Genomic DNA, 71,356 nt, shown 5'->3' on the forward strand with positions numbered 1-71,356 from the left:
TCTTGATTTCTTCAAAGCATAATCAGATTTGGTTCTCCGTCACCTCAAAGAGCGCACTGAAACAAATACTTTCCCGGTCACAACTGCGTAGGGCTTCCATTGAGGAAACATGTACTTTTTTGCTCCCTTATAAACGTTCCAGTTATGTGAAGGAGAAGGGGCAGGGGCGCGGCAACGGGAAGCACAGTGGCACGTGCCGCTCCCTCCCCCTAGGTCACCAGAGGTCCGTTGGGTCCCTTGGCAGCGACGATCGAAAGGCTAATTTGAGGGTGTGAAGGGTCCGAAAGGCTGGTGAGAGGTCGTTACGGGACCCCGACCCGGAGGACCGGGACCTGAAGTAACAATCAGGAAACCTTTGCACCGATCGAGGTCCGTGGTGTCATGAGGGCCTATATATCGGACACAGACTACCAATGTCGAACAGCCGGGTCTGTGTCGGTCTGGACCCAGGTGGCATATTTTCCACGTGGGGAAAAGACCGGGGCCCTCCGTTGTCACTGACAGCCTCTGACATTGCTTGGAGTCGCTGAAGCAGTGAGCGAGCCCTGAAGCAATGCGGGCCCCTGCTTCGGTCAGGGGCCCGCAGTATCTAACGGGCGATGTGGTGTCGGCAAGAGGACTACGAGTCGGCCAGAGGCACATTTGTTGAACACAAACAGGGACGGGGCCCCGGATGGCAGAGGGCCTCTTGCGTTGGTCGGTGCCTTTTGGCAAGAAAAGGAGCATAGACAACTGACTGAACAGGTCCACGATAGGACAACGGATGGACCCTTTGTCAGTCAGGGTCTCAATACTCAATCCCCTCTCCAGCCCGTTCCGCCGGTGCCTAAAAGCCAAACTGGGGCGCCTGCACGAATTATTGAATTCTCTACGCCGGTAAAGGACCCTTTTGGGTCTTTGAGAGCCCTCGGTAGATCCGTGGCCATATGCACCGGTCAGAAGACCCTCGCGTCGGGGATGGGGCCGGAGTGTGATGTACCCCACAGACTGTTTACCGGTCAGCCAGGAAGCCCGGTCACCACGTCGTCAAAACGTTGGCGCTGTGTATATCGATCTGTAACGTGGGGGCCCTCTCGTTATGGGCCCACACACGGGTCCGCTGTTCAGGACAAGTCAGCGGTCTCTGTGGTATTCTATGTGCCTGAGGGATGGAAACAGAGTCAAAACTTGCAATTGTTTTGTTGTTCTTGTCAAAACTTGGTATTGTATTGTTCCAACACATTTTTCAGCATCAATTAGTGAAACATAATATGAAATGGTTTCGGTCAAGTGCGCTCACAATCTTCAGGAGGAAAGACCCTGATGCCCATCAATGCAGTTTTAATCAAACTGCAAGACGTTGGCCACCACAGCCAACACCAGGCCGTGGGTGGCGGGAGCGTGAGAGCGACCTTGTTTTGGGCAATGACGCACCCGACGGTCTTTTAAAATCAAAGCACATGGTTCAAAGGTTAGATTGGAATATTTGCGTCACCTGCGCAATTTTAAGATGAATCCTCTGAACGAATTGGCAATTATTTAAACGAACCGAAAACCATACATCTTACCATCGCATTAAGAGTTCGTGGTGCTGTTGATTATAATCCCTTCAAGAAACAATCTTGAAATTGCGCAGGTGTAATATTCGGCTCGGATTACCTGGGGGATTATCGCAGCACCTAATGTTCGTAACCCCTAATGTATCACAACACCTAATGTTCGAAACACCCAATATATCACAAGGCCTAATGTGCATAACCTCTAATATGTCATAACCCCTAATGTATCATAACCCCTAATGTTCGTAACTCCTAACGTATCACAAGGCCTAATGTTTATAACCTCTGATATGTAACCCCTAATGCATCGCTACACCTAACGTATCATTAGGCCTATTGTGTCAAATCAACTAATGTTCCACAACTCCTAATGTATTGCAACTCCTAATATATCACACCGCCTAATGTATCGGAACGCCTAGTGTATCATAACCACTTGTGTTTCATAGCGCCTAACGTATCATAACGCATAATGTTCGCAACCTCTAAAATATCCCAACTCCTAATGTATCATAACACCTAATGTGTCAAAGCACCTAGTGTATCATAACCCCTAACGTATCGTAACCCCTAATATCAGCTGACGACGCTGGCGAGGGCTGACGATTTTCAACCCTTTCGACCGCATTTGAACTTCCACTGAAGTCTACCAGATTATGCGGGCATTTGTGGCGCATACAGTACTGGAAGGCGAGGCAAGCTGGGCGGTGTCCGAAAACCATTCTTGATTCTTGTCATAATCATTTTTGTGCTTTCCAGGCTGATGGGCTCTGAGAAGTGTAATGGGGTAATAGAATATCAGTATGGATTGATGAAAAATCCGTTCTCAGCGCCCATTGTTTGAGGCTCATAAGGAAAAGTAGAGGGTGACATGGAAGTGAGGTAGCTGGAAGGCAGGGAGCTGGTTAATCAGTATTTGAACCTGTCACGCTTGTCACAGTTCTTGCACGGATGAATGATCAGTATTTGAACCTCAGTCATGTTTGTCACAGTTCTTGCATGGCTGAAATCTGTTCTCAGCACTCCTTGTTTGAAGCTCATAAAGAGAAGTAGAGGGTGACACGAAAGTGAGACAGCTTGAAGACGAAAATGGCTAATCATTGTTTGAATCTGAGTTGAAGGCAGGGAAATGGTTAATTAGCATTTGAACCTGAGTCACGCTTGTCACAGTTCTTGCATGGCTAAATGATCATTGGTGATGAATAATCTGAATCTCAGTCATGCTTGTCACAGTTCTTCCATGGCTGAATGGTGGGTGCTGGTGCATACAGTCTGCGCTTTTGGCATATGCCCAGTTTCGGTAACCTATTGCATGAGTTTTTTCTGACAACGCCCCCCCCCCCCCCTCCCTCTCCCAGCCTCATGTTAACTTGAAATGGGAAGTCATTCCTCCCATGGAAACAATTATAAGTCATCAAAAAACTTTCTTTAAATTTTAACATCAAAGAAGCGAATTCATGTGGTCAAATGTGTGGAAAAATCAGGTCTCGGGGGGCATATCAGTTCGGCATTTCCGGGTGAACTTTCGGTCAATTTTCAAAAGTGACACCACTAGCATATAGCATGGCTAAAACTTACCAAGCTGGACAAAAAGCATGGAATGATAAGTGGGTCAGTATCAGAAGCCCTTATGTTTGTAATATCTAATGCCATATAATGTATCAAAACTGATAATGCCTTCATAGCACCTCGTAGCATGGTGGGTGCTGGTGCAGTCTGTGCTGTCGGCCTAGGCCCGGTTTTAACGGTCCAGAATATGTCGTTATGATAGTTTCCCGGCGGGCACAACCTGTATCTTTTGTAGCCATTGCATGATCCACTTTTTGCATAGCGAGCCCTTTAGCATATCTATGTCGTTCTAATGAACTAAGGCATACAGACTTAATGTCAAGAAAATTTGCCGTGGCGATCTTTTTCTAAGCGTACTTTTGACCTCAGCAGTTACTGACACAGGCGCCAGATGACACCAGAGGAGTGTTATCTCTGCTTGTGGACAAGGGCACGTAAAGAAAAGGCCCGTGCGACAGTTATTTGCAAGTTACAGGTTTGCACGCGTCAAGTCCGTCAAGATAGGCTTCGTACGGTATCAGTTACGCATGTGAAAGAAACTTACGTAAAAGCCTTGCTCGGCAAAACAGAAGTCCGAAAAAGTTCAGCACGACACTGTATGCATCATAAACGTTGTATGGATAAGTCCGTTTGTTTGTTTGCCAAGGGTGAAGCTTGTCTAAAAACTACTTGCGCTAAGGTTTTTTTTGCAGATGTTTGATGTGGACACACGAACATTCGTCCTCAAACGTTTTCATCGACGAAGTCAGCTTCACATAAGTGCGCACACCTAAGATTGAAATTCGGATGTCTAATGTGTGCATGATCACATTCAGGTCAGACAGTCACCAAGGATGCAGCGCGTCCGACAGCAATACTGACGCCGTCGCCTGGCAATGGGAGAAGTCCATTTTAACTTAAATTATTGCATCCTATGGTTGCATGTCACATGCCATGTATCCTGCTAACGCTAAAATGTGCGTTATTTGATTTTCCATGAAACCCCTAAGATGGTCACACAAGAAGGCAAAAGGTTTGCTACAGCTCAAAACCGCAACAAAGCATAGATAGCGCGTTAAAGCACATGAACGGTTACTTCGTGTTTCGAAATCTAGAATCGGCCCGAAACTGAAAGTCGTGCAACGGTGAATAAAGATAAAAAGAGCACCACGTCATGTTTTGTGCGAAACTTAGTCCAGGAATCCACAGTTCTTCGCCGTCGCCAAGCTCATCCTTATACCTAAACGACGTTTGGACAAACTTTTCGGTTTTTGGAACTTCTCATAAGGATTTTTCTGAGGCCGACGAACATTTCCCAAACCATAATGTTTGAACAGAACACCGGATATATAGAGGGAGCGTGTCTAGTCAAGTAATAATTTTTGACTGAGCACGTTGGATGGTAGCTAATTTTGATTTACAAACTTTGGTGCCGTTGGTTTCTACAACTCTGTCCCACTGACAAGACATAGCCGCAGTCCCATTTTTTTTTTTTTGGTTTGTATGAAAGAACGAAATTATCGGGTACTCCCCAAGCAATATTCATTATTAAACACATCGACATCATTGAGCAGGTATCGTTGGTTCTAGCCAATGGCTTTTCGAGAATGTCGCTTGTCAGTGCTCACAGCAGCTTGCGAACCCGGCGATGGCGGCGGCCATTATGTTGATGTTTTTTTTTTTCGTTCAGCTGAGGACTGCGAGTGTACGGGTTTGGACGTAAGGTATAGCTGGTCAGTTAATACGCACCAATTCATGTCGGCCTACTATAAACTGAGATGAGGAACAAGTATTCTATCGCGTCAGTCGGCTACACCAGGCTCTAGGGAAATGTGACTATTCTACGTCACCTAACAACCAAAATGATGTCTACGTTACCTAGCAACCAAAATAATGGCCATGTATATAGCGCGCAGCTAATTGCCACATATAAGTCAGTGCATTCGTCCTTTCGTTCCCGCTGATTAGTTTATCTTTTAGGATTGTGTTTGTTCACGTACAGCCATCGATGGGATGGATATAAACAAATAAATCAAAACTGCTGCGAGACCCAAGTGCACACTTAGCAACCAAAATTAACCATGGATCATTGTCAAACTTCCCTTAGGCGTGTAGGAAAAAAACCGAACACATTAGACATGTTCCGTTTAACAATAGCCAGGCTTCATTCCATGACTGAGAGACGAATCCATCCTTCACAGGCAGTATTCAGGCGACATCGGAGAGGTGGCGTGAATAATTAGATATTCGGCGATGCATTTTTTTTCTGAAACGTCCTCATGCGAGTGCTTTGCGTGCGAACAACCAATGCTGCGTCACTGATGCTTAGCAATTTTTACGTGCGTGTTTTTGTCAAGCAAGTTTGTGTTGCCAGCATTAACGTGCTCAAGATTGTTTGAGATAAATTGTATATTTCACTTTACGTATGCAACCCTTTGCCTAGGAGCTTTTGTCTCCCCGTCAACGTTTTGCCATAACAAATATTTTCCAGGCGTTCTTTAAGCCATACAAACATTTGATTACGATGTCTTTGGTAATAGCCTTTTCGCACGTTATTTTACCAACCGCACTTTGCATCACGCGCATCACGCACATTTGTCCGGGGAGATTCCACAAGCCCTGTTTCCAAGCGCATTTTTGTCCTAAAATCCTTGTCTTTGCGGTGATCGATGGCAGGTTTTCAACGCTACTGTTGCCTGCAATAGCAGCGTACGACTGGCGGTCAGTGCCTGCTAGTTCGTACTGTTGTGACTTGATCCGAAACTACTGCAATCAAGGTGTGATTTCAACCTGGAGCTGAGCGGCACTGCTCTTCGTATGCATGCTGTTGAGTATGGGGACTCCCTCATAAACAAGGGATGTTCCTTGCACGAACTACGGGAGTGGCAGACGGCGCCATTCGCTGACACCACACCGGCGACGCCGGCAGTCAGCCTGTCCAGACCCGCCTTCCCATCGATTGCCTCCCGCCGTGCCTGAAACCGCCGGGACCTGCCCTCGCTTCTGCCAACGCTGACCCACCCCGTGCCCCTTCTTGGTCGCAAGAGCGAGGGAAGTTGTCAAGAATGGGGAGGGGTTCAGAGGCATTTGAGTCGTTTCTTTCCATGTACCCGCCGCAGCCTAGTGCTGAATTATCTCAGCTGTTGGGAAGTGGACTCTATCCCCCGAGCCCCCCCCCCCCCCCTCCAATAACGCGATCGTTCCCTCGCCTATGCTTGATCATATCGTCCCCGCCCCGGCGTCCCGGTTGTTATGCTGGCGGCATGGGAGAACGGCCCCTGGAAGTGTTTTGGTGAGCGTGCTGGGCGCATCGGTGAGTGGGCGTTGTGCAATATCACTTCCGTTTCGTGCATTGTGCTGTCATGTGGCATGACTCTTTTTTATTGGTTTGTTGTCTGATACGACCGGCCCACTCGCAGGGCAGCGCCATGTTGCTTGAAGGGCGAAAATCCCTCCAATATTGTGCATCCTTGGCCACTGAGTGACGTGGAAACCCCTCCTATAGTAAAATGAGCCTCAATTAAAAAAGTCGGTTCCAGTCATTGTGTATAGCGTCATATAAGGCTTATTTATGTATGGGTAACAAATATCCCTCCCCTCATTGAAAAAGGCTCTAGACGAGGTCCTGGACCTGCATGACCTTTTTTGTGCAACGATACATTTGCGATATCTCTCGACTGTTTCTTCTGATGTACTTGCTTGCAATATGCGAACAATGCGTTGTTGGTGTTTTCAGCTTGCGGCCCTTTTTGCGTATTTTCTCCGGCAGGATGAAGCTCGCTGTTGCGGATATTGATGGCAGCGGGATGGACACCAACTTCAGCCCTTCGTTAGCTGGGGAGGTGCTCCGCTGTTGAACTGATGAGCTGCTGCTGAGAACGCAGCTACTCTGCTCTGGATGGCTGTTTGAGGAGTGCTGTTGGCCGCCCGGAAGCATTATGTCTGTCAGCAAGATGGCACAGCAATCAGAGTTTTCTGTCAATCAGCTGGTGCTGCTCCAGAATCATCATTTTTAGGAAAATAGGCATTGTACCATATGGGCTCGTAATGTTCAGTTCGTGCTTCACGAACAATTCCGCCAAAATCTACGGCGATGATTTCCTTGCTACGATTATTAGTAATTCCATAGATGGACATGGCAAAGACAAACTCTACTTTATTTCTCTGAGCACTTTCGCAGGCAACAGGAGCAAACCAAGTTTTCGAATTCTGTCATAAAAAGGAAATGACAGCAGTCTTTTTTCAAACTGGGCTGGCAGTGTTTGCCAGGAATGTGCTGTTTCATTCTTCATTGCATATAGTTTTATCAAGTGCACTGATTCATATTTGACTGCTTTCGTTGCCAACAGCCACAATCCATCCATTTCGGGGACAAACAGCGAGTGTCTAAAACGACCCATACTCACCCTTTAATGAGTGAAGTGGATCGGAAACCAACCGCTTTAGAACAAGAAATTACTATCGAGATAATCTTGTGTTCTCACATCGACCGATGACAGCTACTATGCTCCAGTCCATCTGATCATGACAATGATAAGCTTGTTAGCATCGTCTTAGTGAAATAAACTACAACGCTTCATTTCCTTTTTACGAATTTGATACGAACCCTTTGAGTGGATGGATTTCTGGGATCAGCGCTCACGCTAAGCAGTGCTTGTTGTGTGAGCCCTGACCCCCACCATTCGATCACGCAATTCCAGATGACAGAATTTAGTGGCGGAAGCTTAACGTGCCGCAATGCTCGACACGGTCCGTCTTGCCCTCTGACGTCAACTGACCTTTAACGCGACCGCTGCCACCGCCCGCAAGCCATACTTGTCAAGGGCATATGGCGAGCGCCCTAAGGCGACTCGAATTCACCCTGCCGGGGGTAGGTGGAGCGGAAGGTAGCGGAGCGGAAGGTCTAACCAACTGAGCCGCCGGGACGGACGTTTTCTCACGAAATATAAACGTTCTGATTGATTACACTCATAAATGACACCATTGATGGCTTGATGTCGTTATTGTGACCGTATGAAGACTAAGTCAAGTCTGCTTTTAGGCAAGCACTCCATGCAAGAGGCCTCGCGTAAACGTTTCCCATACAAGTACCCTGAGAAAGTGTGTGTGTAGTGCATTTCTGCACTGCTCTTCGGCATGGCTGCGTTCGTTATTATCAACCTCGGCAAATGACTTAACATAAAATCAGTTCTTTTTTGTAATAAACTCTGTGTACATGAAAAATCATCGTCGCTCACGTTGTGGAGCAGAAATCTGTTAAACCAAATACCGCCATTTTCAGGGGCCATCCTGCGCAGCATACCGCGCTACGGTGTCTCCCGCAACAAAACGAAATAGGTATCAGGAAAATCGTTTGCGCTGGAGAGACTGCGACGACGGCATGAAACACCGCGCTGACGACTGCGACAACGGCAACGCATAGCATTCGTTGAATGGTTTGGTGATTATTCCATTGGGCATGATAACAGAAGAGTGTATGTTTTGTGCAATGGGCGACTCTGGACATGTGTCCGACAATCCACACTTGCGTTGCAGCAAGTTGGCGGCAAGCGACAAGCAGGTGATGTGCGGTCAGTGGGTCACAGCATCGACCGCAAGGCGGTCTGTCGCCAGCCAATGCTATGGCGGTGTGTAACATATGTGTGCCATATGCGTTTTTGGCATAGGGCAAGTTTCTCCCTCGTATTGTTGCGGAAACACGGCTGCAACTCCCGATACGGGGTTTCACCCAGTTCAGCCCCCGCTTGGGTTCAAGCCACGACGAAATTCGAGAAGAGAGGTCCAAATCCGAATAAGAAATCGTTGTTGGTGTTTTTTCGTGGTAGGTTGAGTCATTTTTTTCTGTTCGGGCCCTCCTTCCAATTCATTTTGCGAAACCACGGCCGCTGTGCGCGTTGATTACCCTGCTTGAGAGCCGGCGATGGTTTTACGGTTCTATTTGGCCGATCGGACTCGCCGTTAGTGTATTTTCGGGCGGTCATGCTGTGTGAGAATGTTCCGATATAGGGCACCACCATAGCAATCACCGAGGGATGACAGCACCATGATGTTCGGTAGACTTTAGTAGACTGCACATCGCCCAGCTGTACGGGTCAGAATTGTGTGCGACAAACCCACTGCATTCAGCTGATTTAGGAGTTACGAACATTAGGGGTTATGATACACTAGGCCTTACGATACATTAGGTGTTGTGATATATTAGGAGTTGTGTTACATTGGAGGTTACGATCGTTAGGAATTACGATACGTTGGGTCTTACGACACATTAGGTGTTATGATACACTAGGTGTTATGATACATTAGGGAATGTATTAGGAGTTGTGTTACATTAGAGGCTACGAGCATTAGGGACTACAATACGTTAGGTCTTATGACACATTGGGAGTTATGCATTAGGAGTTGCGATACATTAGATGTTGTGATACATTAGGAGTTACGATACCTTAGGGGTTATGACACATTAGGTGCTACGTACATTAGGCGTTATGAAGCACAAGCGGTTTTGATACATTAGGCGTTGCGATACATTAGTGGTTGCAAACATCAGGGGTTTCGATTTTCCGAGGAGTCATCCAAAAGAAAACATGAACATTCCCAGAAAACATGAGCTGGCCTATCAATGGAAACGTTTGGTCCCGTTTCTGTCTAAGCTGGGGCTCAATCCGCAGGGCACATCACATCTCTGCCGAACAATTAATCAATCGATAACAAATCAATGTAAAAATCAATACAAAACAAACAAAAATTACATAGGTGATGATGCACTGTAAAAGGAATAGCAGCGGCGTTTTTTCGATGCAGTCTTTTCATAGCTGATTCCTCCATTTTATTGACTGATAAGTGCAAGCAAATTGCCTTTCTGGTGCCTTTCACATTGTTTTCAGTTAAAGAACGTAATAGATAAGATGGTACAGATAATTTGGCTCTGCCAGAGTTCGGTGGGCCGAGTCCGGTTACTTGTGGGCGGGGGGGGGGGGGGGGGGGGGCGCTCTTGCTGGCAGAATACCTTCGTTAACGCTGGCGCCCTCTGCCATCACCAAGACTTTGATCGCACCCTTGAGAAAAAGTGTTCCAATCTCTTTGGCCTGTGCCGAATTGCTAAGTCTGTGTATAATCCACCGTGCCATGTTCAGCCTTTAAAAACTTTCAGATTCCCCATGATATGCTTCTCAACTATTTAGCTGTGCAAACATTCAGCAGTTTTATTTAACGTAAAACAGCACATAACACGCTCCCAGCGCAGTACTTAAGAGCCTTTTCCTCAACCCTTCCACTGCATGGTCCGACAGAATCTGTCGGACCATATCGTTTTCAACAGGTTGGACCATAGCATTTTGAGCAGGGGGGCATCTGATGCCCCCTGCTAAAAATGCTTTTTTATCGCTCATCTAAATAGCGTAACATTTATGGCATATGCTGACAACGCTCATGTAAAAACAATAACAATTATGTCACAAGCTCATAACCAAGTGGACGACGCAGCGACCACGCCTGGAGGCAGAAAGCAAAGCAGGTAATGTTTTAACTAAACCCTGTACTGTCCGTGCTATATCCTCCTACTCTGTGCTGCATGAGAAGCGATGGGGAATTAATCCACGTCACCAAAAATCAAAGCTCGAAGAATTGTGGATATTTCTGTTGCTGGGTATAAGGTTACGACCACTGTCTGTGTTTCAGACGATCAAGAGCACCAGCCAGGTGTTGTAATTGGGACTGAGGCTCAGCCCTAAAAACTTTGTCACGCCTACGTTAGAAATGTTACCTGCGCTCCTAATTTCCCACCCATTCCTGGTTACATCAAAACGTTAGCAGCAGTAGCCGCTTGCGGGGGGCGTCACGTCCATGAGCAGCACGTCGAGCAGCGTCTGCGCCATGAACCACCGCACCGTGCCGCCCACGTGCGTCGGGTCCAGACACTCGTGACGCACCGGATCTTGGAAGTCGGGCCGCCGGTGCAGCTGAAGCGGCAGACAGACCGAGTGGTAGAAGCGTACCGCCTCGGTCGCACCCGACGACCAGATGACGAGCTGCGGCACGAGCGCCGCCGTCCTGTACAGCGCCGCCGTCAGCACCATCAGTGTGCCGGTGATGCCTGACTTGCGGCCGCGTAGGGGCTCCGTCATATACAGCTCGTCCAGCTTCCAGAACACAGGCGTGGCGGCGGCGAGCCGCGCCAGCCGCGGCTGCAGCGCCGCCAGCTCGGCGGTGAAGCGCGCCACCCAGGCGGTGGGCTGGCCGCTGCCCATCACCGCGTACCAGGCACCGCTGTCCAGTACCACCAGATCGGGGCAGCGGCCGGCCCAGCACTCGTCCGCCAGCTCGTCCAGCCGGCGCGCGTACGATTCGTCGAGCCACGTTCGCCACCAGAACTCGTTACGCAGATGAGCTCCCGTGTTGATGAGGCTGCAGTGGACGACGGGGATCAGGCCGTCGCCGCCGTCTTCGGCCGGCACCGCGTTCAGCACGAACACCTCCACGCAGTCCTCACTTAGTTCGGGCGTGCGCAGGGACTGCGTCACATTCGAGCTGGTGCACCACTCGGTGGGGTACGTGCCGTTCAGATCGAAGTTACGTCGGTAGTCTGTGAGCCGCATGCGCTCCTTCATGTTCATTTGCACGATGCGCAAGCGGCTGTCGCCGATGAAAACCACCTTGGCGTCTCGACCGCGGCGCCGGGCCAGGCGCTGCAGCGCGAGTCGAGCCCGATACGGTGTCCATTGCCGTCTTCTGCAGAGGTGCGCCGCCGGCTGCTCCCACGAGAAGCGCACCTGGCCCTCGCGCAGGACGCGCAGGCACCGCTCCCAGCGCCGCCGGTCTTCACCCAGCTTCGCAGGTGGTTGCGCCATCGGATACTGAGTCACGCACAGCAGCAGGAAGGACACGGCCAGGACGACGCACACCCCTAGTGGTGCGGTACAGAACCGGCGCATGGTGACCGGGCGTTCCGGCCATGCGCGTCCAAATGAATGTGTTTTGATTCACGGTACGCCGAGGGGCAGAGTTCGGCAAGCCGTCCGCCGCACCCTGGCGGCGCGGTTGGGAAGCTTTGGCGCAGCAGTCACGGGTGAAAAAGCCTCCGAATATCGGGGATAAGATCGGTGATAACAATTGCATACTTTTGCGAGCTGTTTTGTGAAAAGCTGCAAAAATGGAATCAAATTATAACAGACTATCCCAGTTACACAAAGGTCAAAGCTTAGCGTTGAATAATACTCGCTAACGCTTAAAGTGTGAGCTTTTGTAGAACGTTTGTCAAAACATTGACGGTTTGCTGTATGAAGTTGAACCATAACTTCCCTCTTAACATAATGGCCTTAATCAGGATAGCTTAAAGCGTTGACAGAAATATGCTGCAAACTATACTTCATCAATGCCGACGCCACAGATCAGTGGTAACAGTGTTTTTCCAATGCCCTCCGATCAGTGCCTTTCACAATTTTTTTCAGCCGAGATTCACTGTACATATTGAGCAGCACAAAATAAAAATTGACTAGGATTGCCACTAGTCGTAACAATCGTCGTCGTCAAGTCGTGATAACCTGGAATCTGCGTCCGCCTCTGCGCCGAGGACCGCCCGCGGCAACAGGCCGCGCCGGCCGGGCCGACTGGCGGCAGAGGGCACGCAGAGTGGACGAGCAGACGTGATGCGAAGGGCACGCGGAGTGGACGCGTCCGGCGGGCACGCCAGTAAACCACCATGGCATGGTCGGCAGGAGCAGGCCCGAGCCTACTGGAGGCCACTCGTGCGTCGCTGTGAAGTCGCACGAGGCATCATTCTGTAAGTCAATCCGGCGGAGGCGGCGGTGGAGCAGCTGATTGTCCTGCTGAGGCAGCAAATGGAGGTAGCGGCCCAGGACCGGCAGGAAGCCCGGGAGAGAGGAGAGCGATTGACGGAACGCTTTCTAACGCTGTCCACGCCTGTCTTGCAGGATCGCCAGGTACGCACCACTGCACAAGGTGTGGGGGGGGGGGGGCACCGGTATGCACCGGAGGCTGTTTGCTATCAGCGGCTCTAGCATCCGCTCCACACCGATTATCGGACGCATCTCTGCGAGAATTCTCTGTGTGCAAAGCAAAATTAAATGGTCACTGTAAGCTGACACGAATGACCGCCTACCTCTGGAGACACAAAAGACGGCACTGATCACATTTATCGATGCCACGGCTGATAAGACTGGTGAAATATTCACTGGATTTTGACATGGTCGATGCAGCCGTCACCACTGATGTCAAGATCGGTGAGCATTTTTGGTAACAGAGAATCGTGATCCCGGGTCGTCTCGAGTTATTTTTGCGGCCTCAAGAGCCTGGGATGCTCGCAGTCAAAGAGATTCACGAATTTTGTGATTTCTGTGGCCATTGCCAAGACGACCAGCTCTGCGATAAAGTGGTCACTGGCACAAGAGACACAGGTATGCTGGGGAACTTCTGGCAGATGAATCGCTCACGCTACAGAAGGATGTTAACATCTGTCACACCCGTGAAAATGTGCGTTGTGGACGTGACGAACTGCACGGTCAAGCCATGTCAGTCACTCGCGTCTCTACAGCCCATAGGATCAGGAATCTGCCAACGAGAAAGTGTAGTTTCTGTGGCGACGCATAGCACGTAGCTGTCGGGCTCGGAACAGCATCCGTGAAGTCTGCGGCCGCCGTGCCCACCTAGCGGAGGTCTGTAGAAGTGGAGGTTCATCTCCAGACCGTCAGGTCAAATGTCAGCACAGTCGTTCATCATCGTCGGTCGTGTCATCATCGGGCGCGGCCGTTCTCCAGCAGCCGGCGCGGGAGGCGAGAGTCCACGGGACGCCTCGGAAGAGAGGCGAGGCGTTATCGGAGTGACCATGCGCACTATCGAAACATGGTGTCCGATGTATCATCATCAGACCCTACGTCAAGTAAGACGTCTCGTAGGCGTAAGAGTAAGAATCTCGTCGCTGCAGATTCGCGCCCTCGTCGAGGATCTTATCGGCGGTGGCCGTCTGTCATGGACCCCGACACCGAAGCTGAGTCCACGGTCATCGGTCCTGAATATGCCTATACGATTGATGTTGACCTATGCAGCCCGGCCCCAGCAAAGGGAAAGCTATTTTCTGCAGACGTCAAGCGACTTCGCTGTCTCGGAATGTTGAGTGCCGTTCTTCGTATCGGTTAACAGGCAGTTGCAAGTGGCATTTAAGTAGCTGGAGGTGTCGGTGCAGCTCTCCTGTCGTGGTTTCATCCCATGGAACTGCGTATCCTCCCGACGTGCTTCCCAAAGCAGATTGCATGCGTGCAAGTTGAAGAGACAGACGGCGACTTCACTGTCAGCCCTGGTCACCAGCTGACAGAGGACGATCTGGCTCTGTCCCTGCCTACCCTGCTCTCAGCGCACCGACGATCATCCCCATCCCCGAAACGGCAGCCGCATCCGACACAGCCATCCACCAACGTCGGACCGTGGCGCTGCCCACCACTTAGACTGGGGAGCAAGTGATGCTGCCTATACTCCGAGACTCGCGGCAGGTGGCGCCATTTAACGTCAACAGTGCGCAGCGATCAGTGCGCAGGGGGCTGCGCTGGAGAACCCGCACGTTAGCTCCCACGACCGATCAGCGGCATCCACGACCAGTCATAGTGACAGGCCGCGTAAATCCACGTGGTCTTCTGACGTGGGCGACTCGTCGCCATTACAGCGGGCAGATCATCTGGCGCCGATGGGGGCGGCGTTTTTGCATGTGTTTGATACATCCACACTTCGCGAGACGGTAGGCGGGCCAATGAAAATACATCTCCAGGAAGATGCGGAGCTATTCAAACTGGCTGCTGTTCGCAATATCCCGCTCAGGTGACTAGACAAGGTGAAGCGGCAGCTGGACGATCTCGGGGCCAAATCAGTCATCGTTTCTGTAAATGGGCCTACAGAGTGGTGTTATCCCACAGTGGTTGTCCCAAAGAAGAACTCTGAAGATGTTCGCGTCTATTGCAACTTGACCAAGCTGAACACGTACGCCAAGAGGGGCCTCATCCCGTTTACACACCGCACGACGCCGTGTCCGGAATCAATAAAGACGCATGATTCTTCTCTAAATTTGACGCCAAGAACGCATGCTTCCAGATGGGCCATTGCACCTGAAGTCCAGCATCTCACAACATTCATCACGTCCTGGAAACGGTACCAGTGCAAACGGGCCCCCAGGGACTGATTACAAGCGGCGACGAGTACGGCCGACGAGGAGACCAGGCTCTGGACGGCGTATCACGAACTTGCAAGGTCGTGGATGACATGCTTGCGCATGATGACGACTACACCACTTATCTACACCACGTGGGCACGATATTGGAGAGGTGGGATAAAAACGGCATAACACTGAGTCTTGCCGAGGTGGAGTTCTCCAAGACGAAGGGTGAATTCTGCGGCTACAAGCTGAGCTAAGAAAGCTTCGTCCCCGTCTTCCCCGTCCCCGTTAGCCAGAGGGTGGGAACCATCACATTGTTTCCGACACCAACCAACATCACAATTTATGTTGATCCATTAAGATATAAATAATTATGATAATAATCTTGCCTGCTGGAAACTGATATGACAGCCAATGATGTAGGCAATGAGGGGAAAATGAGGGGTTGATGGTAAGGAATTTGACCAGTTACTGACAAAAAAATGAGCGAAAAAAGTTGAACAATTATATACGTTTAACAGATTGTGTAGCGCAAAGATTGTGTACTCAGCTGCCAGTGCATCTTTTAATGCTGATTCTGAATCTGCAACCCAATCTTAAAAGTAATCCATCTTTTCAGACATTTAGGACCGTAAGCAAATTATGAAATTTTTCTTCACTATGAGGAATATCATCAAACAAATTTGTTTGGAAAGGCGCACAATCAAATTCTCTACGAAACAATGCTTTAATAATTCTGCCTCCGCAGAACATTTCCACTTGAAAAAAACGCTTGAAAAGTTCGCCTTCGGGTCGTTCAAGATCCACAATGTTACGACATGGTGCCTTGCCACCAGTCAGAGCGCATAGTTCAACCAGGCAGCCGGATCCAACTCACAAAGATAAGCATCCATCGCACACCGCCAAAACGAGGTATGCTGAATGTCATGCAACAGCCTGTTACTGTTCCTACCTAAACCTCCTGGAGAGACATGAACGGTAATGTGGTCAAGGGCTACTGGGTGTCCACCATCTCCTTCATAATTACCACAATTTTGCCCTTGATTCCTCCCCAGCGGTTTCCATAAAGGAAAAAAAATCATTTGGTTCCCTGCTCACCGCTATGCACATAATACATTTCACGTGTTCTGCCTCTCCCAACGTGTGTGTGTGCTGTGATGCTTGCAACATACTTGAGCGTCAGACTGTTTACGTAACAAATGTTACGAAAGCTTGAAACATTCTATTTAGGCAAAAAGGCTTACGAACGTGGAGCTATTATGCCGCGAATTCAGCGAAACGTTATCCAATGGCTTTGATTCCCCCCCCCCCTCTGGCTTTTACCACAGTGCTTCTTTTTTAGTTGCGCTTTGGCTTTGGGAATGGGGGTATCACATGGTCCATAGTGACGCGGTGGTCCAAACTTCAACCTGTGTGTCCCTCGGTAACAGGTTCTGGCCGCCCGCTGGGCCAACGATAAACGTTCTTTTATTCGCATCAGTAGAGTGCACGCACTGGTTGTCATGGCGTGACACTTGCAAAGCGTTGACAGCGTATTTTGGGCTAAAAAATAAGTTGAACTGATGTCTTTTTTGGTCTTGACGGTGCTGCAATGGCACTACCCAGTAATGTTTTTGGCATAACTGGCTCTGAGGTTTCACAAGAGTATGCTTTTGAAATGTGGCCCAAAGGTGGAAACCCTATGAAAGTCGCAAAGATTATGGAGAGAATGGCTTGCCGAATTAAGAATTGCTATATATAAGAAGAAATGTTGATTAAGATACATGCAACATCAAGATATATGTGAGATGCAACTTAAGTGCGGGAGCCAAGCCGTCCTGCCGGCAAGACACGGCGTCTTTGGCTCCACCGGATAAAGGACCTCGCTCCGCCAAGTTACGTGGCATCAGTTCCGACTGTTGCAATCAGCTCCTGACCTCCATGCTGCCAGCAAGCCTAAGTGGAAGCGTGTTGCGGGAATCCGAGTTGACGGCAGGGGACTGACAAGCCAAGACCGGTGATTTAGAGGTTCCGCAAGGTGACGCTAGGCGCCAGCAGTAGGCATGGGGCTCCGGCCTCGCAGAGCGCCATCGCACCTCTGCTTTCGGAGGCTGAGCCGTACGCGGAGCCCGACTTTTGAGCATTCGTGCTTCTCAGAGCGCTACCTGGCTGCACGCTGTGCCGCTCGCTCATCTTAGTACACCGATTAACGAGACGCTGAGCATCTCAATGGTATTTAGGGATGGAGCTGATGTGTGTGGCCCACACCGATGCAGACGCGGAGCTCTTGCAGACAGCGAGGTCCGCCATGTCTTGACGTGCCGTCTCATCGCTGGAAGACATTTCCGACGCACGGCGCTGAACGATGTCGTCAGGTCTGCTCTTCAGTCTGCTGGAAAACCCGCAGCTCTGAAACCAACCAACTCGCGCCGCCGCGACGGCAAACGACCGGACGGGCTGCCAATTCCTTCGCATTCCCATGGGGAAAGCCTAGTTTGGGATGCCACCTGCGTCAACACGCATGCCGAATCCCACGTGATATATACCGCGGTAGACACTGGAGTGCTTACACGCTCAGTTCAGAAAGAGGCGCAAGTACGCATACATCGCAGACAGATTTCAGCCCCAACCCGTCGCTTTTGAGACTGTCGCGGTCCGTCAACCACGGCTTTCATCGGAGAGTTGTGGTCCCTGTTTGTCAACATATCTAAAGATCCGCTTGGGGCTGGCTGGCTCTGGCAGCGGTTATCATTTTCTGTTATCCGTGGCAATGCTGCCTCCGTGCTCGCCACAGCTAGTTCCCTTAACACGCGCTCGGGTGGGGGGGGGGGGGAATAATTCGACCATTTTCCGGAATGGTTTTGGAACGACGCGGCGTAGCCGCGCTAAATTTTACATAGCTGTAGACAATTGAATAGCGGATTGTGTGCCATCAAAAATTTAGATGTACCTTGTAAGGTTACTGACCTATGGCAGGTCAAAGTCAGGCCATGGTTTCAGCGAAGGCAATTTCCAGGGAATTGTCCAATCTGATACAATAACGGAGTGTTTGACGAAGCCCTACATCTCCGAAATGCTTTCTTAAGCACCAAAAATATTGAAAGAGCAAAATATGTTGACCCAAGGTCAGGTATGAAGGTCAGACCACGGTCATAACCAACCTGGTTTATTTCCTGGGCGCTCACTTCGAATTTATTGATAGCAGGAACCACATCATACATCTTCCATTGACTTCTTAAAGGTCAGAAAAGTCATTGACCTAGGATGACCCGGGTCGACATTTTGTTTTAGGAGCATACTGCCTAGCGTAATCTTTGTCGCTTATCCAAATGCAAAACTCAGAGCAGTCTTGCATGACTTTGGTCACCATGACCTTCAAAAGGTCAAATAAGGTCACTGACCTGACATGGTTTGTTTTGACCTTTTGACCTTTTGCTTAGAAACAGTTTCCTAGGTTCTGGGGCACTTTGGAGACCGACCTGGAATTTGACCTTGTTTGACTTTACTGGACCTAAAGGTCATGACCTAGGAAGCTCAAACTCTGACCCAAGTGAGTTTTCGTACAGGTCAAGGCACCCTGTAAATATGGTGTCTCTAGCTTTCTTAGTTCCCGAGATCTCAGGGAGGTCAAATTGAACCCCCTACATCCGAGCGAGGGGTATCTAGCCGGCCACCCGGGTGCGTGTTAACGCGCCTGTCAGCGCACAACACTGGCCCACGCCCAAAGGCAAACAGACTGCGGTGAATTGGACACTACATCCCGAGGCTCGCTTAGTGGAAAGCCTGACTCATCGCCACCTGAGTGTGAGCCTTCTGCCTACTCTTTGACGGCCCGCCACCTCCTAGATCTGCATGACAGCCCGGTAAAGCCAGCCTCAGAATGTTGCCTTCCGTAGCTGCAGGCCAAGATGAACAACTCCACTGAATAACTGGGGAGCATCCGAAAGGAGTGCAAGGGCAAGTAACAAGCCGAGCGGGCACGTGCTGAACAGAGGAACTGGGAATAGCTCTGTCTGATCGGCTGCCCAGGCTCGGTCGTCTCCCCGTCGAGCTGCCCGTGGGTCATTTGCTCCAGTGAAGAGGACGGAAGAGCGCGGCCCGTGTTTGGTTTTACGGGACCCGGGAGCATCGGCAATACGTTCATTACGAACGCGTTAATGTCTGAGCAACGCCCGCGCCCTGCATGACTTCATCCTACGATATGAGTGCTCAAGATACGTCAACTCGATCACCTCCGCAATGAAGGGTGGTCTCAACAAGGCATTCGCCACGTTACTGCGAGGCCTATGGAAGGGCTCAGATGAGGCTAACCTGGTGACCACCTCCCCATTGAAGGTGCAGTTCCTGCGGTTTGCGGCCCGATTTATGGGCTCTCAGCACCAGGTTGCACACCAGTGTCTCAGACACCTGCTGGAGGGCTTGCACGAAGACATGAACCGTGTTCACGTCTAATCCAGGCACAAACCCACCCACATCGATCTTGGCCTCAGTGTTAGCCAGAAACTGCTCGAGGCCCGGAAGCGTATCCTGCTCTTGAAGAATTCAAAGCTCATGACGAGGGCCGATGAGGAATCGTGAGTGTGTCGGTTGGTTAGCTGAGGCCAACTTGAAGGGCCCCTGAGCAACCGAGAGTGCCTTGGCAGGGGCCCCGGCTTCAGAATACAGAGCCTTTCAGGCGAATGAGAAGCATCTGTGGAAGGTCCCCGATTAACAACTGCGCCTTGGTTCTGTATCACGAAGGAGGAGGAGGAGGGCCCTCCGAGCAAATGCAAAGGAATCAACGGCAACGTAAAAGGCTCCTTGACGATCACATTGACTCTGCAAGTGGACATATTGGGCCCCGGAAAAAGCGTGGGGCCTCTGGACAGCGCTATGAGCCTTCAAGTCTCCCAATAACCACTGTTTCAAACAGTAAATAATTATTTTTGTCTACTCGCGGGCATTTCGCTTTCGCTCGCGGCTGTTCCTGATTGCCTAAAAGCCCAAATGCTTCCAACTTTGCTGTGTTTTGTGTTAAAGAATTGCGTTTGTTCGGCCACCTATGGGGCCCCTTCGGAGCCTTTGGTTCCTTCGGGGCCCATGGAGTCCATGGCCCGGGCCCCCCCCCCCCCCCCCCCCTCTGGGTCTGTCCTTGATCATGCAGAAATGGCCTAGCTGGTTCACAGGGAGCTATGACCGCACGCTGACGTCACTGGGCAATCAGCTGGCAGCGTTTGCGACCTTTTCTATCGTTGCACAATCCACATTGCATGATCCGTCGGTGTCGGCAGTGTTCTATTGTCGTGGTCGGCGGCGGGTAGGCGGGTGACGAACGGGGCGGTGCGGGGTATGATATCGTTGTTATATAATACAGTGAAGTAAGTCGAGTTGCTGTAAGTGTTTATTATGATATCGTTGTTATATAATACAGTGAAGTAAGTCGAGTTGCTGTAAGTGTTTATTATGATATTATTGTTTCATGATACAGTGAAGTAAGTCGAGTTGCTGTAAGCGTTTATAAGTGTTTGGTGCATCTTCTGAGGAGCAGAAGGCAACTCATATTGTATTGGCGACTTACTGTGTTTAGTTGAGTCAGGTTGCCGTGAAAGGTGCTGTAGGCATCCGCGCCAAGGTATGCGTGATATTGCACTCAGCATGTATGGTAGTTGTGCTGAGTCATGATGCCTTGGTGGGTCTGCCATCAATTTTTTCTCAAATGATGGTGTTCGTTTTGAATGTTCAAAGACAAGAAACTGCTCAAAGGTTATGTAGACTTTTCTACGGAAGCATTTTTTGACAAAAGACAAAGTTTTCTGTCATGTATGTGCATGCTTTGTGTATATTTTTGTGTGCAGAACACTTTGTGTATGTTTGCCACTTTCATGCTCAATTTAGAAAGTGCATAACTTGTTGGCCATGTAATCTCTTCATAAAATCTGTTGTGGCATGCATTCTGGCAATCAGGGATCTTCAGATATGTCTTTATGTGTGTTGTGCAATAGAAACTCATTTTTAGTCATTCATGTTTGTCTCAATGACTGGTCAGAGCAGGTGACTAGTCTGATATGGCTGTCTGAGGAAAAGTGCTATTTCACAAAGACAATTCAGAGTCTGGGGGCCCTGTTAACATATCACCACTTTCAGGCTTTACAAAACCTACTTAAGTGATGCATACAGATCTTTCCAGTCATCTTCACTCAGAGGAATGCAATGATCTTATAAACAAGCTCCAGAAGTGCCACCAGGAGGTATGTTCCTTTCATGTTGCATCACTGGCTTTTGAAAAGGATGTGCATATTGGTCAGCAGGGCAGACATTGAAATGCAAGTAAGGTTTGAATTAAACTCCCTTGCTCATGGCATGTCATCACATTAGCTGAAATTGACTGCTGGTGATGGGTAGTGACAGGTAGTTAAGTATATTATTACATGACATTAAAGGGAGCATACTACCTTTTCACCTATTGTTGAATCAGACAGCTGCAATATGATCAGTAATACTGCTTCTGTCTCACTTTTTCCAATGTGTGTCCCCTGTAATTTTTACAACACTAATGTTTCAAATGTTTGTGTGATGGATGCTAGGAAAGCTGGGAATGCTCTTGAGATGACATGAAACATTTTACTATGGCTTTGATTCATCCTCTATGGCATCTTCTACAGGCCCTTGCCAGCTGGGCCAGTCACAAAGGTTGTTTTATTTTCACCGGTAGAGGTGTGCATGGTAGTTGTCTTGGTGATGGTGGTCACGACTGCAGGAAAGAATTGTACTGTTAGAAAGCTTGGATGGTGTAATTTGGACAAGAAAATGATAAAAATTGAAGTCCTGATTATGGGCTTATGCTGCTACAGTGGCACTACCCAATGTTTTTATTAGATGTAACTGGTCCTGAGGTTTCTCAAGAATATGTTTTTGAAGTGTGCCCCAAAGGTGGAACATCCCTTCAAGTCTTACATGGCAAGGGTATGCTGAGAACATATAAAACAGAAAGCATTATGGTGTTGCATGTTTTTCTCAAACAAGGTGTTCAGCCGAGTTGTTTTGCCAGGATATTCACTGTAGGGTCCAGGGATGTCTTTTGCATATTTGACACATGATCAAATAGAGAATTTGACTTCATATAGCATGCATGGAACATGCAGTGGAAGTGTGCACTGGTATGCTGTATATGCAATTAATTTTTTCAGCAATTCTTTGGCAAGTGGATCGGCGCCTGCAACGAGATTGATGTTCAAGTACGGCGCTGTCTGAAACTCGAGGTAAGACTGTGCTTCATGACCCTTATTCGTAATCATCTCCTACCTTCTGTAACTTTGACATTGCGCTGACTGATTTGTACACAACATGAACATGTAATGGCAGGATATTTTTCCTCAACACGGAATGATTGGGCGAAAGTGCTGCGCACATTAAAGACGATTCCCCACGCACGCTGATGTTTCGAAATGCCGCACGAAATCCATGGGTTTCATCGGGGTCTGGTCTTCGACGTGGTACCGTGGTGTCTTGTGGGTGTTTTTGGCCGTCTCAAGCCCAACTATGGCTTTGATTCAAGATGAATTTATTATTGGCTCACGAATCACGTCATTTTTTCGTGAGTGACGAGAACATTTTGTTGTTGAAAATTAAACGTGAATCATAAATCAAACCATTCCTAAAATGAGTTAAGCAGAGTGGATCAAAGTCAAACTGAAAGAAAAATGAATTGATTCAAGATCGATGTGTTAAATCCCTACACAAATTACATTCCTGTATGAATTAGACTGTTTGAGATACACATGTTCGATCAGACCCAGGCAACACAGCTAAAAGGTATTGACAGTTCTATAGGCAGGTAAATTGGATGGCAGGTGATCTATCCGTGGATGATCAATGAAACAATTCGCTCGGGGCACCAGCCGCGTGCGGCTCTGTATTCCAGACAGCCGAACAACCCACAGATCCGAGTTGAGTACCCGACCCCGGTCGTAATCAAGCACTCCGCCGCGTAAGTGGCGACACCTCTTGGTTGCGACTGCTAACAGTCAACTTTTATACATATCAGCAGGGTTCCGTCTAATTTACTGGGCCAGTTGCGGGCCTCTGGCTGTTTCGTGAACTCTCGGACCCCTTTAACGAGGGCCTATCCGGTATGTGGGGCCTGCTTGAGGGTTCACAGACATTGTGACCTGCCCAAACGCACTGGCTGGTTGAAATGTGTCTGAGGTGTGATGTGGAACGCTTGACAATACTGAAGTCGGCTTCGGATGTACGAAAATAAATTTTGACCGTATTGTGCAGACAAGTGCAAAGCCGTGTGAAGAGAGCAGATACGCGAATTGACGTCGTTCGCCCTTTTTGACGGTCGACGGAAGGAGATGCCGCAAATTAACACTGGTCAAAATCATAAGCTATGTACTAGGCTGGCACTCGGTCCGTCTTACATGCTGGCACTTGTTACGTGCCTCGCGGGTTGTACCCCACACTGCAACAGGTGGCCAGACCATCGGTGCCCTGACGAGCTACTTTAGTCTGGTCAGCATTAGAAATATGGAGCAAGATTTTTGAATTACCGATAAATAACTCTGGGTGTACGAGACTTGCAGCGTTAGCATGCGTATTCGGAATCACTGATGTGGCTCTCATGACCACCAAGTTTACTTGCTTATTCCAAGCTTTTGTTGCAGCGCCTGCGAAAGCAGAAAGCCAATAACGAAGCGGCAGCAGTCAAGCACAAGCTTTTCCAGGAGCGCGTGAAGCCGCGACCGGACGCGCAGTGATGACGCTCACCCCGGCGGCCTCGGACGCGCCGTCAGTGCCATCTGGTGGCACGGGCGTGAACCGTTCCGTCGACGAGCGCGCGGTGCCCCGCATCGAGGACTCTGTTACGCCCGGCGAGCAGCCGCGCGACTTCCTGGAGAGATACTACGAGTGCCGCTACCTGCTGGACTGCCGGGAGGCTGGACACGACTACCGGCTGCTGTTCCACTCCAACGGTCTGATAGTGGTGATGCTGGCGCCGTCTCACCCGCTCATCACCACCGGCACAGATGTCACCGGCATTGACTTCCAGGTGTGTGTCCGCGGCAGTGTGAGCAGACGTGTGTTCCGTGCCCGTGCCCGTGCCCGTGTCTGTGGTGACCCCTCCTCCGGGTGCGTGCCGGATTTCCACGTCAGTGCGGTGGAAACACGTGGTGAGAACAGGTTGAAATACTCGGCCATCCTCCGCGGATGCGAACTCAAGCACACGTGCGTTATCGCAAGCGCCTCAGACCCACGTGGTTTTTGTCGAACAACCGAAAATCGCGATACGGCTCTCCGGCTGTCAGCTGGCACGGCATTAAGCCTGTGCCGTGGGATGCCCAAACTGTCGTCCCTGGACTCGGCGCTGATGCGTGTCAAAACAAACGGCTCGTCCTGTGCGATGGATGGCTGTCGCGCTCTGAGCGCAGGGAAGAGAGCCCCAGGCAGGTCGCTGGGCTGCCCGTAGGTTGTAATGGTATTAAACGGGCCTAGCGCGTGGTGTATCCCAGCCAAGCTCCTGGGTGTCGCTGGTGTGCGCAATGGTGATGTAGCCTCAGTCAGATATTCCCTCTGAAATGATACCGTGATGTTAGGGCTTCCCTGAACGGCACTTCAGCTCGCATGCCGCAGTCCCAGGCCGTTGATCAGGTGTTTATATGGCTGGCGTCGTTGTTGTGCCTTAATGACGCACCCAGCTGCTGAGGCTATACAGCGTCGCCAGCCTCTCACTCTGGCAGGATGGGTGGGCACCGCAGGGATTTGAAAGCTGCACCTCAAGGCTCCCAGGCGTGCATGTCTGCCCATGACCTGATACCTGGTGCATGACCTGATACCACCCACCAAATAGAAGTGCCTTGAAAATGTCGCCGGTTTGATCAGGGCGCAACCAGGGTCTTGGTAAGGGGAGGGGTGCAAAGGGTCGACAAAAGACCTATTGAGGGTGAAAGTCACCCCTCCGAAAAATCACTAGACTAGGAGAAGAATGACTAGCATTTACACCACCACGAACTGGTGCAGAAATCGGAATCTGGTGGAACTGGCAGATGAAAGGTGGAATCTCTATGCTTGGTGTTGCTGTAGCTGTTCATGTTTTTAGGGGACAACATCAAAATTGTAAAGGTGGAACACACGTTCCAATCTCATGTTTGAAAGGTGCGAATTGATTTGGAAATATTTCCGTACCATGTTTTCACGACGGTGGTTGTAGCGCGACGGGCGCCGCCTCCTGGTGATACCTGCAGCGGCCAACGCCGTTCGCTTTTTTGCTGTTCGAAGGATTCTCGATACGGGTGGGAGTCCGCAATATGACCAGCCCCTCGGGTCATTGGGCCTTCCAATTGGGCTCTTGAAATTTTCTCCCGAACGATGCAACGGGCCCATGGCTGGCAATGGGCTTGCGGGTCCGCCGTTTGGTCCTGACTAACACAGGGCCCTTACATTGCCTCAGCGTTAACTGCAATGAGTTATTATGTTTCCTTTTATTGTCAGAGAGCTCCGACCAACGCAAGAGGCCCTCTGGCACTCGGGGCCCAGTCTATGTCCGTGTCCAGCCAACGTTCCCTTCACTGATTCAGAAACCCGTTGCCGACACAGGACCCCCTATTAGGTACTGCTGGCGCTTGACTGGAACAGGGCCCGATTGGAAGGCCGAATGACCCGGGGGCTGGCTATATGCTACATTAAGGACTCCCGCGCGTGGGGGGGGGGGGTGTTTTGAACGGCGTTGTAGGGGCCTGACCAATGCAAATCGTGTGCCCGGCCTCGCCCCCGCGTGGGAAGTGGGCCCCCAGGGCTCAGACCTACAAGGGACCAACTATTCGGTGTTGTTGGTGTCTGGCCGAAACAAAGACCCGCATTGTCTCGGGGGTATCCGTTCGATGTGAGAAGTCCTCTGACCGACACCAACACACCGACACATTCGCTGACACCCACGTCGACCGACACAGCCCTCCGGGCGGGTATCCTTAACGCGACCTACAGCCGGCTCGGGGCCACTTACACTCAGGGTCCGTTGTTGGTCTCTGTGAGCCCGTGACCGACGAGGGGCCCCTCATTGTTTAAGGAACCCCGCGCAGTGCAAATCGCGGGCCCCGGCCTTGTTCCTGCCGGGGGAAATGGGCTCCCAGGGCTCAGGCCGACACGAAGCCTACTATTTGGTGCCGATAGTCTCTTCGAAATAGAGGCCCGTATTGTCCCAGGGTGTCCTCAGTCGGTGCAAGAGGCCGTCTGACTGACATTTGATGTCACGGCCCTCCAGACTGGGATTTCTAATGTGGTCTACAGCCAGCCCTCGGGGCCCCTCATCCTTCCAATGAGGCCCTTGATCGTCGGTCCCGAAGGGCCCATCAGGCCACGTTCGGGCCCCCTCGAACACCACCACTGACCGACTCGGGGCCCATGTCAACACAGGACCCCATATCAGGCACTCTGGGCATCCGGATGACAAGGGCTACTCATTGACTCAGGAGCCCCACCAACGTCATCGCGGCCTCCAGCATGGTCTGTAGGGAAATGGATCCTCAGGCCCAGACGGACACGAAGCCGACTTTTCGGCACTGTTGGTGTCTGGCTGACCTGTAGAACTACGGCGTAAGAGATATAGGCGGCTGGAGCGGAATAAGCATTAGATATGAGCAGAGAAGAAGTCTCTTGACAATATGTTTTGGATGTCGTGGTCGCCAAAGTAGAAAAGTTTACCTTTATTGTCTTCGTATGTAGTCTTCTTTCTATGTGGAATTTAGTTTTGCAGGGTGCGTGCTGTGACGTCATGCCATCGCGTGATGTTCCAGGTGACTGAGCACACGAACCGGCTGGAGAATCGCGTGCAGGGCAAGGGCAAGCGCGGCGCCCAGGTGGTGACTGCCGAGGCGCCGCTGTTCCGCGTCACGTGCGCGGACGGCGCCCAGTACGTGATCCCGGCCTGCGCGCGCGGCAAGCTGATCCAGCTGAACGAGAAGCTGCGCAGCCAGCCGCAGCTGCTGACGACCCACAGCGGCGGCGAGGGGTTCGTGGCCATCATTCTGCCGAAGCTGGGCGCCAGCAGCGGCCAGAAGGCGGGCACGGTGGACTGTGCCGAGTACGCGCGCCGCCGCGCGGCGTCGGCACCGGCGGCGGGTCAGGACAGCGCGGGGTCGGCGGCGTGTTCAGAACGAGATTGCTAGTGCTGCAGTGACCCATGTGAGGTCATACAGGCTGACGTGCGCTGCGTTCTCAGGTATCCGAGCCCTGTTGCATCTTGAAACTCCCAAGCATGAATGCGTAGCATGATCAATAATCTGTTGACTATCGATAGTTTGTCGATAGAGGGTTGATAACTATAATATATAAATGTGAAAATGGGGAAGGCTGATGCAATTCTGTTGTCCAAAAGCTGTCAGCTGGGTCTTGCTTCATGTCCGAGTTCCAACAGGTCCAGAATAAGTGTACGAACACATTGAAAAACTGAACGTATGGGATCACTTTTGGCAAGCTCATCGGCTGAAAATTATGTGGTTTAGACGGGCGCAGATCTCTTTTGAAGGGAAAGTTCCACATTTAAAGAAATTGAAGTAGGCATCAGATGTGATAAAATGAACTCACTATTGGCATGCTGTTAAACGGAAAAGGGTGTTCTAGTCAACATAATTTATCTAAATTAGCCCGCTTACTATTGGTTTACGTTTAAATGCAAAAGTATATTTTAGCCAACATAATCTCTGCTCAGGGAATATGCCCCTTAAATCATCGTGTGATTGCGTCATGGTGCCTTGCGCAACGTTGATTGAAAGTCAATGGACGGCCGTTATATCCAGTGAATCGTGCTCATGAACGCCAGATATGAACAACTCGAGTTTTTTTATTGCATTTGGTCACCGCATGGCCAATGGAATGGCAGTACTTGAATGGGATTGTTGTGGCGTCATGGGTACCTTGTTGAACTTGAAATAGTCTGCACACTTGCGCGGGTGCGTAGTTCAGAAACGAGAAGGGTTTAGGTGTTGAGAAAGACGGGCTGTAAACAGCCTGAATGATCCTCAAGATGGCTGTTTCGGTTCAAAAGCCCATAGAAATGTGGACCCCCCCCCCCCCAACAAAAGGTGTCGATTTTGACGTGCTAGTCATCGCTAGTCATATTGACGTTGGATTGCGTCTGTTTGTCGAGGATGGTTCCCTCCGCTCCCGATGCTTCTTGTTTGATTGGCCTCGCTGTCGATGGACAGATTAAATATGGTGTTAGAACTGGAAAAGGGGAGGTTTTTACCTTTAATTAGACACCGTGCTTTTTCCGTGCAACGGACTCCCTTGATAAGAACACTAGAGCACAATATTATTCCCGGTCAAGTGTTGAAGAGTCATTTCGTCCATCCGCGGGTTGTTATCCATTCTGGCGACCCTGGGTGTGATCCCCTGGCCGATCCTTAGGCCCTTAGGATATATATATATATCACATTGGTCCCCTCCCAGACGCTGGAGGTCTTCTGACCTGCGTAGTTGCGCCCCGGATCGACACAAGAACTCTCATTGAGGCAAGAAGATCCCCGATCGCCGCAGGTGGTCCAGTAATTACCGCGTAGACCCCAGCCCGACCTGACGGGCCCGTGGTTAGCGCTGGGTCGAAGGGCCCACCGGTCGGTCCGGAGCCCCAGACATACACATGGCTCTTCCATATCATCAAGGTGAACTCTCGTCAGAAGTTAGCAGGTTTCTTTTCGTTGTCAGCGGGCCTGTACCAACGCTCGGCGCCCCTTTTTGACAGAAGACACTGTTAGAAGTTGTGGGTCCCTGACAGACGCCGGAGCCTCGCATCGTTGCTAAAGTCACATTTGTCACACATCAAGTCACATCGCAAGTCACATTCGAAGTCACAGCCCTGTGGACGGAGGTTGCCCTTATGGTGACCTACGGCCAGTCCTTACAGTAAAATATAATGCGGTCATAATATAATAATGCAAAAATAAAATAATACAAAAAATAGATACATTGCCAGTCAAAAAAAGTTTTAGTTTTTCCAATGTCTAGGCTGCCAAGGTATGGGGCGCGTTCGGCCGTTAGGTAATCTCGGAGAATTATCCGGAATGTTGGGAAATTTTCCGGAGTGGCGTTCGGCGTCGCCGCCATGGAAAATTATCCCAGATACTTTTCCGTAGCGAGGGAGAATCGCAAGACGGAGAATCTGTTTTTGTTATACATAGCAATGACCGTTGGCTGTGGATGGCGCATGGTAGACTAATCTGGGGCACAATTTCCGGACCGGCTCAGTAAAAGTGGATTTAGACTTACGGCAGAACTAATGTCGCGGTAACGTCTGGCCTATTTTAGTTATAGAGTGAATACATGGGATGGACATATATATATATATATATATATATATATATATATATATATATATATATATATATATATAGCATGTAAGAAAAACACGCATCGATAGCAAATGGGCCGCCTCCGGCGATATTTTTGTGGGGGGGCCCTTTGTCAACTATGCGTCCTTGCCAAGTGTCTGGCTGCGCCCCAGCCTCCGCTACGATCCGCAAAGAAGAAATGGCCGCTTGGAGTTCACACATAGTGAATGGCAGAATGCACGTGGAAAAATTTACACGGATTGTCTCAGCACGAGCTGGGACGTGAAACCGTATGCTCTCATTCCGCATCCGGCAGCGCTCTTCTAGTGCCCGACCGACTGCATTGGCCACGTCGTCGGCCGCACATCTTGCCCACGCACGCATGACAATGGCAGCAGGCTGGCAGGAAAATGGCCGGAAATGCGTGAAATTTGTGACCACCGTTGCGATGGCGGGGAAAAGCCATCCATTTTCTTAACCTATTCCCCTAGGAGGGTGGTGCGTCTTGACTTCGCTGTCACTTTGCGGAGGGCAGTCAGATTAGACAGAGTACCACCGCGGTCAAAATTCCTAAAGGCACGTCGTGCACGAATCACAGTCCGACATGCCTCGGTCCATCATGGGAATTGGGAGCGGCACGGCGCCCCAGTCGTTTCTGGAATGCATCCATAAGCGGCGTTTAAAAGCAGACGACAAGACGTCTGCAGATAAGGGCTCTGGCTGGGAATAGTCTGGTCGAAATTTAAACTCACACCTGTCGACTTTTCTGAAGTCGATCTTTCTGCTGCCCGTTGTGGACGCAAAGTTTTCCTCGGCTATTACGGTAGTTGAAAAGGTGCCGAACTCCACCGGCACACCCCGATCGGTCTCGCTTGTGCGTCTCACCGCCGGCCAGAACGGGAACCAGCGCAGTATCGGTACCCTTCCTGGTCAAACGGCTGAACCACCCGTCCGCACAACCCTCCTAAATCGTCTAAAACATACGAGCTCACATCCACCACTTAGAACGTGTTATCCGTTACTCAACACATCACAAGGGCGTAAAAAAGCAAGCATCCTGTCCAGCACTAATACATCGCCGATGTACACGAGACGGCCTGCAACAACGTCCAATCGGTATTCACGAATAAACAAGAGCATCTAGCAAACGCACCGAGACCGATATATGATGCGCAAAGGAAGCGGTGAGCACGAAGAATGAGTGGGTCTCTGCTTGCGGCTTGTGATACCCTCGAAGAAGATGTACGATCAGTTGGTGTACACTAATGAAGCATGTTCATTTGTAAACGAGCCGAGGCGCGGCGCCAGCTCCCTAAAGAAAGCAGAATAAAATCCAGCCTTTGTACAGACGCCGTCTTAAAACACCCGACGAAAAATGGCAATACACGTCCAGTCTAGTCTGCTGAGTTCTGCCCGACCCCACAGATTAATCTCTGCCATGACAATCACGCCGTCAGTCCGCCAACGGGAAGACTCTCGCGTCCCCCTCGCCCGGACACGTCCACAGGGTCGCGCGGCAAAACAATATCAAACCCAACACGCCACTGCGGAACAACCACGAACATCATGGGAACGACTGGTAAAACATCGCGGAGGCGGCGCGGTATCACAGCTGCTGCTAGCGGGCACGGCCCGGCTAAAAGAAAGGCGAGCGCGTTACCCCCGGCGGCTGGAACGGCTGGCGCAGCGACGAGAGCTGCGGGTAGCCGGGCGGGTAGCCGCCGGCGGCGGCGCCCATCAGACCCATCATGGCGGCGCCGGCCTGGTGGTGCAGCAGCAGTTCACCCTGTTGCCGGTAGTACTGCTGGTAGACGGCGTCCGAAGCCAGCGGGTGCGCGCGTGCGCCGAACGGCGGCGTCAGCAGCTGCGGCTGAGCGACCGGCGAGCCGCCGCCGCGCGCCGGCCTGCCGCCGGCCGCTGGCAGGTTCTGGTGCGCGGGCTGCGGCGAGCGCGCCTGACCCAGCAGATACGGGTAGCCGGCGCCGCCCAGTGCGTGCGGCTGTAAGCCGGAGGCCAGCCCGAGCGCGCCATAGCCAGCGCCGGCCATAAGACCGCTCAGGTGGAGCCCACCGCCGGCCGCGGCGCTGGTGGCCGGCGGGCCGTCCTGCCTGTTGACCACGCCCTGCGGCTGCTGCTGGTGCTGGTGCTGCTGCTGCTCCTGCGGCGCAGCCTGCTGCTGCTGCTGCTGTTGGAATGCTTTCATGGATTGCTGGTGCTGGTGATAGAGCTGCATGTGCGGACTAGCCATCTGCTTGTAGTACGACACTGAGTTGGCGCCCCAAGGCATCTGTGAACTGGAAGGCATAGACGTGGATATGGAATCTTGCATTTCTGATTGTTCAACACTCAGTTGTTGCTGCTGTTGCTGCTGTCGTTCTTGTTGCTGCTGCTGTTGTTGCTGCTGTTGCTGTTGTTGTTGCTGCTGTTGTTGCTGTTGATGCTGTTGCATCTGCTGCTGCAACTGCTGCTGCATCTGATGTTGCTGTTGCTGTTGCCGTTCTTGTTGCTGCTGCTGATGTTGCTGCATTTGCTGCTGCTGTAACTGTTGTTGCTGCATCATCATCATTTGCTGCTGCTGCTGATGCTGCCGCTGCTGCTGCTGCTGCTGCTGGTGCTGCTGTTGCTGCTGTTGTTGTTGCTGTTGCTGCTGCTGTTGCTGCTGATGTTGCTGTTGCCGCTGCTGCTGTTGCTGCTGCTGCTCCTTCTCGTTCTGCTGCTGCTCTACAGCTAACTTGATCTTCTGTTTCTGCTCGATCAATTTGACCTGTTGCTCGAGCTGCCGAATCTTCTGCTGCTGCAGCAGCTGCTGGGCCGACTGTTGCTGTTGCTGATCGCCGTTGGTCGGGGTCTTTCCACGGGCTTGTTGCGTCGGCAGGCGGGTCACCAGCTGCGACAGGTGCGCTAGGTTACCCAGCAGAGAACCGGCCGTCGCAGGCTGCGCCACCGCCTGCGGGGCCGACTGTGCCACCGCCTGCGGGACCGGCTGGGCCACCGCCTGCGGGGCTGATTGCGCCACCGCCTGCGGCGCCGATTGTGCCACCGCCTGCGGGGCTGATTGTGCCACCGCCTGCGGCGCCGGCTCGCTAGCCACCTGCTGGGGCGGGGGGTGGCGCTGGCCCCGTCTGTGCACGTTTTCTTCGGCGTGCAGCCGGCTCTGTCGTCACTGAGCCGAGCTTCGGCGGACGGATCAGCACCCGGCGCCAGGCTGGCTGCCGCTGTGTCTGCGACGGCCGCGGGCAGTGTCCGGAACGACGGGCCGGACACGGCGTGGTCCGGCCGAGCCGAGCCAGACTCGGGCGCCGACGCCGCGTCGACGGGCGCGCGCAGCACCGTCCGTGCGGCGCTGGCCTGATCGGCAGCTGTCGATGGCGGCTCAGCGCCGGTTCCCACCCCGGCCGGTCCCGAACTGGAGGCGGCGGGCGTCGGGCCGGCCAGAGACGCCGACAAGCGGCTCGGGCTGGCCACAGCCGGGACTGCGCGGCCCGGGCTGGGCAGCGCCGAGTCCGCCCGGCCAGGCGGCGACACCAGCGGCTCGGACGGCCGGGCGGCTGCAGGCGGGCAGACCAGCGGGCTCACGGGCGCGCGCGCCGGACTGCCCTTGAGCGAGGCCGGCGACGGCACGCTGGCCACCGAGCCGGGCCGGCCGCGCGGCGACTTGTCCGGGCTGGCCGTCTTGGCCGTCACATCCTGATAGAAGCCGGGCTTGGTGTCGCAGGCCGGCCTGCTGGCGTCGGCACCGCCAGGTGGCTGCTGGGGCGAGAACGCTGGCGAGCGCTGCACGGCGTCGGCCGGCGAGACGATGCCGCCGCCGGGCGTCATCGGCGACTTCTCGCTCTCAGAGCTCGTCAGATAAAACGGCGAGCGGCCGTCGGACGACTCCAGTCGCTGCGCCTCGCGCGCCTTAACCTGCAGCCGCGCCTTCTCCAGCTCTTCGTCGTCATACTCGTAGGGGTCTACCTCGGGCTGCAGCGCGTGCGTCGGTGACGACGGTGCTCGTTTCCAGCGCGGCCGCGCCGGAGATACCGGACCGGCCGGCGGCGGCGGCGGCTGCGCTGGAGCAGGGACTGGCGCTCTCTTCGCAGCCACCTCATCCAGCTGCTTCGCCTCCACCTGCGACGGCCGCGACGAGCGAGGCTCTTCGCGCGGCGGAGGCCACTTGGCGCGGCGCAGCTGAGCCGGCGGCGGCGCTGGCTCCGCCGCCTTCTGCGAGCTGAACGCATGGAACCAGGCGCTCAGGTTAGGCGTGGCCGTTTTGCGGAGCACGGGCAGCTCTCGGCCCTCGGTCGGCTCGGCTATCAGCCGGAGCGGCTCGTCAGCCTCCTCAGCGCGGCACCCGGCCACCGGCGGCTCGGCCTTCAGCCGACGAACCACCATCTCCTCCCAAGCCTCCTCGCCCGTGCGCTCGCTGCCGCCACCGCCCAGCACCTTGCCCATGGTCAGGCCGGACCTGTTGGCCAACAGCGTGGTGCCGCTCCCGCGCGACTCACGCACGCGCGAAATCAGCTCGCCCAGCTTGGCGCTCTCCTCCTTGGAGATGCACCGGCTGCTGAAGAGCGGCCGCGGTCGGCCGACGCGCGGCTCGAGCGCCGAGCGGGCCGGCTCGCGCGGCGGCCCCACCTTCTGGGCGGTCGGCTCGGGGGCCAGGTCCGGCCACGAACCGCTGTCCTCGCTGTCCGAGCCCGGGGCAGGCGGTCCGCCGGCGGCGGCCGCCTCTGACACGCCGAGAGGGCACGGTTTCTCCTGACGCTGGACCGCCTCCTGAGGTAAACGGTCATTGTCATCACGCACTTGTACAGCGGAATGCCACACAAACATTACTGCGAACAATCAAATGTCAGCTGGGGACATCCACACACTTCCAACTTAGACGAGCTGGACACCGGAAGACAGACGCGACAGATGTTCGCTGTCGACTCCACACCAGATATAATGGAGTTTAAAAACGGGGCGGTACTTGATCTACAACTGCGACGAAACCCATTCCGAGCAATCTGGTTCGGTCAATCTGCCAGGAAAAGTGAGGCGTGGTAGAAACGACCTTTACAAGATTCAGCCAGGCTAGAAACTGGTCTATCCGCATCGCGTCATCACTGCGCGATGGCATACAAAATATCCTCCCCACAAAAAAACAACAAAAAACGAGATGGCCAAACCGCCATATAATATGGCATGAGTTGTGTTTAACTGGACTTCGTCGTAAGACTTTCAGAACATGTTAGCAAACTACAAAGATAGCAGTAAGTAGTTAAATACGATAGCAATTCCGTCAAAGCATGAAATATGACCAGTACAACTCATGATTGGCGTCACCACCTATTGTAAAGCGGAAGCCTCCAAAACACTCCCTAGACAAACAACATCATAGATTCCTTCCGATCACAAGCGGCCGTCACACACCGCCATTTGAGACCCACTGACCATTCCAGCATTCGAACACTCGCGATGCGAAAAAAGTGGAGAGGGGGCGGTATTTCCAGCTGCCCGCACTTACCGCCCTTATGTTGGAAACATCGGCCGACGCATCGTCCAGACGCTCTTGTTCGCGTTTCTCGCGCTCGCGTCTTTTCCGCTTTTTCTTTTTGCTGTTCCTCTTCTCCTTGTTCACTCGGGACCGCTTCTGGCGCCTGCTCCTGCGCTCACGCCGCTCGGTCGGCCCAGCCTTCGAGTCACTGCTCTCCGGCGCCGCGTCGGCGTCGGAGGTCGGCCGCCCGGCCTCCGCGCCTGCCGCCGCCTCCGCCGCCAGCTTCCGCCGGCGCATCTTAGCCGCGAAGATACGGCCCTGCGCTATGGCCTTCTTGGGCGAGCCGGCGTCGCTGTCGTCGTCCTCGTCGGAGAACTGGAGCGCCGGCGGGGTGTTGGGTTGGTGCACCGGCCGCCGCACTGCCAGCTCGTCCGGCTCCTCCCGGAACGTGTACGCGTCGGCCTCGGACGCGACGTCCGCTGACAACGCCGGCGGCGGCGGTGGTGGCGGTGGCGGCGGCGGCGGCGGCTGCGGTGGCGGGGGCGGCGGCTGGGGACGCTGGCGGGGCGGCTGTCGTTGCAACTGCCGGCGGCGTCCGCGCGCGGCCGGCGCCGTAGGGGGGAGAGGAGTGGTGGCGCCGGCGGCGGTGATGGTGCTGGTACTGGTGACGACCGTGCTAGTGGTGGAGCTGGTGATGCTGCTGCTGGTGCTGCTGGTGGTGGTGGTGTTGGTGACGGCAGCGGTCAGCTCCGAGGACGCCGTACGCAGTAGATCATCAAACAGCCGTTCCGTGTCCTCGCGCGTCGGCGGCTTGGCAGCCGGCGAAGCCAGCAGCTCGTCGTCACTGTAGTCGATAAAGGGCGCCACCTTCTTGCGACCGTGCCCGGCCGTTGCCTCCGGGCCAGACCGGCGACCACGACGCTTGGTGGTGCCGCCGACGGCTGGCCGCGGTGTGGCGCGGCGCGCCACCACCGGCACTTGCGACACGTCAATGAAGATCTCCTCCTCGTCCTCTTCCGTGTCCAGGTACTTGCGCACCGCCTTGTGGAAGGCACCCTCAATGTTCACCACCATCCCAGTGTACTCTGGAAGAGAGACGACATGGACTGCTGACGAACGCACCAGGCAGTACAAAGTGACAGTGCTACAGGCTGGTAAGTCTTCAGCAGCAAATGACATCAGGGATTCTCCATCCCAGCAACAAACCAACAAATCTATCACACCCCATTCATCACAGTTCGGCGGGCGATCCAACTGAGCCAAGGTCGATAACACCCTGCAACCTCACCATTCTCCAGGCCGTTGTACAGCTTGCAGTTGTCGACGATGAGCTTGAAGTCTGCCTCGAACTGCTGCCGGCTGACATAGACGCCCGCGTCCAGCCGGCTCTCCAGCTTGTTGAGGTCCATGGGCCGCCGAATGACGGCGTAGTAGTTGGGCGCGTACTCCTCCTCCACGGGGTCGAGGAAGGGCCAGGCCTCCTCGTGCGCCTTCACCGCCTCCAGCACCTTGTACATCCCCACGCACAGCTCCTCGTCCGTCTGTAGCACGCTGCAGCACCGGGATGAGAGCGGTCAGCGACAGGCAAGCACGGTGCTGCGCAGGTGGCGCCAGACCGATGGGCCCCATCAGTGTGATGGGCTTCCACACGGTGCGGACGTCTCGTTCTCCTTGATTGTGCAGGTGCAAGAATGATTTAGAGTTCGAGATCAGGAGGTACGACCGCGGACATGACTGAGGGCTTCACCCTCGTGTTCACCGTTCGCCGATTCACAATGGACAAGTTTTTAAGTGTTTTATTTTGAGCCGCATCCAGAGAAGAATGTCAAAGAGAATGTGTTGCTCACATTCGTAATGTTTGTTTCTGCCAGAGTACTCACAAAAAATGATCCGATTTCATGAAAGTCATCTAGCGTCCGTTAGCCCTATGCATCACGTGATCACGCCGATTCCGGCCCCCAAACATTAAGCTAGCTATGGAAGTGTTATATGACGATAAGGTACATTAAGTGGCCCTCCGTATGGCATAGCAGACCACGGCGATTTCCTGAGAGCGACACAAAGATATGAGTGTGGAATCCAAACAGAATACGTTTGAGCAGTTTTCTGTGCCCCATTCATTCTGTGCACGCGCGTTTTGAAAAATGTTGACGCATAATCTGACATTTCGCCAGTTGCACGTTGCTTGTAACGCCATACAGAGCAGCGAACCGAACAAACTGAAAGGCCAATGTCTGCATGCATGGTCGCCGAGCTAAGTTGAGTTAAGTTGAGCTAAGTTGTTCTATATGCTACTGCGATGTCTAGCGTTAGTAACCCAGGACCACGTAGGAAGACTAGCACTCTCCGTCCCTGTAGCTCAGTTGGTTGAAGCCCCTGCCCCCCGATCCAACCACCCGTGGTGGGAGTGGGTTCGGATCGCTTTAGGCGCTCGCTATTTCTGTCGACAGACATAGTCTGCGGTCGAAGGTTGCTTTCGTGCTGAATAAAGGTCAGGTGACGTCAGAGGGCAGGACGGACCGTGCCGAGCATTGCGGCACGTTAAACTTTCGTCACCAAATTCTGCCGTTGATCTGGAATTCCCCGACCGGATGGCAGCGCCCAGGGATCAAAACAAGCACTGCCTAGCGTCAGCTCTGAACCCAAGAATTCATCCATTCAATAGTTCGGACAAGAACTTAACAGAAAAAAATCAAACAGCGCAAACGGCCGGACGTAAGACGTTACGCAATGACAGTTAACATTCTCCACTAAACGATAAACGCCCATGCCAGCTGATATCGCGGTGCCAGACGGACGCACGCCGCGAGCTGTGCGCGGTGCCTGTGGCGCCACATAGCCTCAGCGGCCGAGTGCGTCGCAAATCTCTGATGGCGCCCACGGGAGTGTCGACGGCACCCGGAGAGTCCCACTCACATAGCCGAGCTGCGGATCTTGCTGGTGGAGCCAACGGCGGCCGGCGCCGTCTTCCGCGCCTCGAGGGGCTCGTCGACGGTGGCGGCGCTGGTGCGGCGGCTGGCCGGGGCGCGCGGGCCGGCGCCGGTCGCGCGCCGCCGCCCGCCCGACGGCGTGTACTCCTCGTCCAGGGCGCTGGCGGCCTTGTGCGGCCGGCTGGCCAGGCGCGCGGCCGCCGGCGGCGGCGGCTTGGTCGCTGGCGGGTCATCGCTGCCGTGGGCGGCGCCGGCGGCGGGCGACGGGGGCGACCGCACGGAGTCGCCAGCAGGCGACGGGGGCGACCGCACGGAGTCCCCGGCGGGCGCGGGCGTCGCCGCGCAGCCTCGTCCGGCCGGGAGGGCCGGCTCTGGCGGGACCGGCTCCGGCGAGGCGGTACGACTGCGGGCCCAGCGGCGGGACCGGCCGCGCCTGCCCGTCCTGTTGCTCAGCTCCTGCGACTGGATCAGGGCGATAGCCCGCTGGATGAAGCTGAAACAGGCCAAAACACCGTCAATGAGCGGATCTCTGGCATTAGATGGAGGCATGTCATGGCAGGAAAATGACGTAATGGATGCACCTGATCGATGACGCTGTGCAGGAGTGAGATGGTGGGATCAGTCAGTGGACAGTGGCGCGGTACTTCGTCTCCATATATCCCGAAACAATACGCTGATAGCGTGAGATAATCAGCCCATGAAAAACCTACATCTTAATCTCAACATCCCGCCAGCGATTTAGCGGACCACCGCAAAAGGCCATCAGCAAGCCTCAGCATGCCACGAAGCGACCGTGTCCAATCACTGCAATACAAGCGGCCTGTCTTGCCGCGACCCTGTCCGGTAAAAATACCGCGGGTGACATCATCCGTTCAACTGTATTGGAAATAATTAGGCGAAGTGTTCCAAGTAGCAAGCGGCAAGCTCTGCACTTCGCTAGCGCTCGAGCTCGAGGTCACCCTATCCGGGCATTAAGAGTAAATTCGCACAGAAGGGATGAATGCAATCCGCAGATCACATCCGTCGCTACTTACGCATCTTCTTTGGCCTGCGCAGTTCGACCGAGCCCTCCTTTCAGCCGTCGCTTTTTTCTCTGAGTGGTGTGCTCCTCCGCCTTCGTCCCGCCTGTTCGCTTCCGTCGCTCGGTCGCGCTGGTGCCCTCCGGAGGGTCGGACGGGATGGGCCCGGTCACCGTCGAAGCACACTGTGCAGCCTGGCCCTTCCTGCCGGGCCGAGCGGCCGTTCTCGCGGACACAGGCGGGGTCGAAGTCACCACGGACTCGTCCGGCAGATGTGGCCGCGTGTTGGATGGGGCGGGCGACAGCACGTCGGAGCCAGCCTCTGGTGGCTGTGTGGCTGATCGGCCACGCTTTTTGCTGGCTGAGGGAGCGGGAGGACTTGAGGGAGGACGTGGTACCTTTCGGGCTGGTCGTTCACGTGTTTTACTGGAAGAGGCAGAGGGCGAAGTAGATGGAGAACACGGACCCTTTCTGGTTGGTCGTCCACGCGCTTTACTCACAGACGCAGCGGACGCGACAGGGGGAGAATGTGACGCCTTTTTGTCAGCGCGTCCACGCGTTTGACCGGCGGAGACAGCAGGTGAGACAATGGGAGAATGCGACACCTTTCTGGTTGGTCGCTCCCGAGTCTTGCTTGCAGAGACGGCGGGGGAGGCGGAGGGGTGTAATGCGTTTACCCTGTTAGGATCGCACGCCCTTCTCGCAGACGCCGCTGGAGAAGGCGAACGAGAACGCGCCGGTCTCCCTCCTCGTTTGAGTTCCGTTTTGCCTGCCACGGCAGCTGGCGAGACAGAGGGAGACCGCGACGCCGTCCTGGTTTTGCGGTGGCGCGTGTTTGCTGTCGTGCCGGCCGGCGCCGCCGCTGTTACTGGGGAGAGCTCGCTGGCGGGGCGTCGGCGCGCCCTGCGCACCGGCTCGGCCGAGGCGACCGCGGGGGGCACCGGCTCGCCGGCGGCACTCCGGTCAAGCTTCGCCGATAGTGGCGAGGGGGAGACATCGAACGGAGCCGTCCTTTGAGCCGCATCAGAGGATTTTCCTGACGGCGTAGACAGCGGGACGCACATCGGCTTCTCTCCCTTCTGCGTCTCCCCACGGGCCGTTTTCCCAGCGGCGAGAGTTGGGCAGGGAGCGGGGTCGTCGCATTTCAGGTGGCGGGCCAGCCTCCGTCGTGGTCCCATTGTCACCTGGTGACGTTCTGCAAAACAAAGGCATGATTCAAAAGGGTTGAATGGCAACGTTTCCTTGTGTTCCTACATGATGGCAGCAGGACATCCAATTGATGCATTCTACACGAACAAACAAACAATAGGACATTCTTTGATAAGGTGTGCCACGAACCTAGTTATAAAGTCGGGCACAAATAAAAAGGTAGCCCTTGCAGCTCACAAATGATAAGCCAGGCACAGTACTTACGTCTTGGGGAATTGAATGGATACACATAACTATGAAGTAGACAGATACTGGTATTTAACTCAGCTCATGACGAATCCTTGTGGAGAAATACTGCAGCGGATAAATTTCGCCACAAATGAGCGGCATTTGTATGTGAGTTTTCTTCGCTAAGCGACGGAGATGACTCATGGAAAACGATCGCGAAGACCTGCTGCGTTCCATGGACGACACATGTTTGCATCATTTCGGGATGATGCAAACGTCTGGGGGAATTCAATGGATACCAGAACTATTAAGTAGACAGATATCGGTATTTAACTCAGCTCATGATGAATCCTTGTGGAGAAATACTGCAGCGGATTAATTTCGCCAAAAATGAACTCAAGTGCATGTGAGTTTTCTTCGCTAAGCGACGGAGATGACCCCTGGAAAACGATTGCGAAAACCTGCTGTGTTCTATGGACGACACATGTTTGCATCATCTGGGGATGCATTCGACTCATTCATCGGGCCTCCTGGCCGATCCGATCTCTGGTAGGTGGGATGCTCGACAGGAACCGCGTAGTGCGCTGACTATCAGGGACGTACAAGGGTCATGGGAAATACACCTCATCTGTAAGCCAGCTTTTCATGCAGCAACACGAGGTAAATCACTTACAACTTTAGACGGAAATCGACCGGTGACCGCCCGCATCTCCCCCCCCTCCCCCCCCCCCCCCCCCTCCTTCCCCGCCCTCTTGATACACGTGTGTGCGCTGGGACGTTTTTGTTGTAAGAGCTCCATTTTATCTGCTTCAAGAAGCGTTCGTAAGCCCATGGGACTAGCGTGAATTCGAACCCAAGACAAACACTGCCACAACGCTTAACGATTTTCCGCTATGTACTCACGCGACGAAGCTGATGAGACACGCCAAACCAGTGTAAGGAATGACCCGGAAGCATCATTTGTGGCACTCGGATGAAATAAGGCCACAATCTGCTTACGAAGACGAAATCAGAGGCTTTCCAGCTGTCACATGTTGATGTCCAGATTTTCACGGTGATTAGTGTCGCTACGCACTTACAGCTTTCAAGAAAACCATACTTGTAACACTGCAAATACCGAGCTCCCTTATTTCGCCGCTACCACTTGTCAATACTGCTAATATTTCTGTGTTATCACACTCTACAGTGACTTCCAAACCCATACTCCGCAAGACACTGGAAGTGCCGTTTTCCTCTAGCAGTGGATTTCGCTCTCACAAAAGCTGCTCTTCATGGGTCGTTTCGCTACATCCTTTGCAATTTGTCTCGCTCTACACGTGTGGTTTCGCCAGCACCCCCTAACGCAAGGCGTTTAGGCGATACAATTGATCGTCGCTGTGGACCACCTTTTTCGCCACAACGAATAAATGCACTTCATATTAATGGTGCTTGCCGGACGCCGGCAATACACGGCACGTGCAGGTTCGTCGTTTTACTTGAAATGTTCACCGGTGGGGACTGAACGATTGACCGGTGACATTTTTACGACGCAAGACTGTGAAATTGCGACCCTTTCGGTAATATGAACGTTTAGCCGGGACAATACACAGAATGACGAAGAAATGGGTGGTAAGACCAGGCAGTAAATCGGTGCATGCGGTGATGTTTATTTCGCCACGACTCTGGCTCCAGTTTCGGAAGTGTTGCATACGGCCCCGTTCCTCGCGATACCGACGTTCCTGGCTTGACCAACGATTACTGGCGCAACCATGCGTCGCACAAACTCGTGTTGAACAAATTCATTGCGGGTGGTACTTTGGTCGTCCCTTACGTACGTCCTTTGAAATTGTATTTGCGCCTCTGCCCACTCTGTCGACCGATTTATGGTGGAAAACATGAAAAACTGTAAAAACCAGAAAACTCCATCTTGGACGATTCTGTGCACATGACACGCGGCACGCGCGCCAGAGAATCTGGCACCACGCGATTCCCCATTCAATTCCCTACCGATGCGTGCCAATTTCTGGTCGCTACGGCTGGTTACCGAGATATGGCCACGGTTTCAAACGGCTGGCCGTCAGTTTTGTCATCGTAATTTTTTTCACATTTTCGGACTGCCCGTACAACACCGATGGGCCTAGAACGGTCGTTGTTGCATCTCGTCAGCCCGTAAGCCAGGGAGCATGGAGAAGGAAACCCGCCTCCGGATATGTCATTACTTTGCGATTGAGCAGAGAACAAACGTGGATGAATACCATGGCAATTCCCTTTCGAGGATAACCTTCCTATGCTTGGTTGGATAACCCGCCTTCCTTTAATGCCAGGTAAATAAGCGGATAAGGGTAAAGTCAATTAAAACCTGGGGCAAACGCCCCCAAGCAAAAAAGTTGAGCACGCGTTCACTCGGTCAGGGCCGTAAACCATCAAAAGCCGCCTTCACGATACGTGAGAAACTTGTCATTTGACTGCAGTAAAGCAGTGAGGCTGGCAACCAGTCCCGGCCCGCTCACATCCTTGTGGTTGAGGCCAGTTAATACACTTACTGAGCGGATCATGCTAGTAATTTCAAAACATGACGACATAAGCAGATGAATGCAGTGCTAATTCAAACCTAAGACAAACGTTCACACAGGGTACACAGATGCCTTGCTCCATCGCCATCAAAGCCGATGACGACTGAAGATGAGCAGTGGCCAAATCCCGGCAGGTCGGGGGGGGATGCCGTGCCTTGGCTTTGCCATAGTACGGGCTTTCCCAGGCTTGATAAAGGGCGGTAACGCCACTGGTGCCGAGACTTCAATGCGGCGCGGGCGCTAGCCGCGGGGCGTAACGCCGCGGGGCGGACGGAACATCGGAAATCCTCGCATAGATAATGTACAGACTGTTAGCAGGAGGTGTATACGACCGGCGAGCCGATTACGTACATTTACTGGTGATTATGACGATGTGCTTTACAAGCCTAAGCTAAGCGTTAGGTGAAATACAAAAACCCGAGAAGTAAAAACGTACACACTGCAATTATAAGAGATAGGACGGCCGCAACAACATGCTCCCTTCGCATCGATAATGGGCTGTTCGCGGCGGGTTCATGCGACTAACGAGTCAATAGCGTACGATATGACACTGACTATGACGATGTGCTTAAAAAGGTTATGCGGTCAACAACTGCACTAAAATCGGGGGGAAACCGAGAGCTCTTGCGCGAGAAGTGCTGCGGGGATGGCCGGACGGGATACCGGACCGCTTTCGTACCGACAAAAAACAAGCTGTTGAGGGTAGGCGCGTGCAAACAAGGAGCCCAAGGCGTACAACTTAATGGGGAAAATAACGATGTGCTAATAACAGGTTTATGTTCCTATCGGTTAAAATGCAATGAGCGTGAAAAGCGAAAACGCGCACATGTGGCCTGTTGGAGGTAGGCAGCCTGAACATCAGGTCACCCCTTCTTATCAGTAAGAAGCAGATGATTACTGATGGGTGCCTATATCTGCGAACCGATCAGGTGAAACGAAATGACAAGTATGAGCATGTGGTGTGCGAGCTTACATGCAGCAAAGACGTTAGAATTCAATAAGCGTGGGAAGTGAGTACGACCACGCAGGGGAACACGGGTGCTAGGGAGGGGATGGGCCCCGAACTTTCTAAGAGTTACCATTGACCCCATGGGTGCGGACTGGAAAGGAACAACCAAAATGACTGTACCCCCTCCCCCCAGCTCAGGACATCCGTTGCTCCTGCGGGAGCCGGGTAGCATCCTGCGCTGAGCGCTGATCGCACATCTGTGTTTTTTATCAGGTTGCGCAGCACAGTGTTACGGGGAACTAACTTAAACGAGGACAGGTCATGTTTTAATGAGAGGCACTCTTCTTGCCACGAAAGGCTGAAACCACAGCCATCCATTAACCAGGTTCACACAGGCGCGGATGCTGCCCATGATGCTTCGTATACGTGACAGTTTGTCCACGTCAGCGCGGCTTATGAGGGGTCATGGCCAAACACTACGCTAAGCTGTGGGATAAAATAATGTTTGAGTGTATTGTTACTCGAATGAAACACACATAGATTCATCAGTTGTACAGTTAATGTTGTCACGGCTAAAAAGAAAGGCATCATAGATACATGCCGTTCTCTGCACCCAAATTTGGATATCCATAATTCTCACCGCATGCCACTTTGACGTTAAGCATAGCAACGCTCATACACGCCTCAAGAACGCAACATGGCTCGACACCCACGGTGCCTAAGCAGACAGGTAAGGACCAAGTACTATCGGCCACGCGCGCAGCTCTACACCCACGGTGTCTTAGCAGACAGGTAAGGACCAAGTACTATCGGCCACGCGCGCAGCTCTACACCCACGGTGTCCTTAGCAGACAGGTAAGGACCAAGTACTATCGGCCACGCGCGCAGCTCTACACCCACGGTGCCTAAGCAGACAGGTAAGGACCAAGTACTATCGGCCACGCGCGCAGCTCTACACCCACGGTGTCTTAGCAGACAGGTAAGGACCAAGTACTATCGGCCACGCGCGCAGCTCTACACCCACGGTGTCTTAGCAGACAGGTAAGGACCAAGCGCTATCGGCCACGCGCGCAGGTACGACTGCTGACACGGCACGGGCGGCCCGTAGACAGATAAAGAACGAGCACGGGGGAATGTGAGTAGGCATGGACCGAGCGCGGCACGTGTGACAGGCTTTCGACGCATCTGGGGCGAACGAAAGCGCTGCTATAAAACAGACTCGCCGCGCTCGCCACTCACTCGCACCACCGGCGGCGGCACAACCAAGGGTTTAAGGTCATGTAAGGTCGAAGCGTAATGTAATGGCTTGCTGCTAAGGTTGGCATGTATATCATCATGTCCGCCGCTTATTTTTGCGCATTCGCCTCGCTGGTCATACGGGTTTGCTACTAACAGAATGCCCGTTATCGTGACGCACACAGCCCGATGTTCCCCACCCCATCGTGAATAAGTCTCGTGAGCACATCTTTACTTTCCAGGCCATTGAATTTTAAGGGTTTCCCACATAGGCTTGCAAAGCAAATCATCTTGTCTGTCATAAGATTTTACGTAACTGGCTCCCTCGTTATAGTCACCTTCCACTAAGGGCCTTCTCATTACCTGTACGAATGTTTCGATGTTCCGCCGCCCTTCAGCATTACGTCCAGCGCCCAGCAGCCCGTCGCGCATTGAAGTCTTGGCACCAATGACGTCACGCTAACGTTAAGCGAGAAAAAGCGAAAGTCACAGGAGGCTCTAACCTCTCTCAAACAGCCCTGCATCACGTTGCTTCACTGGCTGCGAAACAACCTGGCGCCGACGGTCTACCGCAGACGGACTGCACCATCAGTCATCTTGCCTAAAAACTATGTGGTGGCAGCGCGGAGATCAAACAGTACCTTTCCATCGCGGCGTAAAACGCCTTAACGCAACCCTCTACTCTAAGTTAAGTTCCCAGCAAATGTTGCAAGTCAACAAAATGGCGATAAAGAGAGAATGAGCGGCCAAACACGCTGGCGTAATTCCGTAAGTTCAAATGTTTACAGTTCTGGCAGCAGCGTCCCGCATTCTGCCGTGCTTTTGACATTCAACATTCACAAGTTTTCCGATACTTTGCAGCGCAACAGTGCATTGAACAAACTTGTAATTCGCAGCGAGGTTGTAGCTGGTACGTTTTCCAGCGTTCTAAAACCTTATTCACGCATCTACCCACTTTCACTGCAAATATGTGACACAAAACAAAAACAAAAAACGTCAGAAACGGCTCATTTCAACTTTCTAACCCGTGTGCACGTGGCACCACAAGCTTGCTAACAGTCGATTCCAAATTCGATTCCCTGCCGGGATGTGCACATTTCGTGTGGCTCCGACCTCTTGTTGCCGAGATGTGGCCACGGTTTCCAATGGTTGTTCGCCCGCTTCCCGCCAGTCATATTTCCACGCCTTCATCATGCAAATCCAATGGGCCTAAGGACGGCACTTTCCGCACGTGCCACGCCCGAACCCTGGACCGCAACCGCTCGCGAGCTGCATGTAGAACACCGTCTCGCGCGCATGTGCATTGTGTGAAAATCTCAGCCTCATATCTCATCTCATCGTGTGAAAATTTCATAAGGGGACAAGTAGCTCCCTTACAATAGCAGTTCCTAAGAAGTCCTTCCTAAGAAGTCCAGAAGTAGAAGTGGTATTACTTAGTAGTTCCCCAAGTTCCCTCACAGCTTTGACTGACGTCCGGCTGTGACCACTAGGCATCCGTTCGACCCGTTCACGACAGTGCGCTGGAGGCTGGCCTTTACATAGACGGCGGAATCTGTGCTTTTAGTAAAAAAAAAAGGTAACACCGCAAGCTGATGGGGATTGCTGTAAGCTGAAGCGTTGACCATACCCTGACTCACACGCCCGCAAAGAGTATAAAGGTACTGTAAAATAGTGTGATAATAAAAATATTCAGCTTTTCAGTGTTCCCCTATCAATTACCAAGCTGCAAGAAGACCCGTTCTGGTCGCCACTGTTAGCGCTAGATCCCACATTTCAGGTGTCACTACCGCCTTTAGTGTGGTATTTTTTTGCACACAGGAGCGGTTCTAAAACGCATGCCGTGACAATTATGTCCGTGCTGTTGCCCGTAGAGTGCGCATAGGATTTAACTATTCGGCTCTAGTCCACTACATATGACTGGCCGTGCCAGTATCGGATTTCAATGCCCTCGCGTTGTTTTTTTTTTTTAAATTAAAAACAATGCATTCAAAGATCTTAGTGTGATGGTCTAATCGCCCCACACGGAAGTTCAATACAATACTGACCATACAAATGGGTGATGTGATTTTATTACTCTCTGCTGTTATTAATCAAAATCATGTGGTTCCGTTATCTTGGAGGTGTCCATGTTTTTCCAGATACGGAAGCTTCCGCACAAGAACAACAACTGAAATATCACCTCCATCCCACAGCTCAGTTGGTTAGAGCGCCTGCATTCTGATTCCCCCGAGGGTTCGAGTCGCTTTATGCGTTCATTATCTTCCTCTGGCTGGCATGGCTTTATAATAGTGCAGGCTTTATGATATCAGGGGCAAATATACATTCAATCATTGTTCGATTGTTCGACTTGAATCGCTCGTTGTTTTTGGCAAGTCATAAATCAGTTCGCCTTCGGTCATTTACCACTGTCATTTACTGTGTCACTACCGCCTTTAGTGTGGTATTTTTTTGCACACAGGAGCGGTTCTAAAACGCATGCCGTGACAATTATGTCCGTGCTGTTGCCCGTAGAGTGCGCATAGGATTTAACTATTCGGCTCTAGTCCACTACACATGACTGGCCGTGCCAGTATCGGATTTCAATGCCCTCGAGTTGTTTTTTTTAAATTAAAGACAATGCATTCAAAGATCTTAGTGTGATGGTCTAATCGCCCCACACGGAAGTTCAATACAATACTGACCATACAAATGGGTGATGTGATTTTATTACTCTCTGCTGTTATTAATCAAAATCATGTGGTTCCGTTATCTTGGAGGTGTCCATGTTTTTCCAGATACGGAAGCTTCCGCACAAGAACAACAACTGAAATATCACCTCCATCCCACAGCTCAGTTGGTTAGAGCGCCTGCATTCTGATTCCCCCGAGGGTTCGAGTCGCTTTATGCGTTCATTATCTTCCTCTGGCTGGCATGGCTTTATAATAGTGCAGGCTTTCAATAATGCAGGCTTTATGATATCAGGGGCAAATATACATTCAATCATTGTTCGATTGTTCCACTTGAATCGCTCGTTGTTTTTGGCAAGTCATAAATCAGTTCGCCTTCGGTCATTTACATCAGTTTAAGCTGGCTTACGTATCAAGGACACCTGTTCCCCATCGTAGAGGCAATGTAAGACGGTCGGACTGGAAAACATTCGAATAACCATCAGTTGACAGACTATGTATCCGACCATCAGATCAAATTATAGAACACATTTATACACACGCACATCACTTTTCCAACCAATTCGACACTATGACAACATCAAACGTTGAACGACTCTGCTATCATTGAGTGGTTGAACAGGTCCAAACTAATGCATGACCCAGGCTGTTGTTTAAATCAAGCATTCTTTCTCTGGAACTTGTAAACGGCGCTTGTTCGGACATGGTTTTGGAATCAGTGTGTTTTCAATCAGGTCAGAGCGCAGTAGTCTTTCATATTGGGTTTTGCGCACATGCTGGTCTGGCGCTCCCTCCTGCGGACGCACGTCCCGAGTCGTGATAGATATCGTGGTCCTTCTAATATAGGCCGATTTTCTGAGCCAGCAGTCTCTGCATGGGCGTTTAAAGTTATACACCATATTAGTGCGCTTTAGTTGGTTTTGGTCTTCCGGTCAGGTTGTTTTTCATCACACAGGTAGCTAGTTGTCTCACTCCTGCTGTAGATGGTAAGACTTATTTCAGTGTATTCGTCAGTCGGTGTGATGCTTTCCCTGACAGTGTTCTGCAAAACTTTTCCGTCCACCTTATATGACGGGAACATTTGATTTCGATAAAAAGGTCGATGTACCGGTTTCTTGTCGAGACGTTTCAGGTTTTGTCCATTCACGGCGGACCTTATCTCTTCGTCAATTGCGCTGTTGGAGTAGCCGTTATTAATGAGCAGTTACTTGCACCTTTCAAGTCCGTGGTGCGTCCTGGACCACTTGGAGCAACATTTTAGAGCGCGTTGTACAAACGAACGGATAACGGCCGTGCGGTAACACTCGTTCGCATAACGTCACCCGCTTGCCGCGTTCATACATCAGTACGTTTACGGCGCACTTTCGTCACAAGAGGTCCATCACTCGTATCCACATCGATGCCATGAAATGGTAAACGGTTGTCGACACTCAGGTCGGTTGTAAATCGTAACACCGATTGTCGATGCATAGCGACCGCTAGTTGGTGAACGTGGGCCTCGTCTGTGACATCAACAAATATGCCATTGACATCTCTGCGGTATAAAGGGCTTAAAAATTAGGTTTTTGAGGACTAGTTCTCCAGTCAGCACATATACATATAAGCAAACAAGCATCCCAGCGGTGACCCATTTGCGACGCCATCTACCTGACGGAAAAGTTTTCCGTTTGGGCAACGGAAGGGTGCCTCTGTGGTGCAGCATCGAAACATTTTTTTCGAGGATGGAACGTGGGTTTCAGTGGTGGCCTGCTTGGGTGATTCTGCACACAGTACAATATAATGTGGATTGTTTCATCCCGAAAAACTCTGTTGCCAGAAGTGGGAGAGAACCCCGTCAATAGAAACCGTCAAGCACATCGTGCAAACAACCTGATAAACGGCCTTGAGGTAACGCTCTAGGCATTCGCTAGTTGTGTTCATGCATTTACCAGCATCGGTAGGTCTATGGTGCGCTTGCCGTCACATAGGAAACCCGAGAAACCCTTAAAACACACTGATCCATCCTGCCCCAAAATACGCCGACAAATGGGCCCCTCTCCCGCTTTGGTCCACTTTCTTCTCGAAGTATGGGGGGATGTTGTTCCTCAAGTTGGGGCTGGATACCTTCCACCTGAATAGGAAACTACACCTCTGGCTGCAGGGCAGCTGGAAAATCGGAAATCTTCGTACAGATAATGAGCACAGCCTTAACGCGCGGTGCTTATGACCAGCAAGCCACCCGGGTGGAACTTAACCTTGAATATGATTATGTGCTTTACACGCTTACGCAGCTAACCATTCCAATGAAATCGGTGTGGCAATTCAAAACGCTTCAGCGAGAACTGCTGCAGGCTTGGGTGGCCGGGACACCCGGCTGCCTCTGTAGCGATAGTTAACAAAATACGGGGGGTCACCAAGTGTGTGCAGGTACTCATCACGCTGAATGCGTAAAACGAATGGCGAGTGTATGCTCAGTGAACTAAGGATAATTCAAGATTGTGCAGGGACTCGCAATTTTGCATGGTCACTCATTATGCTAATTGCAAGGTAATATTCCCCGGAGTTAAAGTGCTTTCGGCGTCAAAAACGAAAACGCACACGTGCCAGCTGTTGGAAATGTGCGGCCTAAGCATCATTCTATCTCTTTACCAGCAACACATAGATTATTACTGGTGGGGCACCAGGTCGCGGGTACATATGCGCGAACCAATTTGGTATCATTTAATGGCAAGCAAGATCAAATGTTCCAAAAGCTTTTGTCCAACAAAACCACTTGAATTCAATAGGCATAAGAAGTCAATGTTGCTATGCATGACTGTGAGTTCTAGGTAGGAGATGAGACCACAATTTTCTTGAAATTTAGCATTGGCCCACTCGGAGTTGACCGGAGAGAAGTAACCACAGTGATTATGCCCATACCTGCTCCCCCCCCCCACAATGATGAGATAACTCTGTCACCCCCATGCCTATGTGGGAGCCGGCCAGCATGCTCAGCCACGTGCTGGTTGTCAATTGGTTTCCTGAGAGGTTAAGAAGCACTGTTTTGCAGGGACCTGTATTACACAAGGCAAGGTCATCTTTTGTCATAATGCAAATCTGGCTGCATCTTTACAACCTCACACATACCTGAAAGATGGACTCTATTTCTATGAAATCAATGGTAATGGGGTACCACCATGTGCAGACTTCATCTAGCACCTGACCCTACAGAAATAATTGTTTTCAAACAGACAGCACTGCCAACATTCAGACCATAGGGACCTCGCACAATCCTAACTTCAAACAAAAAAAAAACTGCAATCTTATGAGAGTATACAGATGTGCATTCAGGTTATTCTTTCCAACCATTTTTGTCATCCCCAGAAAATTTTTAAAAATAGGTTGCAAGATGCCAAAGCTAGTCCTATCCTAACAACACAGATGCATCAGTGAAAGCTAAGGTCTGGTTAATGATTGCTGGTTGGTTGACCAGACAGCCAAATATGATGTCACAGGATGGTCCCCTGAAGGCTCGTCTACCTTCTGCATTTGTTATGCTGAGGAATTTGTGTGAGGTTTAGAGATACAGTAGTGATGATCAGTCAATCTAACTTCTCCTAATCCAACAAAAACAACATTTTTTGATACATTACATGCAACCACTGCCAGGAAAGTATCAATTAGCCTCAGGTTGGACAGGTAGGTGCAGGAGCAGGTGCAGGAATAGGCTTAGAGTTGCAGGTAAGGTTACATTACATTATGTAATGCAACCAAATAAAATGTGAGTAACATCATATAAATTATATCCCATCATTAATTTCATCTATTTGCTGATTTCCCTGTGATGTAATAAACAATTTGAAAGATGCAACCATCAGCTCACATTCACATTAGTCTCATCCTTGATTTAGAGGCAAACATGGCGACTGGTGCTCGCAGCAGCTAAATGGCAGGAGCTGCACATGTTGGTTTTAAACAAATATTTAATATTGTGGGAAAACCAATACTGCATATCTGTAAAAGCATGATAGGCATGTTCATATTGCCTGTAGAATATTGCCTATCAATCTCAAACAGATGGCACCATTCACAGTAAGAGAGGCAACAAAAAATGGCTGTAACAGATAATGGGTGATGGTTGATGAGTCAGCTCAGCATGGGCAGGTGCTGCTATCCACCCTGCTGTGTTGAACAAGAAAATGTCAGGCTATGTTCAGTTCAAAAATATCACATCCAAAACATTGTCAGCCCTATTAGGCAAGACATCATTTTTTATAGGAAATCCTCCTTAGCTCAAGTGCCCAGCAAAACATACAATAGTAAGCAATCAATAGGTAAATCCAGCAAGATCATACAGAACATCCAAGTGCTGCTTTGAGGGAAAGTTAAAGGCCATTTAGGTAGAGTTATATAGTTAGGCATGCAGGTGGGTAGGTACAAAAGAATGTTGGTGCAAATGCATGAAGGTAGGTGGATACTGTGCCTAGGTAGCTTAGAATGCGCCATAGTACCAGGGTATTCAGGATGGATGCAAATGACTCACACAGGCAGATCACAACTAAATAAGCACGTACCTGCTTACCATTTATGCATTCAATTCAATGCGACATTTTTCCTTCGCTTGGCATTTGAAATTGGGAGACATGGGCAACGCATGGACAGCACGCAATGAATAGCCCAGCGTACAACACACCCAAGGCCGCCTTTACCTCCCGCCAGCAGACCTAGCGCGCGAGCACCCACGGACAAACGCGCGCAGATCACAACTGATGCAAAGTGCAAAGATCGTGGCAGAGCGGTAAAGCCGTCCGATGATTCTCGTTTCATGCCGGCTTAATGTTTGCGTGACATCACTGGTACTGAGACTTCAAGGCGCGGCGGGATGTCAGATGTCGGACGTAACGCTGCGAACAAACGAAACATGAAATACTCAAATAGATGATGAGAAAACCGCTATCAGGACTCATTCGCTATGGGTGGAGTTGGGGGGGGGGGGGGGGGGGGGGCAGGAGCATCGGGATGTCTTCGTTCCCATGACGAGCAAGCGGTTGATGGCAGGATACCGGCCTCACGTGCCGATCAGAAGAGACGAGTGAGTCCAGTGCTTGTTCCCTGGATCCAACCTTGCATGACTTCTATACTGCTTAAATTAGAGACTTTTATAAATTATACAAAGATTTATACACATATTGCGCTTAATTAAGATAAAGTGAGCTAGATCTGGTGAGAAAAAAATAGGGGGTGGATTGTTGGGCTTGCGTTTTGGTCCCCCAATAATTTACAAAAATTGACACCCCCGACGACCAGAATGGTAATAGTAAGAGTGGCGAGCGTGGGGGGTCTGCTGTCTACTGCACCTATTTTTTCACGCTAGATGCACGAGATGCGCCATGCTCGGTCCGTGTCGTTCTTTATTGATCAGTCCGTGCCTGCTTGTGGGGCCGGTCGTTCTCGGTTAATTTCTGCCTACATTTCGGTGCACTCGGTCTGTGCCTGTCCCTCTGGCCGCCCGTCCTCAGTCCGCGCCTGAGCGCGGGGCCAACAGTGCTCGGTCTCTGTCTGTATAATCACCGTGAGTGTCGAGCTACGTGTGTTGCGATCTTGAGATGTTTGTATGTTGCTATGTTTAGCGTGTGTGTGTGTGTGTCATTGGGGCTTTACGACGCACTCAGCTGCTGAGGTTATGTGGCGTCGCCTGCCTCTCACCCTGGTAGGATGGGCGAGCACCGCGGGGAATCGAACCCCGTACCTCTGGCTTCCCAGACGCGCCGTGGTCAACGCAGACGCGTTAACCACTACACTACCGGCACCCCGCTATGTTTAGTGTCGAAGTGGAATGTGGGAAGAGCGATATATTGTCAAATTGGGGTTCAGAGCACGATATGCACCTGGAAATCAGTTTTTTACCGGAATATTGCTAATTGTAAAACTGATAGATGTCTCGCTGCGTTCCATACGAGTGGCAGTGCGCTCCAATAATGGCATTTATTTCACTCCAGGGCATAGCTTGTTTGCCCACGACCACTCAAACGTCGCGATGGTGTGCACCCACACACCGTCATGTGTGTGAAATCACTTGGACAGCATGCAAGCCCGTGTGGACCTGGTTCATGTTTGGCTGTGTTTTGGTGTCGGTCGCCATTGGTTCACTCGCCCGTGGCAACAGTTGTGCCTCGTAACAAAACACGACCTTTCCTTTTTCATACAACCGCCCGTAACGTGTACTACTCAAATTCGCAAAGACAACATGACGATCAGCACGCAGCTTCGCATGCTGGCCGGTTCCTGCACAGGCACAAGAGTAATCAAAATATTCTCCTAGATTGGAGATAGACATTTCGATCACCTCTTCCTAGTCAACGCCCATCGGACCAATGCTAAATTTTATGAAAGTTTGGAGCCATCTCCTCCCCAGTCCCCGCGTTCCTGGGTACTCATTAAATTCTAACGCTTATTGAATTTAAACGACTTTGTTAGATATAGGTTCGCAAAGCACATGATCACGATTGTCTCTTAATTATATATAATCGGTTTGCGTATGTGCACACTTACCAGCAATAATCTACCTAAGAAGGTATAAGGAAGACCAATGTTCAGACTGCATCTTCCGAGCAGTTTACGTGTGCACGTTTTGATATTTCACGTTGATAGCATTTTAACCGCTAAACATGTTAAGTTGCAAAAACGCATCATCATACTCACCATTCATTCTACGCATTCAGCCTCCTGGTTTATGCACCTACCCCAATTTCTTTATCAGTATAGAGGCAGACCGATGTTCCGGCCACCTGTGCCAACAGCAATTCTCGCGAAAATGTTTTGAATTGCCACAGCGATTTTATTGTAATGGTTGACTACATAGACTTGTAAGGCACATCATATTGAAAGTTTAGTTCCAAGCGATTGGCTCGCTGGTCATATGCACCGCACTCATAGAATTCGTTCCTTACCTGCACAAAGATTTCCGATTTTCCAGCTGCCCCGCAGTCAGGGATGTAGTTTCCTATTTAGTCAGAGGTCTCCAGCCCCAACTTGAGACCCAGCCGCCCCCCCCCCCTTCATCTTTGAGGAGAAAGTGGATCAAATCCAGAAAAATCCGTTTTTCACCGTATGTTTTGAGTAGGTCGCCCGCCCCGACTCGCGCCGCCATGCCCCACGGCTGGCGGCCGCGGCGCATCGAATTCTCAGCACCAGTGACGTCAGCGCCCCGTACAGGGTTGGTAGAAACCCAACTTCTTGCAAACTTTAAGTACGGCATCCCCCTGGAAGACTGCATCTACTGGATGAGCATCCGGGACCTTACCTGTACACCTATCGATTGCTAGTTTATGTGCCGTCGAAGCGTAGGAACTTCAGTTTGGTTTTGCACTTACAAAAGCTTGATATAAGGGCGTGATTGGAGTTGCAATGTTTCGTCTTGTAAGGATTTATCTGCAATGTGGCATACTATCCTAGAATGTTATATAATGAATATATATGTTGGTGGAACTTCGTGTATTTCATGGAGGGGCTGGACGCATGAGCTTTGCCCATGCTATTCCTGAGGCGTATTTGTTCACGAATGTTGCCTATTCTGCGATCATAATTTGGACCAACGAAAGCCCAAGCCCGAGTCCAAGGAAACCAAGGGATGAAATTGATTTGTTGGCATTGTTAGGCCAAAAGTTTGTACGTTGAGTTTACAACCTTCGATATGTCAGGAAATCCTGGCTGAATGTCACTGTTCTGCTTAACGAGTGTATTGAGGATATTCAATATTATGAGCTGCGCTCATCCTCAAGAGCTCGTCTGTTGAAGATGAGCACGGGACAGCAGATGAATGTTGATATTTTTTGTCGCGCTTCTTCATAGAGGTTTCAAGCTTCCGGGAAACCCAAGAAACCGACTTTGCATCCTGTTTCGAATCAATGACAGATCATTTACTGGAGAAAAACCAACGGCTGTTTGGCTACAGCACCCGCCTGTCAGTGCATACCACTGCACGTGCTCACAAATGGTGCCGCTTCGAGACGCTCCAGGAAGCTGCGATAAAGCAGCGATTTCAAACGGTTGTTGGACTTCCTCTGCAATTGCCAGCTACTGGGGCTAAAGAATATACTTCATCGAATGACGGGATGACAGTGCTCCAGGACTGTCTAAATGTAATGGCCTTATCCTGCATGTAATCGAACAATGCAGGCAGGGGTATATCCTGAGGGTGGTCAGGAGAAGACATGGGGCCATGCCTCTTGGGTCCCTCATGAGCCACCCACTTGGGCCACACCAAAACTTTATTTGGAAACCACACAGCCTTTATTTGTAAGGGGCCCCAAATTCCAGAGACACCGCAAAGGGTTCCACATTTTCATTTTCGAGAGGCACCAAATTCCAGAAGCAATACTCTATATATGCCTTGTCTGTTTGACAAAATCCTGGACCGGCCCATTCGGCAAAGGAGCACTAAAACCATCGTTTCCGACACCATCACTTTTATGTTCAAGAGACGCCCAATTCCGGAAGACATCACAAAGGGCGGCAAACCTTCATTCTCAGCAATGTTATGCCTCCCACCCCAAGCGAAATCCTGGAACAGTTGCTCAGGCAAGGTGTACCAAAATCTTTATTTCGAGTCTCCATGAACTTCATTTTCGAGAAGGTTTTCTGTGCCTTTCACCGTGACGAAACTCCTGATCGGTCGCTTCTTTGGCGTTTAGGAAAGTGGCACCAGCAATTCTCATTTTGGGGAGCAATAATCTTTCTATTCACATTGCAGCTTTTCAGGGCTTTATTTTACTTGAGTTTGTGGGTATTGTGTTATATTAATGCCCTTCTTTCATACCAAACTGGACTTCCCCACAAAATCTTAAACTATCCTAACTTCAAAGAACTGAAAGAGCGTTGGGAGCCAGACTGCACATTGCGAAGGATGAGCAACATGCAGCGGTAGCCGAGCCAAATATTGGGAGTGCGGCCCCAACACTGAGGGGCGCCCCTTCAACATTGGGGTGGCATGGCTCCTCAAAGGGATACAAATTTCCTACCCTATATGTATATATATATATATATATATATATATATATATTATATATATGTATATATATATATATATATATATATATATGTATATATGTATATGTGTGTGTGTGTGTGTGTGTGTGTGTGTGTGAATGGAGCTTTGCGTTTTTCACTGGGGCTGAATTCATGAGCTTTGTTCAGCCTATTTCCCAAACACATTTTTTCGCGGATTTTGTCCGCTTTATTCAGGTCATGATTTGGACTCGATGACATAAAGAAAGGCCTTCGGCTCCCGATTTTTCGGTGTTATGAGCTCCAAGCTCTTGTGATGAGTTAACGACCTTCAGCATACCAGTGCGCGCTACTTAAACGACGTTTTAGTGTTTAGCTTTTGGTTCTATTGATGGTACTCAGTATTTTGATGTGCTCATACTCACATCTCGTCTCACGTATCATACCTTCCGAATGTTTGGTATACTGATTTGCTGTCGTCAAAGACGGATTATCTGCTGGAGAAAAAAAAAACATTTCGGCACAGCACCTGCCCGTCATAGTGGCCACCGCACGTGCTCACCAATGGTACCGTTTCGAGGCGCTCTAGGAGGCTGCAGGAAAGCGATTTTTACCTGTTGGGGTCCTCCTAGAAGCATCAGTGTCTGTGGCTAAAGGAGATATTTAATTGAATGATGTGCTGGCAATGCGCCAGAACTGTCGAAGTTTTACTGTCTAACCCTTTTGCTTGAAATCGAACAATGCTGTGCAAACAGGGGAGAATCAGGAGGGGGCGTGGGGCCATGCCACGTACCCCCTTGAGCCGCTCATAAATTTGTGTTGCCCCTTCGTGACACCCAAATGTCATGGTGAGGATACACCAAAAACTTTCATTTAGGAATCACATAGCTCTCATTTTAAGGCACACCATTTCCAGGGTCACCTCAAAATGTTCCACACCTCGTTTTCAAAAGGTACCGAATTCCAGGGGCACTACAATATTCGTGCCATGTTCACTTGGCGAAACCCTGGGTTAGTCCATTCGGAAAACGAGCAAAAAACTATCAGCTCGGGCACAAAGCCTTTTATTTTTAAGGGACACCTGATGCAAGAGGGCACCGCAAGGTCCACCAAACCTGCATTCTAAGAGGCGCCAAATTCTACGGGAACAACAATGTTACGCTTCCCAGCCCGAACCAAATCCTGGATCGATTCTCTGGCCGAGGGGGCACCACAAAAGCTTAATTTCAGGGAACCGTTACCCTTATTTCCCAGAGAAATTGATATGCCTTTCATCCGAACGAAATTCCTCATGCACGAAGACCTGCGATAGGGGTCTATAGAACTTGTCCATTGCGGGTGTTTTGGCCCTCTTGGTGTTATAGTGTGACCTTGCATCTGGCCCCCGACCGTTATAGTTAGGCCAAATAAGGAATGAAATCAAACAATTCAGGACAAGGGAAGAACAATCGCATTGGTTACTAAAAAATGCGTCAACGCACAAACCTTGACCTATGTTATCTATAATTCCAGCACATGCATGTACTGTGCGGGAAGTAATTGAGCATTTGTACATCGGAACAAGTTAAACTGGTTCCCCGGCAGGCACAGAAAATCGAATGAGCTCCCTTAAAACCTTTGAACGTGACTGAAGTTATGCCTTCATAAGTGCATATCATGCGTGCGTGCGCGCGTGCGTGCGTGCGTACATGTGTGTGTGTGCGTGTGTGTGTGTGTGTGTGTGTGTGTGTGTGTGTGTGTGTGTGTGTGTGTGTGTGTGTGTGTGTGTGCGTGTGTGCGTGCTTGCGTGCCTGCCTGCGTGCGGACCTGCATATGTGTGCACGCGTGCGTACGCGTACGTGTGTGTGTGTGCGCGTGTATGTGTGTGCGTGCGTATGTGTGAGTGCGCGCGTATGTGTGTGTGTGTGTGTGTGTACGCGCACGGGTATCGATTTGTATTCTTTTGGGTGGGCCACCCAAGGGCTCTCCCACCTCTTCCGAACTTAAAATCACTTATTCAGGTTCTTGGGTGTTAATATTTGACATCTTTCACGGCCCGGTAAGACGTCATGGCAAAATAAGCCAACTTGCTGCAGCCTGTTGCAACTGGAAACATCACTGAATGATGCCTGAATACTGGAACAATAGCACATTACTAGATCAGAGTCCACAGGGCATTCAAGTGTTTAGTCAGATACATGAAGTATGCAGGGACAGCAGAAAATACTCAGGTGAGCACGGTACGAGCACGGAGTTTTAACTTTCATTAGTTTCCACGGACTCCACCCGACGAGCGACACCACCTTCTAAACCAGTAGTGGCAATTGTCTAACAATTACCACCAAAACAACACCAGCCATGTTTTACATGCCTCACGCGAGTGCTCCATTGCCGCCTGTCCCTTCTTCCCCTCGCAGCTACCAGTCAGAGTTTTCCGTGACAGCCTTTAATGGTCGCCAACATCAAGTTACACTCTTTACTCCACGTCCAACAACGTCTGAGCACATATCACATCGACCCTGCGTTGAATACCGAAACCTGGCCTCGGCAATCGATGCCGAAGTAATTGATTATGATGTCCGACGATAACATCTTCCGCTGAAATAGAGCGAAGAAACGTATAAGAGCAGGGCTGCTATAGCTTCCTATTCAGCTGGAGAGGAAGAGGGTCTTGAACTTCATAACGTTGAGATCAAAGCTGGCCAGATCCGGGAAAACTGTTGTTTTGGGTATTTATAGCTACGTTTTCCCAGCTCAGTCCCATCCCCTTCCTATTTCCCGAAGCTACGCCCATTGGTAGGGGCTTTACGATTGTGAAACGCAACGGATTCGCCACCAGATTACTCAAGCGTCAGGTCTGGGACTGAGACCCATTTCCCAAGCAGGGACCAGGTCGGGGCCCGCGATTGACATTGGCCTGAGCCCCTGAGTCAATGGGGAGGGAGGGAGGGGGCCTCCTGTGTCAGTCAGGGGACCAGAATGCCTTACATGGGCCCCGCATTGGCAGAGAGCCTAGAGCCGCCCCAGGATAGTGCTCGAATGGCCCGCAGAGGGGACTGAAGGGCCTCTGGGAACCGACGATCAAGTACCCAGCTGGTCCATCCGCATTATCAAAATCATCAACATAGGTAACCATTGCGCACTTTTCATAGGGATAACACGAAAGCTCGTTTGAAGTTAATTTGAACAAGGCTAGTTCGACGATGCCCTCCTGTTGTCACGCTCAGCTCAGGTAAGGACGCATTCAGGACTTACCTTAGAGGGATTGCCAAATTTCCTGCGCTCTACTGTGGATTTGGACCAAATTCTCCTAAAATCATCCAGTATCTAGTGTAAGCCCCTTAGCTTCAGGGCGGCGGGCTTGTTAGATGTTCTTTCGCCCCGAGAGATGACACCAACTTTAACCATGTCCGGACTGAATGCACTATCTCGAATATCTTTTTTTTCAAATAATACTGAAAACTAATGGTCTCGAGAAGAAGTTCATAATAACAAAACGATGCTTCTATCATCACATAGCAATGCATGTGCACATCAGTTATCTAAATGCGATGCAATACACTGCGTTGAATGGGCGTCATGCTGTCTCTGGATAAAATGCAAAAACCGTCCCGTTCTTGTACTCCGTCTCTCTCCGTCTCCGTTGAAAAGCATGGGGGCGCGGAGAACTTTCGAGTGGTTGTGTCAGGATGAAATATGAATTTGTCGAGAAATTTTCGCTTGTGTTCTTTCAACCTGCATGCAATGGGACGCCGCTCATTGGACATCATTTTCCAAAATTCGGTATTCTTGGGACATCCCATTGCACATCCTGCGTATAAGCCAGCACGACCACAAGATATCCCAACGACCAAGTTGCCGTTACTTCGTGGAAGACGCGCTGAAACAGGGGAAGCGATGGACCGTCTTTTTAACGCCGCACTGCCGGGTTCAACCAAACTGTCTCGTGAGCTACATGGTTCGAAACTCCGACATGTTCCCTTTTTGGTGCCCACAATGAGCACAAAGTCACCGGAGATGACTGAAAGTCACAAAAAAGCTTATATAGTTTTAAATATTAAAAAGACCGACTTAATGCTGCACTTCTGACTCAATCAGCCAAGGCCAAATGGCTCTCTAACCTTAAACTGCTTACGGCTTAAAGAGGCGGGCTGGGACATCAAACCGACAGGCCCTGTCCATGACAGGCAGGCGCCACTTGCAGTTTCCTGCTCGCTCATGTGGATCTGTGCGCCGTCTGACCGTCCGTTACTCGTTAGTGTCGATGTCCAGTGCGCCGTCTGACCGTACGTTACCCGTCAGTTCCGATGTCCAGTACGCCGTCTGACCGTACATTATACGTCAGTGCCGATGTCCAGTGCACAGTCTGACCGTCCGTCAATCGTCAGTGCCCATGTCCAGTGCGCCGTCTGACCGTCCGTTATTCGCCAGTTCCGATGTCCAGTGCGCCGCCTGACCGTCCGTTATTCGTCAGTTCCAATGCCCAGTGCGCTGTCTGACCGTACATTATACGTCAGTGCCGATGTCCAGTGCGCAGTCTGACCGTCCGTCAATCGTCAGTTCCGATGTCTAGTGGGCTGTCTAACCGTCCGTCACTCGTCGGTTCCGATGTCCAGTGCACCGTCTGACCTATTGTTAATCCCGAGATCCCGGCATTTTGAGAGGTTCATTCCCGGAACATCCCGGGACAGCGGCATTGAGCATTTCTTTTATAAAAACGCCGACAATTCAAGGTTTTCCTTAACCATCGTATATGGCGCATGCCTACCATCTTCCCCGCTGTCAATGAAGCAAGTTTTACCATATCAAAGCCTCAGAAAGCAGAAAGTTTAGAGCAATATATCGTAATGGGCCTTCGTTTTCTTCGCTCCAGACAATGTAAAGCATGCGAGTTACGTTCACCATATATTTCTCGATTGTTTTTTTCGAGTCAGGACGCAGTAGCCCTCTCTATTGTAATCCAGCCAGCATGATGCCGCTGTTCTGGTCGTATAAGTATTTTGTTACGGCAGGAACACTTCAAGAAGCAAATGACATTAACAACATCTTTGTCGCGGCTCGACCACACTTTAATGACGATACTCCCGACAACGGAAAACACGCGTTCCGACATCACTTGTAGATACTATGCCCATCCTTCCGGAGACGGGAAAGTTTTCTAATAATTTCCTGATGGCCTTGACCCCAGAAGAAGAATAAAGGAAGCTCATCTTGGACGCAAATGAACTGTGGTCTGCAATCCGAAATTCTAACCTCACCTAGAGATTATTCAAGCATACGCTGAAGCAAATGTGCTGGTTCAATACGATTTACGCCAATCACTTTTGGATCTACATCTTTCCAATCTCTATCTGCGGACGAGCTGTTGTGAAGTGATCAAATAACCCCTACCGCATGTAACTGTCTCTGACACGCTGTCATCAGTGGGCACCGTCCGTATTAAATACAAAATTGTCCGTTTTGACTATTTTTACCTTCTACCATCATTGCAAAAATTTAGCACAATGAGTATCTACACATCCGCAACAAGCACGCCTGTCCTGTTTTGTGGGCGAATGCATACTTTTCAATGAATATCAGGGTAGTTGAACTTCAACAGGCGTTAAGTAGCACCAGCCAAGCTTGTGCAGGCGGCCACCGGCAGCCAGCCGCTCGTACCCATGACGACGGAGCGTGGCGCATTGCAGGTCCCTATCTCTATCGGCTGCGAATCTTTATGTGACCTGACGCCAGTTCTTCGGGCCCTCATGCCCGCCAACCGGGCTTGTGATTGTTGGTTTCGGTGTGCCGTCCGGGCCCGTCTTCGGGGATTATCGAGCACTTTCCTTGGTCGGCTCGGGGCCGTTTCAAGCACAGGACCCTCTGTTAGGAGCTGTGGGCCCCTGGCAGATGTAAGGCCCCCGACAAATGTAATTCACTGTCCCCGGCTTTACAGCTGATAGGGAAGTGAATCGTCAAGCCCATACGATATAGAGCCGACTGCGCGCTTCTGGTGGTAACTGACCGACATATAAGCCTATATTGATTCAGGGGGGTCCCCGATAGGTGCAAGGGGCCCTCTGACCGTTATTTGAGGGTTCATCTTCGCAGGCCGGGCCCCCTGAATAAGACTCCGGTCAGCCCTTGATATCCTCAGACTCTCCAATCGCGACCTTGGTCGTCGGACTTGGTGGGCCCTCTGGCTATTCGGGGCTCCTCGAACACTGCCTCTGGCCGACCCGGGCCCCTTTGACAACGCAGGGCCCCTGTTAGGCGCCATTAGGCCCTAAACAATGTAAATCGCTGGCTCCTGCTTTGCACCTGCTTGGAAACTGGGCCCTTTGTTTCATCTCACCACGGGGCCGTCTGTGTCTTACTGGTGGTGTCTAACCAAGATATAGTCCCTTATTGACTCATTGGGCTCCTGATCAGGACGCAAGGCCCTCTGGCTGGCATTGGAGTGCTCAGCCCTGCGGGCCGGGGCTCCTGAATGGGACCTCCGACCGGCCTTTCGGGCCCTTAATGGTAGGTTCTGAGGGGCCCTTCGGGCCACTCGGAGCCTAAGGGAAGCACGTGCCCCTGTACCCCTCCCCCCTGCCTGTGCTACTGTTGGTACTGCCTGAACTTCTGTGCCGGCAAATTTAAACTTTTTGGCTCTTCTCATACAGTGCGGTCACTTGGCTTTGTTCTCCGAAACCCAAAAGAATCACTGCCATGGGTACCTTGATTTTCATGGGGGTTAAGCAGTGGCCCCTGAACCCCCGGCCCACACAAGCCAGGTTTGCAGGCGCCTGGGTGTCTTGGCCTCCTCCCGACCCCCACGGGATCTATCATGGCTGCCACCTAGCGAGAAAAAAAGGAGTACTCGAGTGTCATCTTGTTCGCCGGCGCGCTGACGGCGCTGTTCCTCGCCGTTGCCCCTGCTGGGATTTAGAGCGCACCTGCTCCGCCACGTGCGTCCGTCAGGTTCCAGCGGATGGTATGCCGTGTCGCCTACGTGGTACGTGCGCCACCTAGCGCCGGAGCAGCTGGCACGAGCCGCCGCCGCGTCCAGTCGACCCTCCAGACGCCGGTCGGCCGGTGGGGCGACGCTCTCAGTCCCAGCCGCCGCCAGTCGGTGCAGGCCCACCGATGGCGGGACGCCGCACATGCGGAGCTGCTCGACGGACATGGTGACTGCAGCGGTCCGGGGACCGTTGCCCGGGTGATGGGTGCAACGCGGACAGGGAGTTTGACCGATCTGCTCTAAAACCCACAGATAGCAGGGAGCTGTGAGCTAGCCACACGTCAGAAAGTAACCGGTGGAGTATCTCTGATGTGGTATTTACAGGCCAGTGCAATATAGGTGGCAAGGGGGATTCAGCGTTTGCATAAACCCGGGCCATACTGGAGCGGCCTTGGGCTGGCTGCACACGCTAGACGGTCGCTGCTCAGGTTTGTTTTAATGGAACACGACGCTCGTCGTCACGCCGTTTCGATGGAGCACCAGTGACTGTACCGGCAGTGCTGGTGCCCAGGGGCCGTGGCGCAGCCGGGATTCAAACCCGGGCCCCCACGCGGCATTCCAAGGCGCTGACCACTCGGCCATTACGCTGTGCAGCTCAATTTGTATAAGTTTGCGAGGTGCTTTCTGATTCATCTTGCCGCTCTATCAATCCCAGGAGTTTTCCATTTAGGCTGTAATGATTCGGAAGGTTTCAGCCTTCCTTCTGGGTCCCATAAGAGGCAGCGCGTGGGAGTGGTAAATTCAGCGTACATCCTTTTGTCCGTGACATTACGATGACGACGGTCACGCGCCCAAGTGGCAATATTTCAGTAGTTCGGGATTTAACGGGCTGGAACAGCTTCTTTCTGGAACCAAAATGTTGAGCTCGCTTCACCAAAAGGAATTTTTTTTTTCTTGGGGGGGGGGCGGTCCCATAGCCCCATGATTTTAAGAAGAAATGCCGCATTAAAGGGTGGGCCTGGCGAAAATCGTTCTGGGTTAAGTGTGTGGATGGTACGGCATAGTCTATTGGCTTTGGTACATGCTGGGTGTGTGGATAACGCGGTATACTATTGGTATTGGCGCATTTGGTACCATATAATTTTACGTTAAAGCTGCAACCACCCTGCGAAGTTGTGGCCTTAGCCGTAATGAGAGGAGAGCATGTGACAGTGGCATCTCTACTATGACAGCGTTTTGGTCTACGTATTTACAACGGCAATACACCATGCAGTCGTGGCAAAATTTAGGTTGCTTGAGTTTTGTTTGAGTTGTGAAGGCATTTTCACAATGACAAGTTACCGCGCGCTGCAGGAAAACTAATGGGCCGTTCCGTTAAAAGGAGTTTTGCAGGGAAAGCTGAAAAACTGGAACTTAGGCCTCCGTCCTCAGTTCCACTTTTCAGTAAAATTTGAGACAGGGCCGTGTAAAATCGTCTTGGTGGTGTTGCGCCTTTCACCATGTGCTGTTGAATTTCTGTGGTCATCCGTTGCTCTCGAGAACGGCCCAATTTCGTTGGTGCTCGTACGCTCTTTAGTGTTGCTGGATGGCATGGAAATAGCCCTCATTCAGTCGCTACGGATCATGTCATGTTTTGTACTAGTGGGGTGCGCCTGTTGCTGATAAAGAACCTTGCCAGAGTTTCCGGAATTATGCACAGCCTGTCTCCAGTCTTCAACGCGGTACGTCCATTCTGCATTCTGTGTTCCAACAGTGACCACGGTATCCAGACAAGGCATCAACTATGTGAGCCAGAAAATGGAAAGTTAACATATATATATATATATATATATATATATATATATATATATATATATATATATATATATAGATCACAAATTTGACTGTCGAGGCATTTATGTCTGGCGTTCGTGAGCACGATTTTCCGACATAGCGGCCGTCAATTGGCTCTCAATCAATATTGTGCGAGGTGCGATAATGTAACCAAATCATGGCGCATTGAGGAGCATATGCTTGTGTCATATCTCATGCTTGTTTCAATATGTTCAAATGTGAAACATTCCCTTTATCGGGGACGAGGCTGAGCAGCGGTGCGCGGCCGACTCCTGCGGAGCCCGCTGATCACAGAGAGCTGGGCTGATGGGTCGCCGCCGGTCGCCACCTGGCGGCCGCGGCGATCGGCGGCCATTTAAAGTCTATTCGGATAGCTTGCCAGTCATCCAGCGCCACTTAAGCGTAACGGAAAGCTGTCGGTGGGCTACCAAATCAAAGTCGCTCGGGGCTGCCACTGCCAGCTGATATGGTGTCATGTAGTTACATGATTAATCTCCGAGTTGTCACTTCGAAAATGGTTTTCATTCTGGGATGGAATCCGTTTATGGAGTCTTTAACCATACGAGCTGCTTGAAGCCTCTGCTGGTTTCAGCACGGTAAGTGTATGCCAGGTGGATGCCAGTTACGCCGACCAGCTGTGGTCTCAATTCGTGGCGTCGTGTCCACGCACTTGATTTTAAGTTGATTTCTTTGACATCAAACAAAATTACATTAAATGCAGTTTGTGAAATGCCTGCCAATATTGGAACGGGAACTGGAATTATATACATTATAGATACGTATACAAATGAAATTATATACATTTGTATACATACATACATACATACATACACACACACATATATATATATATATATATATATATATATATATATATATATATATATATATATATATATATATATATTACTTTCCGTTTCGTGAGTAGACGTAGTGCAGGAAGCGCGCCATATATTCTGTCAATGCAGGCTTACGATCACACACAAGTCGTGTTATGCTGTATTTCTACTTTGCGTACGTTGTTGTTACATCAGATGTGCCGTGTGCCCTCAGTCAGAGCACGCAGACTGTCAGTGAAGGCACTTCCGGAGAAGGCCGTCATCGTACATGTTCTTAGAGGCAAATGCTTGAGAAAATACATGCGTTTTTAAAGGTATTGAACCCGCGAAAAGCCCTCTAAAAACCAAGGACAGAGGCCACCATACTACTTCGGTATGGGTTGACAAACGGCAGTTAAGTACCCATATAAAGCAGGATGGGTTTTACCCGAGACCTTTTTATATCCCATGCATCCTTGTGAACATAAATCATAATTTAGCCCCTTCTCCAGTGTCTTCAAATTAGTCCCCGTTTTTTTTCCGAATCACCCAAACGACTTGGCCATGGTCGCTGAACAGCTGATGCATGACTATTGGGCAGCTGCCCTGCTTCTATCGGAACAAACCGGTGGTGTTTTTGTCGCCTCAAATTGTCTTGACTGTAGCGAATCGTGCATCAAGTTCCTCGATCATGGCCGCGACCCCTGAACTTTTGGTAATAAAGGATCAGATACTGTTGTCCATTTTCTTTATGCAGAGCTCGTAAATATCCCTGGCTGTCGGGAGTAAATGACCCCGTCTCCATCAGCACTGGTGAGGCTCTCTCAGGCCACGGCTCGCTTCTCCGTCCTCCCAGTGCCGTCACATGCCGTTTCTCCATGCCACTCAGCACGCGCTCTAAAATGTGTGCAAAGATGAGTTAGGTTAGCAGGCACTCAGGCGGGGGAGTCAATTTGTCCCCTCCTGAGGTTGTTTCCAGAATAATTTCGGACCGGTGCGGCATGGTCACGCCAAACTTCGTTCATCTGCCAGCAATTGAATAACCGATCTTTCTACATTGGAATTAGACGCATCTCGTAAGGTCACTGACCTGCAAGCAGGTCAAGTCAGGTTAGGCCACTGATTAGTCATAATCAGAGAACTCAGGCCATTGGCGTCAGTGAAGGCAATTCTTAGGGAATCATTCAACATGACGCGTCAATGGAATGCTGGGCAGTCATGCAACTTTTGGATGGTTGCTTAGATGACACAGCTGTGATAACAATTAGGTTTCACTCCATTGACCTTGGGCCAAGCGTGAAGGTCAGATAAAGGTCAAAATAAAACAATTTTTTTACCGGACAACTTGCCTTAAGGAGGAGTTTTACACTCTCATTTTGAGTCTTTGGATCGCAAGGACGTCACAAAATTACCTATTTTGACTTCGTGAAAGTACGGGAAGATCAATGGCCTAAAATAACCTTGACCAACGTGTCGCTTTGAGGAGTGTGGCGCGTAGGGTAGCACTTAACATCTATTATACATTCAGATATCAAAATAATTTTGATGGTTTTGGGGCGTTTATTCCTTTGAAATGTCAACTAGGGCCACTGACATGATACGAATACCAGCGACATTTTCTGATATGAGGTATCTAAGTTAAAATGGTTACGTGAGGAGATCTGAGGACACTGCAGGTCTGAGGGAGGTCTAAGGGCACTCATGTGGGATACTAGTGTTTAATGGTACGGTTGTATATTCTTGCAAGGACCACAGCGCAAAGACGGTACGCAATATAACTCTTCCACGTCGTCAATCATTATTATTCAACATTGTCATTGTAAAAGTGCATCTCGACACTCGGAATTTTTATTAGAAATGTCTTCTTGGGAACACTGCTGACAGGCAGAATAGCTCGAGCCATACGACAATGCTCAAATTACATGCAAGTGCACCATAGTGAGAAAGGGAGGTGGCGGAATCGTGACAGTGCTGTTCTGTGTATTGGCATGTGCCTTGTGCATCATTTGTCTTGCAAATATGTTCTTGTGTAGAAGCGTGCGAAAGGTGAAAGCCATTCAACCATTCTTGTGGGTGCCATGCGGCCGTGAACGCCATCATATTTCGATGATTCTTAGTGTCACCTGTGACGTCGCTCAATTAAGTGAATGACGTCAACTTAATGCATTTTTATTGAAACCGATCACGGCTATCCATAGTGCTCCGCGCTTATAGGGGGGGGGGGGGGGGGGTATAGTAGTATCCATGGTGCTACAGATGTTCCAAAGGAGGAATACTTTTGATACCCAGGCGATCGTGACTGGGGTGCAGAAAGACCCTAGATGCCATTGGGGTTTTGACATCGCGCGGTGCTCATCCAGATTCCAATAAAGCCGTTCAGTGACGTCCGGTGACTCAAAAACTCGGCTTAACAGCAATTCCACAGCAGTCTCGAGATAGGCTGCAATACAGACTACCGCATACCAAACCTGGCGGTCCGGGGGCAAGACTCGAACCGCTATTAACGTATCAGGCAATTCACGTGACAATTGTAAAATGTATCCCTTCCGTTTCACAGCGCATGGCCTTCTGCACACCTGAACACACGTGTGTTCAGGTGTGCGGAAAGCATCTGTGTGGCAGTACGACCTTATGCTGTTGTCTCAGCCGCATCAGTTCTGCCCCGTGTTGTTACGCCCTCGGCTGCCGAGCGCGCTGCCGTGCGCCTGTGGAATATTTCTGCTGCGCGAAGGACCCTCAGCAGAAATACGCGACTGCGCCGCCTAGTCATAGCCGGCGGCAGGCTGACGAACGAGCTGGGTTTTCTCGACGAAATCTGAAAAATTGCGATGGGTCACGTCTCGGGCTATGACAGTTTTTATGTTTACCTATCATTCGGTTTGGGTGACAGCGTGTTGTTTTCAAGATCGATTTGGAAAAACGTGACATTGGTCGCTTTACGCTCGATTGCTGATGTCCCTTACAGATCAGCAAGTGTTGGGTAGCGTGGACGGTTCGTAGACCGCGCATGCGCCTATCACCGTCGGGATTTGCGACGCACTCAGCTGCTGAGACCAGATGGTGTCGCCTGCCCTTACCCTGGCAGAAAGGGTAAGGGGCAGGCGATTGGGAAAAACGTGACACTGGTCGCTTTACGATCGATTGCTGACGTCCCTTACAGATCAGCAGATATTTCCATGGGGAAACGAATCCCGTACCTCCGGTTTCTCAGACTTGCAGCTTAACCACTACACCATTAGTACCTTCATACCTTATGTACCCCTAGTTAAACAGACTGCACTACCGGTACTCTAAATAAACACCCGTGCCAACATTTTATTCAAACGAGGTCATTAAGCTCTTCGCCATTTCACCGTTCACTAATTCGACGTGAAAGCTTTTATACATGCCGTCATGTTGCAGTTCGCCATTTAGCCGTTCGCCATTTTAGATGTCATTTTTCCATGCCTTCATTTTGAAGTTTGCCATATAGTCGATTCGGATGTATGACGCGAGGCTTTTTAAAATTTTGTAAATGTGGAGGTCGTTATTTAGCAGCCCACAACAAGGTGCTCGACAAACTGCGGGCCAACTTTTTGCCCGGACACGTCGGCAGAAATAATATTTTCTGCTCAGATCATTATTTGACAGGGCAGAGCTAACGGTGGCCGGCATACATTTGTAGTGATTGATGGATACAGTGGCCCGAAAAATACTGGTGACCAAAGTCAAAGGTTGCGAATGTATGCATTTGATGACACTGGTAAAGGGCCGTCAGCTGAGAGTACAATACACCGGTGATATTTTGGTTTCTATTTTACTCGGTTGACGCCCGACTGTCCGACAGCGTACCACCCCAAACTTTGCAAGAGGACCACTGACTGTTATTTCAGGTCACGACCCTACGGGACACGATTATTTACTTGACCTCCAGCCAGTCCTCCGGGCCCTTATGTCCCCAACTGGGCCTTTGATCGTCAGTTCTGGTTGGCCGCCCGGTTCCTACTTCGGGCCTCATCGAGCACTTCCCTTGGCCAGCTCGGGGCCCTTCTGAGCACAGGGCCCTATGTAAGGCGCTGTGGACTCCTGACAGAAACAGGGCCCTGACAAATAAAAATCACTGGCCCTGGCTTTGGCGCTGCTTGGAAAGTGAGGCCCCATGCCCATACCAGCACAGAGGCGACTGCGCGGCACTGGTGGTGCCTGACCGACATATAGACCCATATCGACTCAGGGGTCCCCGATCGGCGCTAAGGACTCTCTGAATTTTATTTCAAGGCCAGTCTCCCCGAGCCGGGCCCAGGCCCCCAAAGAAGACTCCGAGCGGCCTCTCGTGCCCTTAGACCCTCCAATCGGGCCCTTGATCGTCGGACCCGGTGGGCTCTCTAAGCTTTTCGGACCTCCACGAGCACTACCTCTGGCCGACTCGAGGCCCCTTGCCAACACAGGACCCCTTTTAGAGGCTGGGGGGCCCTGACAGACGCTGGGCCCCGACTTATGCAAATCGCTGGTTTTGGCTTCGTTCCTGTCAGGGAAATGGGCCCTCAGACCCGCGCCGCCTCAGAGGCGACTTTGCGTTACTGGTGGTGTCTGACAAACATATAGGTCCTTATCGACTCAGGGGACACCTGATCAGCGCACAGGGCCATCTGACCGGCATTTGAGTGCCCAGCTCTGCGGGCCGGGGCCCCTGAGTGCGACCACCGGCGTGCCTTTCGGGCCAGTCAGGCCCTCAAATCGGGCCGTTAATCGTTAGTTCCAAAGGGCCCGAAGGACCCCTCTAAAACTAAGGGAGAGGGGGCACATGCCCCCCCCCCCCTGCTTGCGCTACTGCTGCAGTCAACATGTCAACATCTCATATTCGGCGCCGCGGGCTACGCTTCGCCCGTGCCAGTTGGTAGTCAGCATAATTACACTATTTTCGCCACAGACGTTCAAGAATTTGTAGGGCAATACTAGACCACGAAATGTACCAGAAATACTACGGGTCCGGTATGAGATGAAGAGAGCTTCTTCCACCACAAAAGCCAGTAAACATAGTCAGAATAGGAGAAAAAACAGGTTTAATTTTCCATGTGAATGACTACCACAAATTGACACAAATTGGCTAAAATAACCCTCAACGTGTTATTTAGTACAAATAAGT

At 51.2% G+C, this 71,356-nt stretch overlaps 2 protein-coding genes across 10 annotated transcripts; one reads left to right on the forward strand and one right to left on the reverse strand.

The window, feature by feature from the left end:
* The first annotated feature begins 12,903 nt into the window (after positions 1-12,903).
* On the forward strand, positions 12,904-27,488 carry LOC119092705 (protein Abitram). 9 transcript variants are annotated; one of them, XM_037215681.1, is made up of 5 exons: positions 12,904-13,024; positions 21,343-21,446; positions 22,386-22,457; positions 23,865-24,250; positions 26,991-27,488. In XM_037215681.1, the coding sequence occupies exons 4-5, from the start codon at positions 23,957-23,959 to the stop codon at positions 27,360-27,362; spliced, it is 666 nt and encodes a 221-aa protein (XP_037071576.1). In that variant the 5' UTR covers positions 12,904-13,024; positions 21,343-21,446; positions 22,386-22,457; positions 23,865-23,956; the 3' UTR covers positions 27,363-27,488. The 9 variants fall into 9 exon arrangements, with proteins under 9 accessions (XP_037071576.1, XP_037071574.1, XP_037071573.1 ...); XM_037215679.1 differs by lacking the exon at positions 12,904-13,024 and adding an exon at positions 20,529-20,576; XM_037215678.1 differs by lacking the exon at positions 12,904-13,024 and adding an exon at positions 20,530-20,591.
* Positions 27,489-31,158: 3,670 nt separating this feature from the next.
* On the reverse strand, positions 31,159-37,970 carry LOC119091587 (bromodomain-containing protein 4). The gene is made up of 11 exons (XM_037214396.1): positions 37,900-37,970; positions 36,272-36,534; positions 35,697-36,068; positions 35,404-35,462; positions 35,014-35,196; positions 34,140-34,280; positions 33,609-34,049; positions 33,321-33,485; positions 32,195-32,541; positions 31,482-31,521; positions 31,159-31,326 (listed from the first exon to the last, which is right to left on the reverse strand). The coding sequence occupies exons 2-11, from the start codon at positions 36,498-36,500 to the stop codon at positions 31,159-31,161; spliced, it is 2,145 nt and encodes a 714-aa protein (XP_037070291.1). The 5' UTR covers positions 36,501-36,534; positions 37,900-37,970.
* Between the last annotated feature and the right edge of the window lie 33,386 nt (positions 37,971-71,356).

Source organism: Pollicipes pollicipes, unplaced genomic scaffold (genome assembly GCF_011947565.3).
Source record: "Pollicipes pollicipes isolate AB1234 unplaced genomic scaffold, Ppol_2.1 Scaffold_3447;HRSCAF=4054_pilon_pilon_pilon, whole genome shotgun sequence".
NCBI lineage: Eukaryota > Metazoa > Arthropoda > Thecostraca > Pollicipedomorpha > Pollicipedidae > Pollicipes > Pollicipes pollicipes.

Excerpts from the sequence above, each read along its gene's own strand:
- LOC119092705 (XM_037215681.1), top strand. The coding sequence starts at position 23,957 with ATGACGCTCACCCCGGCGGCCTCGGACGCGCCGTCAGTGCCATCTGGT. Across the intron at positions 24,251-26,990 it reads TCACCGGCATTGACTTCCAG|GTGACTGAGCACACGAACCG; the intron begins GTGTGTGTCCGC and ends GTGATGTTCCAG.
- LOC119091587 (XM_037214396.1), bottom strand. The coding sequence starts at position 36,500 with ATGTACAAGGTGCTGGAGGCGGTGAAGGCGCACGAGGAGGCCTGGCCC. Across the intron at positions 33,486-33,608 it reads AGGCGAAGCAGCTGGATGAG|CCCGAGGTAGACCCCTACGA; the intron begins GTGGCTGCGAAG and ends CACGCGCTGCAG. Across the intron at positions 31,522-32,194 it reads CAGCAACAGCAGCAGCGGCA|CCGCACGCACTGGGCGGCGC; the intron begins ACAGCAACATCA and ends TCCGGCTTACAG.